Below are 72,089 nucleotides of genomic sequence, written 5' to 3' on the forward strand. Positions count from 1 at the left end.
CAATCCTGGCTCTGTACTCAGTGTGACTCTGGTTCTCAATGCTCCAGTCCTCAGTGCTCCAGGCCTCTGAATATACCGATGAGTACACAGCAGTGGGGGGATGTGCATTCTGCAGTCTCCTCCAGCAAGAGGAAGTTCTCTTCTCTACAGCCTGGGAAAACTTCTTCTTTCACCTCCTGTTAAAATGCCATATCTAGGAGTTGTAATCCATCGCTTCATTTACTCTTATGCAAGATCCTCTTCCCAGACTACATTTCCCACAGTTCAGTGTGGCTTGCATCAGTCTCTCACAATCTTTATGTCCCACCAGCTCCCTCTGCTGGATGGATGCTGAATAGCATTGAATGCTAGCATAAGGGTCTTGTACAGTATAATCACACAAATCAGCTGCAGTACAGTGTCTTTGCAGTTTCTCCTTCTGGCTATCTAAGGGTTTGTTCACACTTGACTTTATTTCTAACTCTTGCCAAATGCCCCTATAGCATTTCACAAGCGTTAGGCATTTGTGAAGCATTTTTAATGCTCCTCAAACGCTCCCAAAATGCCCTATGCGTGGTTTTGAGGTGGTTGATAGGCATTTGCCAAGCGTTAAAACCACACCACAAACTCCTATAATGAAGTTTAAATGGTATTAACGCTCCGCAAACGCCTCTCAACTGCGTCACAACTGCACCGCAAACGCCGGCCAGGTGTTTGTGGAGCGGCACCATAGCCTTGAATGGGAGGCTTCTACTCCTCCTGACTTGACCAGCGGCGTCAGTTTTGCTGCGACGCGATGCTAACGGTTCTGTGTGAACAGCACTGTGTGCTGCCATGTGCAGAATTTTCAGAGGTGTTTGAGAAGCGTTAAAAATGCTTCCCAAACACCTGTCTGACGCCTGCTGACAAAGCTAGTGTGAACATAGCCTAAGCACCTAGCTACACAGATTTTGTGTGTCAGTGATACAGGTAGGATTGAAGCAATTGGATCCACATGACAGATAGGCTTCTCCCCTTGTTAGAAACAAAGGTCAACAATGGAAGCCTAAATACATCTCTCACAGCTTTTATTCAATTGTTACCTAAAATCCCCTCCCTGTTGACAATAAATAATCCTGTACTTTAAATTTGTGTCATATAAATAAACTCTCATTACGTCACGTGCAGACTGATAGGAAATTAGCTTAAGGTATTATTATGGAAAGTAGGCAGCTGCATCTAATGATTTTTGAAGTAATCTGAACCATCTGCCTCCATGGACGAAACAGTTCACCCGCTAATCCAGATTATGGCTGACAAACCATTTTTGGCATATAGTTCCTAGTAACAGTGTGCCCTTGACCAGCTCAAACTGCTGCAGACTTTTTCTCCTGCCTGACTTCCCAGCCTGGGTCCTGCTCCCAACTTTGCTTGGCTCTGCTCTTTGTATGTTTGGATAGACAGCAACAATGGCCTTCCTGATAAAGGGAATGGTTAGCAATCAGCTGAAGAGTTTTGGACTGGGGGACACCAGTGAAGAGAAGAAAGAAGGTGGTGATACTTCTGACCCGGCAGCAGCGGCAGGCATGACCCGTGAGGAGTATGAGGAGTACCAGAGGCAACTGGTAGAGGAGAAGTGAGTATAAAATGTTTACCTTTTTTTTTTAGAGCCAGTTGTGTCCTCTTTTCCCAAAGTGGGCCTGGGAAAAATAGCACATTCATAATACTCTGTAGCAAAACTGGTAGATTATCCCTAACTTCCAGAGACAGCATATGTTTTTCAATACTGATCTCTAGAAATCTCCCCGGTTTGCAAAATTAACACAATGCATTAAAATTCCTTGCTTTACGAATGTTGAAAAACTTTATCTGCTGACGATTCCTTGGCTTTTGAAGTTTGTAACACACCAAAGAAGATTTATGTTGCAAAAAAAGGATTTCCAATTTAACATTAATTGGATTTATGCATGATTCCAGAATAAAGATTCATGATCATTGTGCACGATGTTCTACCACATGCCAGATAACATGCAAAAATGTCCTTGAAAATAATTTTAACTATAAGCAGCTATGATATGGCTTTATAAAACACTGTTAGTTTGAAGAGGGTGTAGTACCATGTTGGTCATCAATAGACACCATGTACTGGCTGAATAGATTCAAACTGCAAGCTTCAAGTCTGCTCTTGTCTAATACCTTGCCTGGAGAGGAGAGATGAGTCTTGAAAGCTTGCAATTTTAATCCACTCAGCCAATAAAAGAAAGCATTTCAGCCCACAGTTCTTTTCTAGGGATAGTTAAGAAAAGTGTTCTTTAAGTGTATAACAACACATTGACATTTATGGTAACATAATGCCCTGAAAGCAAAAAGGTTCATGGTTTTGATTAATCTTTTACAAAATAGGTAAACATTGTTACAGCCTGCCCAGCCATTCAAGTTGACCTGGTCTGTCTGAACCCACCTTGTATTATACCATAATATACCTGTAGCAAAAATTACTTTATTGAATTGGCTCTTTTTTTAGTGCCTCAAGAGCACTGAAACCCAGAACAAAGCTGAATATTGAAAGTTTTCAATGCAAATCCTGACTTTAACTAGGAAGCTGGGTCTTTGTTTTGCCTCCTGAAGATTCTCAAGCTTCCTTATTGTTTCTGACTGGGTGCCAATTATTGACATTATGGGAATTAGAAGAGGGCAGGCCAAAGCACTGACTTACTAATTAACCTGTGGAGATGCCCTATTTCAATTAGGACCTAATAATAAGGTGATTTTAAATACAGGTTTAATGTGAATATATTCAAATTTAGCATTTTGAGTAGATACAAGATGTGCATTTTATACCAACACTGGTGCTGGAACATACTTTCCTCTCAGCAACAGAAGCAGTACAAGGCTTGGCTAAAGAATATATATTCAACCAATTTTGCTTTGTCCAGTGGTATTCCATGGCTGCCTTTAGCGGTCTTAGGTACTCCACAGATAATATAAATAATAATCAGATCAGTTTGTATCTCAGATATGCAGGCAGACAGATATTGTGCTAGCAACTTTTGCTATATCTCTACGTCACTATTACTGTAGTTGTGCCGGGTGTCTAAATAGTGTAGCTCTACCACCGCAGAGGCTGCTGATTTTAAATGGTTCTTCCCCAAACAGTACAGAGGCCGCCATTCACCCAAACATTTATTCTGGCTCCAATAAACAGTCCAGGGCAGGGGTGGGCAACTGTGGCCCCCCAGCTGTTGGTAAACTACAAGTCCCATCATGCCTCTGCCTTTGGGAGTCATGCTTGTAACTGTCAGTTTTGCAATGCCTCATGGGACTTGTAGTTCTACAACAGCTGGAGTTGCCCACCCCTGGTTTAGGGTATGTCTTTTTGTGATTTAAAGCTTACAGAACTTTAATCCCAAGAGAAGGATTGGGGCATGTGTACTCCGTAACATTAAGCAGAGGACACTCTTCTCCTTGGGGGACCATGAGGTAGTCTCTTGGCATCTGGTTACCCTGCACAACTGCACGGCTATAGATATCTAGTGTAGTTGATGGGGTGCTGCACAGTCAAAAGGGATTAATCAGGGTCTTTACTCACAAATCCCCAGGACAGCTGCCTCCTACTAGCTTCTTCTGGACATGGTCCAGTGAGTGAAACTCTCCTTCCAGACTCAATCCCCTTGTAAAGAATCCTACACCAGGATCCAGTTTAGTCCCAGCCCTGCCACAGCCAAGACCAAGCAGAATAGCAACTCAGTCTATAGGTGCTTCAGAGGCAAGCAGCTACCTGAAGTACTTGGAACCTTCCCAGAGGCAGGGGGCAACAATCAATCTCCCAGCCTGGGAAACCATTAACAGACCAGAACAAATGATCACTGCTCCCCTGATTACAGAAGGAGCCAAAAACTAAATTTACCTAGCATCCTGTGCCAGGAGGATCCTCTATCCACCCCCCTAAAAAAATAGGCCCTGTCCTCATGGGCCAAGTAACATGACAAAAGGACACTTACAGCAAATACAGTTACGTCCATATATATTTTGACACAGGCACAATTTTCATACTTTTTGGCTCTGTATGCCACCAGCATAAATTAAAACAAAACAATCCGAATTAATTTGAAGTGCAGACTTTCAGCTTTAATTCAAGGGGTTGAACATAAATATCAAGTACAAATTTAGGAACTGCAACCATTTTTATACACAGTCCCTCCATTTTAAGGGGCTCAAATGTAACTGGACAAATGAATAGAATCATAAATAAAATTTTAATTTTTAATATTTTGTTGAGAATCCTTTACTGGCAATGACTGCCTGAAGTCTGGAACCCATGGACATTACAAAAGACTGGGTTTCCTCCTTTCTGATGCTTTGCCAGGCTCTAACTGCAGCTGTCTTCAGTTGTTTTGTTTGTGGGTCTTTCTGCCTTTAGTTTTGCCTTCAGTAAGTGAAATGCATGCTTGGTTGGGTTGTGATCAGATGGTTGACTCGGCCATTGCAGAATATTCCACTTCTTTTCCTTCAAAAGCTCCTGGGTTGCTTTTACAGTGTGTTTTGGATTATTGTCCATCTGTACTTTGAAGCGCAGTCCAATCAACTTTGCTGCATTTGGCTGAATCTTGGCTGACAGTATATCTGTAAACACTGCAGAATTCATCCGGCTGCTTCTGTCTTCTATCACATCATCAATAAACACCAATGACCCAGTGCCACTGGAAGCCATGCATGCCCATGCCATCACACTGCCTCCACCATGTTTTACAGATGACGTTGTATGCTTTGGATCATGAGCTGTTCCACTCCTTCTCCACACTTTTTTCTTCCCATCATTCTGGTACAGATTAATCTTAGTTTCATCCGTCCAAAGAATGCTTTTCCAGAACTGGTCTGGCTATTTTAGATTTTTTTTTCAAAGTCTAATCTGGCTTTTCTATTCTTCAGGCTTATGAATGGTTTGTACCTTGTGTTGAACCCTCTGCATTTGCTCTTGTGAAGTCTTCTCTTGATTGTAGACTGACAATGATACGCCCACCTCCTGCAGAGTGTCCTTGACTTGTCTGGATGTTGTGAATGGGTTTTTCTTTACCATAGAGAGGATCCTGCGATCATCCACCACTGTTGTCTTCCATGGACGTCCATGCCTTTTTATGTTCTGAGCTCAACAGTGCGTTCTTCTTTCCTCTGAATGTACCAAACTCTTGATTGGCCACTCCTAATGTTGCCGCTATCTCTCTGATGGATTTGTTTTGTTTTTGAAGCCTTACAATGGCCTGTTTCACTTGCATGGACATCTCATTTGAACGCATGATGTAGGTTCACAGCAATATATTCCAAATGCAAATACCACACTGAGAATCAACTCCAGACCTTTTACCTGCTTAATTGATGAAGAAATAACTAAGGAGTAGACCACACCTGGCCATGAAACAGCTTTTGATTCAATTGTCCAATTTCTCTTGGTCTCTTGAAAAAGGGGGGGTGGCTACTCTTAAGAGCTGTAATTCCTAAACTCTTCCTCCAATTTGGATGTACATACCCTCAAATTAAACCTGAGAGTGTGCACTTTCAGCCCATATCCACTATTTAACTATAGCTTGAATATGTTTTGGTAAATACCTGAAAAACTAAAATTGTGCCAGTATCCAAATATATATAGACCTAACTGAATAAATATAAATATTTATACAGATATCTACAACCTATGTAGGTAAAGCCCTACTTCTAGTTAGGTGACAACAGTCATAAACATAATCCGTGCAAATAGAACTTTAGTGTAGTCATCTTTGGCAAAGTTTATCCTGTAACAAACAACTCAACAATACAGTAACCAAGGGCTGGAGCACCACCCCTTTGGAGGTGGGCCTCCACATAATTATCCACAGTAATAAGCAGCAACAGTGCCTATGTTTTGGAATTAAAGGCCATGACCTAAACTTTAATCTATCCAATAATATCCATAATAGCATAAATTCAGAAAGGTGACTTAGTTTAAGGCAATTAGAAACATTTGAAAAGGATATATAGTTTTGGCACACTGTTATCTTCCAGAGTCCTGGAAAAAAACAGAAAGGAACATCTTGACTAAATATATACAGTGGGGAAAATAATTATTTGATCCCCTGCAGATTTTGTAAGTTTGCCCACTTATAAAGAAATGAAGGGTCTATAATTGTAATCATATGTGTATTTTAAATGATAGGGACAGAATATTAACCAAAAATCCAGAAAAAACATGATACAAATGTTATAAATTGAGTTGCAGTTCAATGAGTAAAATAAGTATTTGATCCCCAAGCAAAACATTACTTAGTACTTGGTGGAGAAACCCTTGTTGACAAGTACAGAGGTCAGACGTTTCCTGTAGTCAGTTACCAGGTTTGCACACATCTCAGGAGGGATTTTGGACTCTTCTTTACAGATCTTCTCTAAATCCTTAAGGTTTCTTGGCTGTCGCTTGGCAACTCGAAGTTTCAGCTCCCTCCATAAAGGGGATCAAATAATTATTTTCTCCATTGTGTATCCTGCATATCAGCATCATATCCTGAATGAAGATAAATAGCTAACTGCAATACTATTGAGTTTCTATTAGGTATGGGTCCAAATCATTAACCCCGCTCATTGGCTTTGCATGGCGAAAGTCCAATAAGCCAAAAAGAAAAGGAAAAATCAACTGCAACCAGGTTGTGTGTTTTTTTTTTTGTTTGTTTGGGTTTTTTGGTGTTAACGACTTACTGACCACCCACAGTACTTGTACTGCAGGCTGGTGGCAGCTACAGACAGAACATCATAAGTCGCTCTGGCTGTACTAACATAAGAGAGCTCCCTCCATGACTGCTGTGTCTACCGGACACAGCAGAATGTGGATCCCAGTAATCAGAACAAAGTGATCATGTGATTGCTGTGCAATCACATGATCACAATATTAGCAAAGCTGTTATGAAACAATCTGATTCATAACAGCTCTACTTCTCTTAATGGTAAGCTGTGATTGGCCCACAGCTCTCACATGGTACATGGGCTAATCATAACACCCTGTACCATGTGCATAGCTGTAGCCAATCACTGATCACTAGTATTTTGAACTGTCACAAATTTAATTCATTCATGATAGTTCAAAGCAAGCATTGCATTGCAGAAGCAATAAAAAAAATGGTATTAAATTACTCTGATGAAAGTATTTTTTTTTTAAATAGTTTTAAAGAGAACACCACACTTTGAGTAAAAACACTACATTTTACACATGCTAGATTAGCACATTTTACTCTTTGATCACCCCTGTCACCCAGCCAGTGCCATTAATACAGTGACAGCATATAGAATTGTTCACTTATTACTGTATTACTGCCACTAGCATCATCTGATAGCATCAGAGTCAGTTAGCACCTCTCCCAGCCAGGATCAGCTATCATTAGTTTGCCCGCACACTACCGCACGCACACTTTAGGTTGCTGATCACTGTTATTACTAGTATAGTGTTTGTATGGATCAATATATTGATCACGACCAAAACCATACTAGTGCCCCCTTAGTATAGTGTCCCCAAAAATGCAGTGTTAGCAGGATCAGCCCAGTTTGCTGCCAGCACTATCGTTATCCCCTCCAATGTTTTTCACAGAAGATTTGTATCGATTGATTGTGGGCCAAAGCAATTTATTCGTACAATAATATATCACCACCCACCCAATTTCAGCTCTTATCAGACAATTCACATGGAAACCTATCATGGTTTTCGAATTTAAAACTCTTTTGGGCCTAACCCTGAACATTGGCGCTACAAAAAAGAATGAATTGTGGTCACATTGCCTATGTTCTCTGCTGCCATGGCTAAGCATAGATATGAGACGATTATGTTCTTCCTTAACACTCTCATGAAAAAAGGAACATTACATATATGCCCAACAAGGACCAGCAACATACTGGCACATAACTGGACTTTGAGTGGCTATACCTGCAGCTACAGGCATTATCCTAGTATCGTTTTTTTCAACTGGTGGTTGGCTTTCATGTAAAAGCAATCCTAGCGGCTAATTAGTCGATGGATCACTTTTACAAGCAGTGGGAAAGGACATCCTCCCAGTTCCGCTGGGTCTGCTGGGTAACCATGGAGCTGTTCGGAGACCAGAATGTCTCTCTGGATATAAACAGCACTATTTTTCAATCGGGAAATCATCTGATCACACCAATTTTGGTGTGATCAGATGCTTTAAGGGCAGAGGAGAGATCTAGAGTCTAATAGACCCTAGATTTCTCAGAAAAGAGTACATGTCACTGTCTATTGCTAGCACAGGGGATATTTACATTGCCTGTTATAACAATAAACGTAATAAAAAAAAATTAAAGGGACAATGTAAAAAAAAGTAAAAAAAAAATTAAAAGTAAAAAAAAAAAAAAAAAAAAAAAATCAAGCCCACACCCCACCCCCATGATCGCATGCAAATGTCGGTCTGTGTCGGTATGTAGAGATTGCACCATGCATGTGAGGTATCATCGTGAACGCCCAATCACGGGCAGTAATTCTACTTAGCACTAGATCTCCTCTGTAAATCTAAAGTGGTAACCTTTTAACCTCCCTGGCGGTATTCCTGAGTGTAGTTTGGGCTTAAGTTTCAGTACCAGAAGCGGTAACCCCGAGCTACACTTGGGCATACACTGAAGCGTTGCTCTGGGATCCCTAGAGCACTTACCTTGTCCTGTGGTCCCACGATGTCCCCCCTGCAGCGTCCCCGGCCATGTCCTGCAGCTGATGCCGACATCCGTCTTCCGGGTTCTGTTCCCTGCGAGAGTCAGGACATACGGGGGACAGAACCGGCGGAAATTTCAAAAATGTAAAAATTTGACAGTCACTCAATACACTAAAATCTGATCGTATTACATTACTGTATCAAACCATTTCACATACATTTTGTCCCGAGTGCTTTGTCCGGCGCCCTGCCTGCGTTTTTACCGTTCTTTCTGCCTGGAAACTGAGAAATGTCCATGGCATCCAAAAAGCGTCCCTTTAGGTCAAAAGCAGTTTTAGACCGGCTAGAGAACAGCGATAGTAAATTAGAACCACTTGCAGAATTGAGTGATAATGATTCGTGGGGAAATGCATCATCAGACACTGAAAACAATTCTGGGACTGATGTGCGAACTTGGCGCTCTATTTCAAATTTCAGTGTTTTTGGTTTGATTATATTATTGAATTAAATTTATTATTATTAGATTATTATTTTTTATGATTATTTATTATATTATAATTTATTATTTTGTGTTTCAAATTTTATCATACCCGGGATGTTTACTAGACTCTTGTTCTGACAAATTTTAGTGAGCTATTCCTAAGAATTACAGGCCTACAATAAAAAAACAACATATTTCCATTGAAAACAATGTACCGCTTTAAGCACAGAAATACTGACATAATCAGACCGGTAGGGAGGTTAAAGTGTTGCCTATGTATATTAAAAATGTATCTAGTTTCTCCCCATTGACCACACGCTTTAGAAAATGCAGAAAGAAAAGTAAAATGTATTTTTTCTTTTCTTTTTCAAAACCCTGTGACAAAAAATTATATCTGAAAAATACTCACCATGCCTCTTTATCAGATTCCTTGGAGTGTCTGCTTTACAAAAAGGGGTCATTTGGGGGTAGCGTTTATACTATCCTGGCATTTTAGGGCCTCCAAAATTGTGATAGGTAGTAAGGAATACTCAGCAGAAATAGCAAAATTAGTTTTGGGGTGTTACTCCATATATACCCATGGCATGTGTGAGCAGTTCATCATTAAAGTGACAACTTTGTGTAAAAGAAAAACATTTTTTTGTAATTTTCCAAAACTTTGTGGCAAAAAATAAAATTTTTCATGGACTCAACATGCCTCTCATCAAATTCTCTGGGGTGTCTACTTTCCAAAAGGGGTCATTTGGGGGGTTTTGTACTGCCCTGGCATTTTATCACCTCAAAAAATGTGATGGGCAGTTATAAAAGCTGCCTAAATTGCAATATTTATACCATAGTTTGTAAATGCTACAACTTTCACACAAACCAACCAATATACATGTATTTGGATTTTTTTTTCCGAAGATGTAGAAAAATACATTTTGGCCTAAATGTATGACTAAATTTTAGTTGATTGGATAATTTTTTTAACAGTAGAAAATAGCGTTTTTCCAAATTTTCGATCTTTTTTGTTTATATCACAAAAAATAAAAAACCCAGTGATGATCAAAATACCTCCAAAACAAATCTCTATTTGTGTGAAAAAAAGGACATAAATTTAGTTTGACTGTGCTAATACCAGTTGAAATAGTGCAGTGCCGAATAGCAAAAAATGTCCTGGTCAGGAAAGAGGGATAACCTTCCGGGGGGGTGAAGTGGTTAAATCCAGCCATTCAGTGACAAGTGCAGAAGATCCTCTGTGCAGAATTCAGTGGAGACAGCAAAGTTTTTTGAAGATGGGTTGCCCCCTACTTTGGCAACAGTTCAGTCCAAAGTAACTTAACAGCACAACAGGATAGATCCAGGAATTCATGAACAAGGGCAGATGATCCCCACTGCAGGATTCAACGAAAGTAGCAACAGATTGTTTTTGGGTTGCCCCCTGCTTCGGGCAGTGGTCCAGTACAACAATGTCTTCTTTTGTACTGCAGCAACATAAAAAGGATAAAATGCCCCAAGTTCAATTCACTCTTAGTATCTTTTCCAGAATTTCAGGAACTTCTACACAGTCTTGGGACCTTTAGAAATTCCCATATATAATGGTCACACCAACGCTGACGACTCTCTTCCATAACCAGGTTAGGGACATATGGGTACTCATACTCGTATGAGAGTGGGTAGCTCTGTGATGTTACCCACTCTTGGGAGAACGCAGGATTCAAACGGTTTCTTGATAGTTCTCTATATGCTAGACTTTGTGCAGCAGCCTTTCTCCAGGAGTGAGGTGATAACGCATTCCTGCCCTTCTCACATGATTCCTCAAGGTGCAGTCTTTGAGCACACTCTAGTAGTTTGATAGCAGATTTTCTCTCTCCTGCTGATCGTGGGTCAGTTGCACTCTTGTTCACTTTCTTGAAATCAGTGAGGGACACTTCATCCCTGGCATCTCCCCAGTCCCACTCTGGCTTGGACACTGAGAAACCCTAGTCTTTAACTTCCTCCTACAGTGCCTCAAACTCAGCCCCAAACCTTGGTGATCCAGAATCAGTCCCTCTATCACTAATTTCCCGCATGTGCTCACCATTTTGAACTGTGACATCCAGCTTCCCTGGTACAGTGGTGATAGGGTTAACAGCATACTCTTGCCTCTCCGGAGCAGCTCCAGACTCAGAGCCATCACCTTGTCTCTGTAAGCAGGGGCTGGTGGCTCCATCTCCCTTGTGGTGATTCTTCGCCAGCGACCACAGGTTTAACTAATAGTCTTCAGTCCTGGCCCCAAAGGTATATCAGTGTCTCCCTGCTGGACAGTGTTGTCAACAGCAGAAGTATGGCAACCCACTGCAGCTTGATGGATAAACTCAAGCACCTCCGTACAGTAGCCAGTGTCCCAGTCCACTCTTAGAATACTTGGTTGGAGATTGCTTGGCAAGAAGTCCAGTAAAACCTCTACACAGCGACCACAACTGCTCCAGGCTTTGATTACCGTTGTCACTTTCTGGCAGCATCTGCACACTATGCCCATATGCTCTGATCCCTTGACTGTGCCAAGGGCTAAGCAACCACCTTTGTGTGCCATGCGCACACCAATGTCTGAATAGCTCACTCTGAAGCTCTACCAGCCTGTCTGGGTACCATTGAGAAGTAGTGCTTTCTGCAGTCATCATGGCCCAGTACCTGAAGAATCCCATGTGCGCCATTATGCAGTGTGATGCTCCAGGTGTGCTCTCTCTCTCATACTGACCCTCAGCCTCTTCTGTGCATGTGCAGTGCCATCTTTGCCCTCCCCCCAAGACTCTTTGGAGCCAACATCCTGGTTCTCTTTCTTTTGATGAACAGACTCCTCCCACATAGACATTTAACTCTTCACTGCCTACCAGGAAATGCACTTCCTTCTAGCAGCCACTCTCCTAGGAAAACTCCATTTCTGCAACAAAATAAACACTGTAACAGCCTTTCTCCTTAACACACTTGTATCAGACAGTCTACAGTATATAATTCCCCAGCTCTTGATCCTCTGTCAGTTTGTACTGGCAATGGCAGTGTGCATTGAGGGAAATCCCGGACTGAGCCTCCAAATGTAGCACTACCCCCACAGGGGCCACTGATTTTAACTGGTTCTTTCTTAAGTCGTACAGAGGCCACCAGTCACTTAAACAGTCCATTCATTCCAGTTCCAACAAGCAGTCTAGGGGTTTGTATTTTTGTGATTTATTGCTTACATAAATTGTAACAGGAGAGGTGTTGGCATGGGATACTGTCACGTACCTGATTGGACTGAAATGACGAGGTCGGCCTCACTTGTGTCACTAGCCGTGACCCCACTGGAAGTGGAACAGAGGGTGTCAAGGGACCAGGGGGACAAGAGTGCCAGCAGAAATTGTTTGCAGCACTTGCAGCTGGAGTCCTTAAAAGACTGATGGACCACCGATTCAGGAACAGTAGTGATATGCAGAGCTGGTATGGTAGGTCGGCAGGCATGCACCAGAGCAAGGCAGGAAGCTGGGATGGGAGACAGGAGCAATGTCATAGGAATAGCCCGGTTCATCAACAGGCGGACAGCGAGGTACCAAATCATAAGCAAGCCAAAGTCAGGAGCAGAGCCCAGGTCAGGAACAAGTATCAATCAGGAGAGTGATCAAGAGTCAGGTCAGGAACAAGCCGGGTCAGCAACAAGGGAATCACACAGGAACAAGCAGGAAACGGGAACAGCTGAAGACCAGTCAGCACTCAGCACAGGCAGAGGCACCTTTTAAATAGTCTGTCTGGCGCCAATCTTCGCTGTGCGCGTGAGTATGCATAATCGTGCATTTCTGTGCGCATATCTATTCGCCAGCCGTCTCACGGGAATTCCCTTACAGATACTCTGAAATGCTCAGCAGCATTAAGCAGACGACACTCTTTTCCTTGTGGATATGGTACAGTCCGGTCTGGTGGGCAAGTGTTCCACAAAGCCTTGCCAAGTGCTCACTAGACCAGAGCCAGATGGAATATATCGTGTAGCACACAGTGTAGTATTTATTGAAAGATATATTATACAAGTAAGGATTAAAACATAGCAGTGTCCTGGACTTACAGATATGACCACTGCACACAATCCATTTTTGACCCCTGATGATTGGCTAGAGAATGAAATGCATTGGACAGAGTGCTGATGTAATTGCCGCCACATGGATTGCATGCGGCGGTCACATCTGTAAGTCCAGGACACATGTTTTAATCCTTACCTGTAAATATATCTTTCAATAAATACTACACTATACACTCCACCTGGCTCAGGTCTGGTGACCACACAGCCTTGCCTGCTAATAACTTGAGCAGCTATATGTTCTGGTGAGTGCATTGGATTAGTGGTGGTGCACACTGTGGAGTTTTGAATTCAAGACACTGCTATTTTTTTTGTTTTCATTTCTTTAATTTAACATAATACTACCCTATATATACTCCATATGACTGTTTTAGTGAGCACCTGTTCCACACAGCCCCGCCATCCATCCTTCAATTTCAATGGTGTAGCAGCCTGGTCGGTTTCATTCCCAGAGGGTCATCTTATTATTATTATTATTACTACGAGTTTATATAGCGCCAAAGGGTTTGCTCAGCGCTGTACAATAGAGGGGGGACAATACATGGCACAGTACAACAACAACAAACAACGTACGAGGGGTAAGAGGGCCCTACTCTTTCGAGCTTACAATCTAGGAGGGAGGGGGTAAAGGTACAGTAGGAAGTGGCTGAGGGGAATGAAGTGGTGGGAGGAATGAGGGAGGATGGCCGTTAGGTGAGGGTGGGGTAGGCTTCCCTGAAGAGATGGGTTTTGAGGGAGCGCCTGAATGTGAAGAGGGAAGGCGACAGTCTGATGGATTGGCGCAGGGGGTTCCAGAGGATAGGGGAGGACCTGGAGAAGTCCTGCAGTCGTGCATGGGAGGAGGAGACCAGGGAGCAGGATAGAAGGAGGTCCTGTGAGGAGCGAAGGGTACGGGTAGGGCGGTACTTGGGGATCAGGTTGGTGAGGTAGTCAGGGGCAGTGTTGTGAACGGCTTTGTAGGTCAGGGTTAGGAGTTTAAATTTGATGCGTTGGGCAATCGGGAGCCAGTGGAGGGAGAGGCAGAGGGGGGTGGCAGAGGTGGAGCGGGTGGTGATGTGGATGAGTCTAGCCGCTGAGTTCAGGATGGTCTGGAGCGGGGAGAGCCTGCACTTGGGTAGGCCGGTGAGAAGAGAATTACAGTAGTCAAGGCGTGAGATGATGAGGGAGTGTACTAGAAGTTTGTTGGTGTCAAGGGTGAGGAAGGTACGTATCTTGGCAATGTTGCGAAGATGGAGCCTGCATGTGTTTGTGAGTGATTTGACATGCGGTTGGAAGGAGAGGTTCGAGTCAAGAATGACGCCAAGGACTTTGGCTTGCGGGGCGGGAGTGATAGTGGAGTTGTTGGTGATGATGGATAGGATGGGGGGGGGGGTGTTGGCAGGGGGAAAGACGAGGAGCTCGGTTTTGGAGAGGTCGAGCTTGAGGAAATGTAGCGACATCCAGTCTGAGATGTAATTTAGGAGGTGAGTGATGCGGGCGGAGATAGTGGGGGTGAGGAGAGGGGTGTCGTCAGCGTAGAGGTGATAGTTGAAGCCGTGAGAGTGTATGAGTTTGCCCAGGGAGGAGGTGTAGATGGAGAAGAGAAGGGGTCCAAGGACAGAGCCTTGGGGGACCCCAACAGAGAGGGGGAGGGAGGGGGAGGTGGCACCATTGGAGGTGACACTGAAGGAGCGTCGGGATAGGTAGGATGAGAACCAAGAGAGAGCAGTATCTCTGATGCCAAGGGAGAGTAGTTTATTAAGGAGGAGGGGGTGGTCAACTGTGTCGAAGGCCGCAGAGAGGTCCAGGAGAAGGAGGACAGAGTAGTCGCCCTTGGCTTTGGCGTTTAGTAGGTCGTTAGTGATTTTGAGGAGGGCAGTTTCAGTGGAGTGTAGGGGACGGAAGCCGGTCTGTAGAGGGTCAAGGAGGTTATTGTCTGTAAGGTGGGAGCTTAGGCGATCGTAGACTATGTGTTCAAGGAGCTTGGAGGTGAGTGGCAGCAGGGAGATGGGTCAGAGGTTGTTGGGGTCCGCGGGATCCAGGGAGGGCTTTTTGAGGATGGGGGTGATATGCGCGTGCTTTAGGGGGGAGGGGAATACGCCAGTAGAGAGGGAGAGATTGAAGATGTGGGTGAGGGAGCGGATGAGGGAGGCGGGGGGTGACCGGAGGAGTTGAGAGGGGATAGGGTCCAGGGGGCAGGTAGTGAGGCGGGCTTCTGAGAGGACTTTGGCGACTTCCTCAGTAGTGACAGGGCTGAGGGAGTGCAGTGCGGGGGGGGGTTATGGTGGGCGGGGCATTGAGAGAGGTGGGGGGCAGTGCGGTTGTGAGGGCAGAGGAGGGGGGAGATGAGGGGGTGACGGGGGTGAGGAGGCTAGGTGGGGAGGTAGATTGCAAGTTGACGATGTCCTTACGGATAGCGTCAATCTTGTTGTGGAAATGGGTGGCAATCTCGTGGGCGGTGAGAGAGGTACTGAGTGGAGGAGGGGGGGGAGAGAGCAGGGAGTTGAAGGTGGAGAAGAGTCGGCGAGGGCAGGAGGAGAGGGTGTTTATTAGGTTAACAAAGTAGGCCTGCTTGGCGGCGTGGAGGGAGGAGGTGTAGATGAGAAATGCAGATTTGTAGAGGGAGAAAGTATGAGGGGACCTGGTTTTGCGCCAGTCTCTCCAGTGCGCGACTGCAACGTTTGAGGCGTTTAGTGCTGTCGGTCTGCCAGGGTTGAAGCGGCCTGGGTTTGATGATGCGTGTGGTTAGGGGTGCCAGAGAGTCTAGGGCAGCTGACATTGAGTCGTTGTACAAGGTGGTGGCTATGTCAGGACATGACAGTGAGAGGATGCTGTCGTGTAGGCGGTCGGCGGCAGAGTGGAGGGGGGCCGGGTTCAGGTTGCGGAGGTTGCGGCTGGTGATGGTTTGGCGTTTTTGAGGGGGGGAGTTGGGGGAAGGGGAGATGGAGAAGGTGATGAGGTGGTGGTTGGAGAGAGGGAAGGGGGTGTTAGAGAACTGGTTGAGGGTACAGAGGTGGGAGAAGACAAGGTCCAGGGTGTTCCCTCCGATGTGGGTGGAGGATTGCGTGTGCTGTGTGAGCGCGAAGGAGGAGGTTAGGTGGAGGAATTGGGATGTGGCCGGGTTGTTGTCGTTGATGGGGATGTTGAAGTCCCTGAGGATGATGGTCGGTAGCTAAGAGGAGAGGAAGAAGGGGAGCCAGGCGGCGAAGTTGTCCAGGAAGTGGGGTATGGATCCGGGAGGCCTGTAGATCATTGCGATCCTTAGGGGGGTGGGTGAGAAGAGTCGGATGCAGTGCGCCTCAAAGGAGGGGAAGGAAAGAGAGGGTGGGTTAGGGAGGACCTGGAAGGTGCTCAGCGGTGAAAGGAGCAGGCCTTCTTAAAGGAACAGCTTCCTTTTCTTGTTTATTGGTCCTTAAATAGTAATAATGGACTTGGTTAAATGTTTGTGGTTATCCTGTGTAGAGGGAAGGGGAAGAAAGTGCACAGACCTCCCAGCATCTACTGACAAGGGAAGTTATAAAGTATAACTGAAGCAGATTTTTGTTTGTTTGTTTGTTTTAGATAGGAGGATAAGAATACCAGGTTTTATCGTTGTCTGTGCCTCTGTCAGGAAGGTTCATGTACCTGTCCTAGTAACCATTATAACTGGGAGTTAAGAAAATACCAATTTTTGGTTTGTTAATAGAATATTATTATTATTATTATTATTATTATTATACAGTATTTATAAAGCGCCAATAGTTCACTCAGCGCTGTACATTACAAAGGGGGACAGAACATGTGACAGAACAATACCAATACAATGCAAAACATGAGGGGATCGAGGGCCCTGCTCTTTCGAGCTTACAATCTAGAAGGGATGGGATAGTGGTACAGGAGGAGATAGCTGTGGGGGATGGAGTGGTAGGAAGAGTGGAGGAGGTCAGCAAGTTAGCAAGGGGTGAGGTAGGCTTCCCTGAGAATAGAATAGAGAGGACTTTTCCCAATATAGACGCTAGTTCTAGTGAACCTTGTAACACCTTGGGATTCGCACTCTTTGGAAGAATTTCTACTCACTTCCTGTCCCAATGGGACAGGAAAAAAAAACTAATGGGGTTATAACCTTTCCTTTCTCTATCCAAAATGGAACCAAAAAGTTTTGGCAATTGGTCACAGATTTTGAATGTGGCTTAATGACCATCTCTCCCATTGGCCATGTCTGTGGGTACCTACCGATCATGATATTGGCACCCACTCTAGACAGAAACCCATCACAGTCTTTAAGTACCTATTGTTTGCTTAAAGAAGTGCACATCGTTAAGGGGAGAAATTTTGGTAAAATTGACATTGCTTGCAGAACTACCATCAGTTAAATTTTACAGCAGCTGACACTCAGTTTTGCCCACTGAGCTGCTTATGCAAAATTTGGTCGATCTACTCTTTTCTTTTTTGTTCATGTGTTTGGAAGGTTTGTTTATTGGTGTATCTAAGCTAGTTTAGGTGATTACCAGGGGCGGACTGACCATTTGGAAACTCGGGCACTGCCCGAGGGCCCGGGGTCAGTAGGGGGCCCCATGAGATGCCCCTGGTACTTTTTTCATAGGCTTTTTTGAGTTTGGGCAAGGACACAGGGGCCCCATGATCCCCTATTGCCCGGAGTCCCCATGAGTAGTCAGTCCGCCCCTGGTGATTACATTTAGTGTTCTTAGTATTAGTGTCTTTTTCTTTTTGTGTATTATTTAAATATTTTTCTTTTACTTCCCTTCTGTGAAAAAAATGGTCCAATAATGGGTCAATTTTTGTAACAAGAAGCCCAATGTGGGCAGCTGGAGCTTCTGTCACTCTTGGGAGCCAGTTAAAGCCTACTACATCCTTAAAAACAAACAACAAAGATGCTAATTGACCTTTCCAATGGACTTCAATGTATTTCACTAAAACAGCATCATTTTACTGAATTCTCCCAATTTTTGCTGGATTTTTGGGGAAATGAACATTCTCAATTACACTTACCCTCACTAGCACCTGTGAGGGCAGACATTAACGCCGACTGTTACCATAAGTGCAGAAGAAATCATACTGACTCTACTGTGTTCCTTTCAAATGACTTTTCTTCCACCAGATATAGGTTGGAGCTTTGTGAGATGAAAAAAAAATCATTGTAAAAAACCATGCAGGTGGTGCTGTCATTCTTTAGATTCTCATGAAACTTCTTCATGAATGCTCTTTTACAACAATAGCATCACAATGAATTTTTCATGACCTCGTTGAACATAAAAAAAATCCTCCCTAAGCCATGTTCAAGGCTGCCCATCAATGGACTTTTAAGATGCCCATTGATTGTGATGACATACTGTTGACTTGGTGTGTCACACACTAGCACAATCTCTTTCTATAGTGTATTTTCAGTTGCTTTAAGTAAAGAAGTGCACTTATACATTGTTAGTTGACAATGCCAAACCAGTCTACTTGAGCAGACATACGCTATAACAGAGAGGAGATCTATGAGCAGACAAAAATGCTACTTGTCAAGGAAAGCTTTGCTTTGATGAAGCCCATCTACAGCCAGCACCTTTTATTTTGTTTCAGATAAAGTAGTGAAAATTCAGAACCTCTGTCAGGTTTTACTTGGTCTTTGTTCCCTCTGAGGGGGATTCCTTTTCACTTTCAGTCCAGGTGTAAAAAGACTTTTCTAATGTTTACAATGGTGTAAATAAAACTTGCAGTTGCAATTTTAAATGATTGATATACAGTCACCGGCCACTTTATTAGGTACACCTGTTCAATTACTTGGTAACACAAATTGCTAATCAGCCAATCACATGGCAGCAACTCAATGCATTTAGGCATCTAGAGGTGGTGAAGATGACTTGCTAAAGTTCAAACCCAGTATCCGAATGGGGAAGAAAGGGGATTTAAGTGACTTTGAACAAGGCATGGTTGTTGGCACCACAAGGGTTGGTCTGAGTTTTTCAAAAACTGCTGGTCAACTGGGATTTTCACGCACAACCATCTCTAGGGTTTACAGAGAATGGTCCAAAAAAGAGAAAATATAGAGTAAGCGGCAGTTGTGTGGATGAAAATGCCTTGTTGATGTTAGAGGTCAGAGAAGAATGGGCAGAGTGGTTGCTGTGACATTCAGATGGCAGGGTCAGAATTTTGCATAAACAACATGAAAGCATGAATCTATCCTGCCTTGTATCAGGCATGGTTCAGGCTGGTGGTGGAGGTGTAATGGAGTGGGGGATATTTTCTTGGCACTCACAAGGTGTACCTAATAAAGTGGCCGGTGAGTGTAAAATACATGGTTACTATACAATTATTTACATTTTTAGAGGTGAATCCCAGGCAGAGAGGGGTTGTCTAAAAGGTACACATTCATACAGTGATGTAAACATGCCCTGTGTTGCGCTTAGAAATACATAAAATTGCATTCAAACAAATCAACCTTAACAGGTGGAAATAAGTCCAAAATAAATACAATTCAGGTGAAAAGTCCACTGTGCTGTATTTTCCTTCAAATACCTCCATCATTTCCAGCACTCCGGCCATCCACACTGAAAATTTGCATACCAGAGAATCAGAACACAGGAGGTCTCATAAGGCTTAATAGTGTTCCCAGATGGATGAATGGCTCTTCCCTCTTGTCTGACTAGTGCAGGCCATAGGCGGGGAGAAAACCGGCCAAAAAAAAAAATTGGCCGATTTTCGGATCGTTAGTGGGGTAATCGGTCGGCCATTTTTCATGATTTTGGCACTTTTTTTTGTCGGTCATGTTGGAAAAAAAATTGGCCAATTTTGTCGTTCGGCTGATTTTCGAGGCAATGATGGACAAATCGGCCGATCTTTTTACTGATTTTAAAAAATGCACATGAGCAGTGACCAGCAAGAAGAAGAAAAAGAAGTAAAAGAAAAAATAGAATATGAATAAGAAGAAGAAAGAGAAGAAATAGAGTATGAATAGGAAGAATAAGAAGAAATAGAATATGAACAAGAAGAAGAAAAAAAGAATTTCAGTCCGATATTATATTTGACATTTAAAAGTATAGTAACATTGTATCTATTTGTATCTGAATAGAAACATCTGTATACGAAATGGATACAAATAGATACAATGTTGCAACCTTTTCTTCTTATTATTCATATTCTATTTCTTCTTTTCTTCTTCTTATTCATATTCTATTTCCTCTTTTTCTTATTCATATTCTATTTCTTCTTTTGCTTCTTCTTATTCATATTCTATTTCTTCTTTTGCTTCTTCTTATTCATATTCTATTTCTTCTTTTGCTTCTTCTTATTCATATTCTATTTCTTCTTATTATTCATATTCTATTTCCTCTTTTTCTTCTTCTTCTTCATATTCTATTTCTTCTTTTCTATTTCTTCTTTTCTGCTTCATATTCTATTTCTTCTTTTCTACTTCATATTCTATTTCTTCTTTTCTACTTCTTCTTCATAGTCTATTTCTTCTTTTCTACTTCTTCTTCATAGTCTATTTCTTCTTTTCTACTTCTTATTCATATTCTATTTCTTCTTTTGCTTCTTCTTCTTCATATTCTATTTCTTCTTTTGCTTCTTCTTCTTCATATTCTATTTCTTCTTTTCTATTTCTTCTTTTCTGCTTCATATTCTATTTCTTCTTTTCTACTTCATATTCTATTTCTTCTTTTCTACTTCTTCTTCATAGTCTATTTCTTCTTTTCTACTTCTTCTTCATAGTCTATTTCTTCTTTTCTACTTCTTATTCATATTCTATTTCTTCTTTTCTACTTCTTATTCATATTCTATTTCTTCTTTTCTACTTCTTATTCATATTCTATTTCTTCTTTTCTACTTCTTATTCATATTCTATTTCTTCTTTTCTACTTCTTATTCATATTCTATTTCTTCTTTTCTACTTCATATTCTATTTATTCTTATTATTCATATTCTATTTCCTCTTTTTCTACTTCTTATTCATATTCTATTTCGTCTTTTCTTCTTCTTATTCTATTTCTTCCTCTTATTCATATTCTATTTCTTCTTATTATTCATATTCTATTTCCTCTTTTTCTTCTTCTTATTCATATTCTATTTCTTCATATTCTATTTCTTCTTTTCTGCTTCATATTCTATTTCTTCTTTTCTAGTTCCTCTTCATATTTTATTTCTTCTTTTCTACTTTTTCTACTTCTTCATATTCTATTTCTTCTTTTCTTCTTCTTATTCATATTCTATTTATTCATATTCTATTTCCTCTTTTTCTACTTCTTATTCATATTTTATTTCTTCTTATTTATATTCTATTTATTCTTTTTCTTGTTCATATTCTATTTCTTCTGTCAAATATAATAGCGGAGCTCTCTGCAGGGACACCGCTATTATATTTGCTGGCTGTAGACGTGACGAAAATCAGCTGCCCTTTTTTTTACCAATGGTGGTAACGTCAGCAGATTGAATGACCGATTTTTCGTTTTTCTAAAAAAAAAAAAAATGGCCAGTTTTCTCCCTGTCTATGGCCTGCTTTATAAATGGCACCATACACTTAAAGCAGATGTCACATGCAGAGTTAGAAAGTGGAATCCATATACTGTAGTATTTTTCAACATTTTAAAACATAGTAAAATACTCACAAGCAAAGATGTGAAGAACAAGCACAAAGACAAAACACCACCTGCCTGAGCCAGTGTGATGATGTCACTGTGTAGCTCCACCCTACTACGTTTTGTCCATGTTTTGTATTAAAACTGAATTTTAGATACTGTATGGCTATTTTTTTTGTTTACAAACTTTTTTTATTGACGGATAGACTTCAAAAACAGCACAACTTCATGAAGTATAGTATACATCAAGAAAAACGCACATAAGTAATAAACAGTATTATAAAACACAATCATAGAAAAATAAAGTTCAAGTACATGAATGAGGTAGTTAGTAAGATATGCAGAACAACCAACAAAGATTCAATACCAATCAATTTATGATAGTCCATCAGTCAAACAGTAAATGCCGATGTGTATTCCAACCATCCCATTTTCTGTTGAATACGTGCATCCTATCCAGCAATGTATATTAAATACGTTCCATGAGCAGCACCACATCTACTCTCTGCAAAACAGAGGCCAAAGGTACCACTGGTGACTTCCAATGGAGGGAAATGGCCAATAAGGTAGAGACACAGTGTGAATCAGCCTCATTACATTGGCTTGGATCCCCGAAATGGGAGCACCCAATAAACAAACTTGCATAGACATATTGACCAGAGTATCCGCCAAGGCAGAGGCCACCTCAGAAACTTTACGCCAGATCAAGGAAAGACCAGGACAAGCCCAAAACACATGCATACTTACATTGGGCCAAGCTAGTCCAATGTAACTTGCCATACCTAAACTTTAGTAATGAATACATCATTATTTATTTTTACAGCAGGAGATTATAAAACAGCACAAGGAGCCAATCAGGTATGCTGTATTTCAAGGAGTCATGTTACTTAGTTACATAGTCAGGTTGAAAAAAGACACAAGTCCATATAGTTCAACAACTAGAAACAAATAAATAAATAAAAAACCTTCATATACACAATCCTATATCCACAGTTGATCCAGAGGAAGGCAAAAATAAAACCCCTATGAAGCATGGTCCCATTTGCTCCAGCAGGAGAAAAAAATATTTCCAGATCCCTCAGGAGTCATTTGAGTATTCCCTGGATCAACAATCCCTGGTGTTAAGTAGAATGTTGATTGGAGAGAGATGAGCTCATCAGCGTGCTGCTTGATTGTGCTAATTGTGTACAGTACACTCCAACAAATGCCACTTCCTGCTTAAGCCAGGCCATAGATGGATCGAATCTTGGCTGGTTCAGCAGACACCGGTCAAGATTCCATCCATCTATGGGGAGGCTATTTGTACCCAAGTTGATCCATTGATTGACTTGGGTACAACCAGCCTGCTGGATTTTTTGACATGCATTTACGATTGGTGGCTAAAGCCACTAGAAGTTATCATTGTATTCTGCCAGCCAGTAGGGCTTCCTGGTGGCAGACCACAATAGTGCTGCAGGAAGAATTCGCCCATTAACACTGATTGTGTTGATGGGGGAATAGAGCCCCTATGGGCTTGTTCCCCAAGAAAGCTTGTTTTTTTTTTTAAAAAACAGATTTACTGGTCATACCACCAGATGAAAATAAAAGAAAGAAAGCCTAAAAAAAGAATGCAGCCATCACATCTAAGAATTGGTAAGCTGCAATATAATAAATATTTGCTTTTGGGTTTAATACCACTTTGAAGGGTATGTCCAGCCAAAACTTTTTTTTCTTGGTTTTGGATAGAGTGGGCAACAAGGGTTGCTGATTTTCTTCCTCCCTTCCTGACTCTCTGTCCTGGTAACAGGCAGGGAGCTTCAGATATCAATAACAACTTGATGGGGGTTCTATTCCTTTCCTACTTTATCCAAAACTAAAAAAAAAAAAAAAAAAAAAAAAAAAAGAGACGTTTTTGGCTCATACTCATTAACATAGTTTTTGTTATAAATTTATATGTAACTGACATCATTTATGAATTTATTTACATCCACAACAATGCCACACATACATATAGTACACAAAGTGCTCAATTTATCAGATGCAAGTTAAGCTAACAGTGAACGTACCCGTTTTTTTTTTGTTTTGTTTTTTTGCCCTCTGGAAGATTTACCGCCGTTCCTGACCAGGCCATTTTTTTTGTGATACGGCACTGTTACTTTAACTGATAATTGCGAGGTCATGCAACACTGTGCATAATTTCAGGTACTTATATAACGCCAACAATTTACACAGCGCTTTACATATATATTGTACATTCATATCAGTCCATTACTTCAATTCATGCTATACTATGTTGCAGACAATTTTTAATGCAAGGCTAGTGTCTTTATAAACTAGTTACAGGTGTGATCCTTTCGAAAAACAGTATAAAACCTTTTTTTTAGTAAACTATTACGTAAATATTATTTTACTAATTTGGGTAAAATGTACTGGCACTGCCCTCTTACACACAATCCTAACACTTAAGGTAAAGCAGCAAGTTGAGTTTTTATGGGGTTGGCAAAAACTCTGAATTCTGTTTGCATACGTTTTGGAGAGGAGAAAGTTAAAGTGACACTAAGCAATATTCTTGCTCTTCAAAAATAATCCATACACATCCAATACTTAAAGTGGTTGTAAACCTAAGACATGAAATACAGTATGAACAAAGCATATCCCTCTATAGTGTATAGTTGTATCAATGAAGAGTACTAAGTGTAATTTCTGTCTGCTGCTTTATTCCTCTGCTATCAGCATGGATTTCCTGACACCAAGAGAAAAATGGTGGCAGGGGAGGGACCTCCAGCAGATTGGAAGCCTCAGCTCTGCTCCTGTGTGCTGTGTGAAGGGTTGTGTCCCTTCCCTCCAATCAGCTCTCAGAGCTCTCTTCATTGACCTCTGCAGAGTGTAATTTCATCTCTCCACCCCCTTTTTTCTGGGCGAAAGAAGAATTGGCCAATGTGACTGCAGCAGTTGCTAGAACAGCTGGATCTTTATACAGAGATACTGAACTTGGCATATAAATCTACCTTGCATGCAGCTGCTCAGAGATACTGTCTCCTGCAGAGTTAGCAACATTTACAATAAGAATAGGAAGGAGGGTCTCTTCGAAAGGATCAAGAAGACATTTTAACATTTTATTGGCTGAACACCTGGAGGCATGGCCAAGGAAGTGGGTGTTATTTTAGGTATGGCTTGTAGTGTGAAAGTAATATATATCCTATCATTGGTGTCCATGGCAGCAATGGTAACCCCAGCGTTGGTCTAAGTGGCTGCAATTATGTCCCTTCATTGGTGGTCATTTAAAGGCTGTAATAATACCTCTAAGCATTGGTGGTCAGTGGCATGCTTAGGCTGCATTAAGACTGCCCCCTAGCATTGATGGTCAGTGGCAGGCTTAGCAAGCAATAAGGACACCCCAGAATTGGTGGTCAGTGGCAGACTTGGGCTGAAACAAGAACACCCCAGCATTGATGCACAGTAGCAGGCTTAGACTGCAATAATAACCCCCCTCCCCAGCATTGATGCTCAGTAGCAGGCTTAGACTGCAATAACAACCCCCCTCCCCAGCATTGATGCTCAGTAGCAGGCTGACTGCAATAACAACCCCCCTCCCCAGCATTGATGCTCAGTAGCAGGCTTAGACTGCAATAACAACCCCCCTCCCCAGCATTGATGCTCAGTAGCAGGCTTAGACTGCAATAACAACCCCCCTCCAAAGCATTGATGCTCAGTAGCAGGCTTAGACTGCAATAACAACCCCCCTCCCTAGCATTAGTGCTCAGTGGCACGCTTATGCAGCTATAAGAACCCCACCAGCATTGGTGCTCAGTAGGAGGCTTAGACTGCAACAAAAACCCCCACCAGCATTGGTGCTCAGTGAAGTAAAGCAAAAAGAAAGTGTGCACCAACCTTGCGCATTACCTCAGTAATTCTGTGATTTTATTAAATCAAATATATATACTCACAAACAAGGATTTAAAATAAGCATTTACAGAATCTCAAAGGAACTAAGGAGTGTAGAGCCAGTCACGTCATGAGGGTAGACTCTCAAAGTGAGCTGACGCGTTTCGAAGGGAGACCCTTCTTCATCAGAGCTACTATTTTAATAGTAAATATTTTATTTAATAAAATCACAGAATTACTGAGATAACGTGCAAATTTGGTGCGCTCTCTCTTTTGCTTCACTTCACAGTATCAGTCGGGGGTTCTCCAGCCTTGTTGTAGAGCTGCACATCCTTCCATGTATTGGTGGATTTGTTTTGAGGTTCCTCGATTCCTCCACCCCTGGTTTGAGTCCTAGAGCTCAGGAGGTGTTATCTTTGTATCTGCTTCCATTATCAGGTCTAGGCTATAATAACAACCCCCCACCCCAGTATTGTTCAGTGGCAAGTGTAAGCTGTGATAACCCCCCACCAATGGTGATCAGTGGTAGGTTTCGGTTGCATCAGTAACCCCCTCCCCTCAGCATTGGTGGTCAATGACAGGTGTAGGCTGTAATAAGAAGCCCCCAGCATTTTTGCTCAGTGGTTTACTTACCTGCGCACATAATCCCAGGCTGCTGCCTCTACCTGTTTGCAAGAACTATTTTTTCTGTGGACAAAGATTACTCTTATAGTTCTGGCTTCTTTCAGAACTGGATGCTGAAATGTAGAGCACATCCCAGCACCTGGCACACCACTACATGTTGGTGATACCCAGTGCAGACCACCCCCACCCCCCTGCCAACATTAGGTACCCCACTGATATTATCTTGTAAAACTATCAGTTACATTATACATAGCCTGAGCAGGGTTTTGGGAAGGGCCCAGCAGGCTCCACCCATTACAGGCTGTCTGCAGAAAACTACCCGGGGGGGGGGGGGGGGGACTTTACTCCTGCTAAAATAAAGTCCATTAAATCCTAATTCCAGCTAACTTTTTTTCAGTTATTATTGGGTAAAGTGTCAGGTGTTAAAAAATGTTTTCTTTTCCTTCTTGCAGCTCAATTGGAGAGATTATTACCTACAGGAAGTGTGTGTGGAGGGGAGTTTGTTATTGGGAGAAGAAGGCAGGCACATACAGCAATAAAAACATTGTCAGAAGTTCTATAATATTGATAAATTGGTCCCTTAGGTTAAATATCTTGGATGTGGTGCTCTTTAATGGGCCCCACCCATACTAATGCATGCAACTATTTGTGTACAACAATGGTTGTCCTCTTTATAGCATCTTTCTCACACTAAAACTACACTTTTCTGTGTACAAATGTGAGAAGGGTTAGGTTAGTGAGGAGTTACACGTAGGGGTTAAGGGTAAAGGATATCTGTACTTTTGAAAGAGAATTTGTATGCAGTGCACTCATGTAACCATCGGAGACCACAGACTCTTAGAAGCAGAGAGTTCCTGAAAAAATTTACACTACTACATGGCAATTTTCCCACTACATTTGATACCCAAAAGTCATCAAATGTCATCAACATGACATCACCAAAACCAGAAGTGGCAGTTTAACATATTTTTCCTTGACCTTAAGCACTGTTGTATGCATCCAATTGTGGAAAGTAGAATACACATTTAGAGAGATGCCTAAATCCTTTCTTAGTTCCGATCTGAAATGTAAACACAGTGATTTCCAAGGACTGCAAGTTAGTCTGAACGTGGAGCTGAGCTTTAAAATGACCCTGTTGCAAAAACTATTGCTGCTATCCGTAAAAGCAGGCTGTAAAAATCTTTTCTGGCTCTAGTACCACCAATCACCACCTGTTTCACAAGTTCCTGTCCTCAGAAGTCAATTGGGAAAACCAACACTTCAACCCTGGGTCCACTGCAACTCTCAGTTGTTCCTCTCTCTGACCTCACATCATCTCTGTCTCTGGAGGAACCAGTGAGTGCTCCAGGAGACCCAGGAGGCACTCCCAGAAGTAACAGCTTCCCAGCAGATTTCGGGGGACAAGAACTCATGATCAGAGTGGTGTTTGTTGCCCTGAGCACTGGAAAAGGAGATTTACTGCTTTGCATATAACAGCATATTAAAAATAGTTTTGCATGACAGAGCCACTATAGGATTAGGCAAATCCAACACAGCAAACACTTTACTCCTGCGCTAGGAAAGGACTCAGTAGACCCAATAGGAATGTTCTGGAATTTTCTGGAATATGCACTGCTTGCTGCCCTCAACAGACCGGGGTGGTCCAAATACACTGGATACAAATGGAGAAACAGAATGGACATATTAACATATTAACACAGGCATGTCAAACTGAACAAGATGTATGATCCAAACAACATCTGAGTCCATACGATGGAACTCTGGATGATCAGCTGTCTAACGAGTTTCGAGGACACAACCTCTTCCTCAGAGGTTGTGTCCTCAAAACGCGTTAGCCAGTTGGTCATCAAGGGTTCCATCATATGGACTCAGATGTTGTTTGGATCATACATCTTGTTCAGTTTGACATGCCTGTGTTAATATGTCCATTGTGAGTATGATACCTATTTTTGTTTCTTCAATAAATTATTTTAAACGATAATGCACTAGGTCGGTGCGCCCTTTTTCTGTTTCTCCATTTGTATCCACTATAGGATTAGGTTAGGAGTTAAAGAATAATTAACACAAGAACAAAAATGTAATATATTGCAGCCATTGGAGGAACCACCATTGACTAGAGTAGGACAGGAAAGGTAAGCTCAGTGCCTTGTTCTTGGCTCATTATCTGCTTTTTGTCCTCAGCAAAGTGATCTCCTTCCAAAACCTAACTTATGCAGGCTATACATGGGTTGAATTCGGAACAAAATTTATTTTGAAAATCATAACTAAGAATTTTCTTTCAAATTTAGCATATTTTTTTTTTACTAATTTTTATTAAAAATGCACAAATAAATGTACAATCAGAGAATTATTCTGTAATATGCAAACAAAAGCACATTCACAGAAATATTCTGAATACTTTGGAAATTTGGCAAGTAACAGATGGCATAATGCCAGTTAATATATAACCAAAACTGTAAATAATACAATAGCTCGACTTCTAGAGAAAAAGGGTCATTGTTGTGCTCGCCCATGTTCTAAGCACAATAAGCTGGAAGGCCTGTGCCCAAAAAAAACTTGTCAGCCAAGTCCCGTCTGTGACTATTAAACCGTGTGTTGATGAAGTATTAAATATAGCCATCATGGCAATACACAAATAAGGGAACTATGGGTTGAATCCGCTATGAAGAAAAGGATTCTGCCGTGTCTTGTGTATCTAGCCAGGATCTCCAAATTTTAAAAAACTTCCCCAGATGCCCTCTAGCCTGATATGTCAGCATGTACAAAGGCAAGGTTTGGTTTATTCATTTTTTCAAAAAGCCTATGCGGAGGCTCAGAAGAAAGCCAGTGGAGAGCTATTCATTTCCTAGCATAATATAACATGAGCCTCAAGAACTGATTTGGACATGGCAGCAGGGGTGGATTGAACATTGGGGTACTCGGGCACTGCCCGAGGGCCCGGGGTCAGTAGGGAGCCCCATTAGATGTCTCTGGTACCTTTCATAGGCTTTTTTGGGTGTGGTTTGAGTGTGAGCGAGGACACAGGGGCCCCATGATCCCCTATTGCCCGGGGGCCTCATGAGTTGTCAGTCCGCCCCTGCATGGCAGAGATGTCTAAGTCCTCAAACACACCCAATAAGCTCCATTTAGGGTTGCATATATTTGGGAAATCAAAGGTATCAGATATAAAGGCTGTAATACTCAACCAATAAAGGTTGAATGCTATCACAATACCACACCATAGTCCCTCTTACACATAAAAAATAAAAGTTGTGCAGTATAATTTCATAGTTTCATAAGAGGAAAACACAGCAGCCTCTTTTGCTGTGGTAGTGTTCTTAACCGCTTTCCATCCGCCCTATACCAGATATACTGCTACAGGGCGGCACGGGTGTGAAAAATCATGTATATATACATGATTTTGCATGTCCAGGTAGGGGGCGCGCGTGAGGTGCTCGCGTGCCCTACCCACACTGTAAAACACAGGGTCCCAGCCGGTGATTGCTCGCCAATGCCTGGTGATTGCCGAGCATCTCCAATAGGGGGGAGAACTGTTTGTAAATAAAACAGTTCTCCTCCCTGTCAGCTTGTGCACACTGCTTTGTATGGCTATGCAAAGCAGTGTGCTTACAGTGAAGCACGCGGACACCGCCCCAATGTAAAACAGCACACAGTTAACCCTTTGATCGCCCCACATGTTAACCCCTGCCTGCCTAGTGCCATTAGTACAGTGTCAGTGCTTTTTATTAGCACTGATCACTGCATTGGTGTCACTGGGGATGTCAGTGACACCATGTCAGTTCCCCCCCAGTGTCAGAATGCCAGCCGCAGTCTCGCAACTATAAGTCGCTGATCGTCGCCATTATTAGTAAAACTTAAAAAAAAATTAAATCCCAGTATATATACCACCATTTGTAAACGCTATAACTTTCACGTAAAACAATTAATTTACACGTATTGGGATTTTTTTTAGCAAAGACATGTAGCAAAATACATTTTGGCCTAAATTTATGCCGAAATTAGATTTTTATTTAAATTTTTTCATGTTTAATAGCAACAAGTCAAAAATGTTTTTTTCTCAAAATTGTCGGTCTTTTTTTTTTATAGCGCAAAAAATAAAAACCGTACAGGCAATCAAATACCACCAAAAGAAAGCTCAATTCATGGGAAAAAAAGGACGTAAATTTAATTTGGGTGCAGCATTGCAATAACCGCGCAATTGTCTGTTAAAGTAACGCAGTGCCGTAACGCAAAAAATGGCCTGGTCAGGAAGGGGGGTAAATCCTCTGGAGGGTAAGTGGGTAAGTTGTGGGAATAGCCACCAGTGATTATATACCAACAGGGCAGCATAATAGTACAGTCTAAGGTTCTAGTGTGGTGCCCCCCTGTGAAATAGGAAACTAACTCCTCTAAAGAAAGTCTAGCTGTCTTGGGGAATCATAGGAAGGTGGATAAAATTGAATCAATATCTCTGAATAGCTTTTTGGGAACATAGACTGGGGAGTTACACAGGCTATATAAACATTTTGGAAGGAAAATCATCTTGAAAAGATTGACACATCCCAGCAGTGTAAGGGGGAGTTTAACCCACTTTGGCACGAAAGGAGGAAATAATGAGCAATAAATTGTCATAAAATGTAGACACTGGCAGTTGAATTTCACATAATTTAGTGGGCTGCAGCATCAGCCGATTTTCGTGTGGCTATTAAATTTGAGTGACCGGGCATGTTGGAATTTTTTTTTGAAAACAAATAAATTTCTAATCAATGATGGGAGAATCCTGTGAGAAATACAACTGAAATAGAAATGAGAGTGAGCTGTGACCTGGAAAGAAAAGAAGATTCCCAGCCATGAAAATTCTTTTCTGTAACAACATGAGGTGAAATTGAAGGCTTGTTTGGTTGAATTTTTGAAGTCAATGGTGGCACCATTGGATTACAAAATGCACAAAAGTTCAGATTTTCTAAAGAAAATACGTTTCAGAATTCAACCCATGTATGAGCTGCATTAGAGTTCCAGTACTGACTAATTAACCAGAGCTAATGGCAGCTGTGGGACAAGCAGCAGGAACTTGCTGACACAACTGGTAATACTGTACATGGATATTCAGTGTCCATTGTCAGCAGTAGTCTTCCAACATAGTCCCTACCCTAAGCCACACCCCTCTGATGCATTTCACCCCAACTGGACTTATTCGTAGAGGTCGCTGTTGGTCTACTGACTATGCTGACAGCTCTCCAGCTCTCAATGATGTTGGCATGCTTTATATGGAGACCACTGGCATAATTTGTCACAGGTGCTACCAACAGAAAATGGGGGAAGTCATTATGAGGCCCCATAGTCTATAGTTATACCCTTGATTGCAGCTTGCCAGTCATTTAAATGTGATGGCTGCATTATTTTTAACTTTTCAGGCTAAGAACATATGTGAAGTCCAGCCTGGGTGACAGCCACAGCTTCCTCCACAGATACAGTAGCCACCAAGGAACAGGAAGTGTGTTATTTACAGGAATACCAAGTGGAATTTCCAATTGCCTACTGGACACTTTTACCCCAGTTTTCAGCTTTCAGCGTTGTTGCACTTTGAATGACAATTGCGCGGTCATGCAACATTGTACCCATATTAAATTATAATATTTATAATATTATAATATTTTCCCACAAATAGAGCTTTCTTTTGGTGGTATTTAATCACCACTGGGGTTTTTATTTTTTGCACTATAAACAAAAAAGAGCAAAAATATGAAAAAAAAGTTCTTTGTTTCTATTATAAAATTTTGCAAACAGGTAATTTTTCTATTTTAACTGATGTGCATTGATGAGGCTGCACTGATAAGCAGCACTAATGGGCACTGATGAGGTGACATGGATAGGCAGCACTGATGGGCACTAATGAGGTGGCATGGATAGGCAGCACTGATGGGCACTGATAGGCAGCACTGATGGGCACTAATGAGGTGGCATGGATAGGCAGCACTGATAGGCTGCACTGATGAGGTGGCACTGGTGTGCATTGATGAGGAGGTACTGATGATGCTGCACGGATATGCAGCAATGATGGGCACTGGTAGGCAGCACTTATGGGCACTGACTTGCAGCACTGATGGGTGGCACTGCTGGGCACTGGTGGGCGGCACTGATCATCAGGGCACTGTGACATTTGAGGAAAGTGCTGCCAGTGATTTACTTTGTGATCTGCTGTGTCATTGGACTGTGTCAGAATGCGCCCCCACGCCCCCCCAGGACGTCAGAACGTCCTCCCAGAACTGGACAACCGCGCTGTAGCCATCTTTTGGCTATAGCGCGGTTGTAAAGCGGTTAAATGAGAAAAAAGCCTGAAGGAAGAACATTTAATGCAGTCACCATATCTGGTGGACTGGTAAGCTGAAATCAGTACCAGAACAGGGTCGTCCAGTGCCCAGGGCAAGGATCCAGAATTGCGTCCACTCCCCCACTGTCAATGCATGCTGTAGAATGGGTGTACAATCCTGCATCATTATTTGCCCCCTTGCTTCTCTGCGCCCAGGGCAGCTGCCCTTCCTGTCCACCCCTTGTCCCGGCCCTGGCTGAAATATACAGAATTGCATTTCAGTTTTCGGGATTAGATACTGTATGATTTAATGTCATGTATTGGATTTAGGGTTTAGGTCATCCTTTCTCAACCAGTGTTCCATGGAACCCTAGGGCTCCTCCAGATGTTTCTAGGTGGTTCCTTGAGCAATGAGTAACTTCTGCCTCTCAGGTGCTCTTTTTAGCTACTTGTAAGGGGGGATTCTTCTCAATAATCTCATCACGGAGCATTCTTCCTAGTAACCATCACACCAGTGTACTGTGAGTTGTAGATACTGTATAGTATCTATAGTACTGGGCCCAGAAAGTTATTTCAAGTGTTCCCCCATGTTAAAAAGGTTGAGAAAGAATGTTCCAGGATAAGGGTTAGGTTTAATTCTAGTGATACATTTATAGTTCCTTTAGTTCAATCATCTAGGCTTATCTTGATGTTAAGGATATACTAGTACAGTAAGCTTATTTTTATCTTTTAGGTTTGAGAAAATAATTTTTTAGTGTGTAATAAATTTTTCAGGCATTTATTATTTGTAAACTTATTTCTGGCAGCAGTTTTTATGTAAAAAAAAATTTAAAAATTGTATCTTTTTCTTCTAAAGGTATAGTATGCAAATATCAACTTTTTCTGTATGGCTCGGTTCACACTGCTGGGATACGATTCTCAGTGCGATGGTTGTGCGACTTTGCATATTCTATGGGGCCAAGTCACACTGTAAGTCTCACCAAAGTAGCTCCAGGCTGAATTGCATTGATGAGAATGGAAATCATTGAATATAATGAGTTTTCCCTTGTCATGCAAATCTGTGGGACTCCAGTCACACTAGAAATCGCACTGGTGTAGACCAGCACTGAAAATGGAAGTGAAAAAATAATTTATCTACTGGCAGGATCAACCAGTAACAAAACTTTTACAGGGGGAAACTCAGAAAAGCAAAAACTGCTGTGGTAATGCTAGTGACTAGGGGTAGACTGACCATTTGGAAACTTGGGCACTGCCCGAGGGCCCGGGGTCAGTAGGGGGCCCCATGAGATGCCCCTTGTACCTTTTTCATAGGCTTTTTTGAGTTTGGGCAAGGACACAGGGGTCCCATGATCCCCTATTGAGGGCCCGGGGTCAGTAGGGAGCCCCATGAGATGCCCCTGGTACCTTTTTCATAGGCTTTTTTGAGTTTGGGCAAGGACACAGGGGCCCCATGATCCCCTATTGCCCGGGGGCTCCATGAGTTGTCAGTCCGCCCCTGCTAGTGACTGCATCATTAAAAGATATATAGTTCCACTTGAGACCTGATTCACACTAGTGCATTTATAGATGCATCTTCAGTCACACAGAATCTCACGACGATGAGAAATCACATTATTTTCAGTGGTGCCTGTTCACATCAATACAGTGCAGCACAGCAAAATTTGCATGTGCTACATTATGCGGTTGCAGCGCAATTTTGGCTCCATAGACTTCAATGGAAGCACACCAAAAATGCACGTACGTGTTTTTAGTGCACTTTTAGCAGAGTTTGTCGTTTAAAATCCAGTCTCCATAAAAAAAAAAAAAAAAAATGCAAAAAGCATGAAAAACGCATTTTAAAAAATGCACTACAAAATTGCACTGAAAACCGGATCAAGTTTCAGCTGCACTAGTGTGAACCGAGCCTACAAGACCACATAAGCATCCATATTTGATTTTGGTTATGTTAACTGATGAGTCATACTATCTTTTGATTGGCAGGATGGAAAGAGATGCCACATTTGTCCAGAAGAAAGCAGAAAGGGCCACGCTGCGTGTACACCTGAGAGAGAAGTACAGACTGCCACAAGTAAGAAATATAAGGCTGGGCTGTATACCATTGGAAGTGCACTGCTGTTTATTGCCTACAAGGCTGCTCTAGGCATTTTTCTTTTTAGAACAAGGCTGCTCTAGGCATTTTTTTTTTTAGAAAATTACTTAGAACCCCCCAAACATCATATATTTTTTAAGCCCAAGAGAATAAAACGGCGGGTGCTGCAATTATTTATGTCACGCAGTATGTGCGCAGTGGTTTTTTAAACACAGATTTTTATAGGGGAAAAAAATACTCCTTAATGAATTTTAGTGCACACAAACACAATATAATATCCAATTTTTTTGGTAAAATATAAAAGATAATTAAACAAAAAATGTGATATGCTAACTCCTCCAAATGTGAAACATAAATTTAGAAAAATGCAATATCAGTCCATAAAGATATAAATGTTAAGTTGTATCAGTGCAATCCAACATATATAACTCCTAATGTCGTGCTATCATCCAGCAATATTGAGTTATAGCCCCACTCCCTGCTCACCTTGAAGTTTGACCTACAAATTATAATAGGCCAAATGCACTTTTAGAAGGACTGTGTAGCCTCCAAATTTCTAATCCATGTAGTGTTCCTTCCACTTGCTCTATCTTCATTGGACCTTTAGCTACAAAACTGTGCATGAAAAAGCAAAAAAATATATACCGTTTTTAAAAAATTGTAAATTATATGCACTCAGATATACACTCACATAAAAAAAAAAAGAAAAAAGAAAATGTGCTCCAAGATGCAATAATCAAATGTTTGCATTTCTCCACCGTGCAAGCTAATCCATAGTGTTTCCCATCACCAAATATGTGCACCATACACTCACCTTCTTCCTTGACCTATTAGGTAGGTCATAAATACGTAGGGATACTGAACGACTACTGCTGGTCCACTGCTGGCCTTTACTGGCTATTTCCTTTACTCTGGCTCTTTAAGGGAGCAGACTCCAGGATTTCCAATGGATCGTATGGTATATGGTCAGGAGGGAAAAGAACAGATCATAGTGCAAGTAAAAATAAACTCACAAGGATAGTAAAACAGCAAACATGAACATAGCCATCAACCAAATGGTTCCTCACATCGCTCGTGCTGGTTTGCGCAGTACCGGAAGTGAAATCACTAGGCTCCGCCTAAATAATTGCTTAATTATTTAATTTAAGTGAGGATACACTTGACTAGGAAGTTCAGCAATCTCCTCCTTCCTTTATTGTATTTAGGGTGTATTTCACAGTCAACTGTTAGTGGTATTATAACAAAGTGGAAGCAACTGGGAACAATAGCAACTCAGTCACAAAGTGGTAGGCCATGTAAAATGACAGAGCGGAGTCAGCGCATGCTGAAGCGCACAGTGCGCAGAAGTCACCAACTGTCTGCAGAGCCAATAGCTAAAGACCTCCAAACTTCGTGTGGCCTTCAGATGAGCACAACAGTGTGTAGAGAGTTTCATGGAATGGGTTTCCATGGCCGAGCAGCTGCATCCAAGCCTTACATCACCAAGTGCAATGTAAAGCGTCAGATGCAGTGATGTAAAGCACGCTGCCACTGGACTCTAGAGTAGTGGAGACGTGTTCTCTGGAGTGACCAATCATGCTTCTCTGTCTGGAAATCCAGTGGACATGTCTGGGTCTGGCAGTTGTCAGAAGAACGGTACTTGCCTGACTGCATTGTGCCAAGTGTAAAGTTTGGTGTAGGGGGATTATGTTGTGGGGTTATTTTTCAGGGGTTGGGCTTGGCCCCTTAGTTCCAGTGAAGGGAACTCTTAAGGCGTCAGCATACCAAGAGATTTTGGACAGTTTCATGCTCCCAACTTTATGGGAAGAGTTTGGGGATGGCCCCTTTCTGTTCCGACATGACTGCGCACCAGTGCACAAAGCAAGGTCCATAAAGCCATGGATGAGCGAGTTTGGGGTGGAGGAACTTGACTGGCCTGACCTCAACCCGATAGAACAGATTTGGGATGAATTAGAGTGGAGACTGGGAGCCAGGCCTTCTTGTCCGAGACCTCACAAATGTGCTTCTGGAAGAATGGTCAAACCTTCCCATAGACACCCTCCTAAACCTTGTGGATGGCCTTCCCAGAAGAGTTGAAGCTGTTATAGCTGCAAAAGGTGGGCCAACTCAATATTGAATCCTATGGACTAAGACTGGGATTCCATTAAAGTTCATGTGCATGTTAAGGCAGGCGGCCCAATACTTTTGGCAATATAGTGTATGTTACACTCTGGTGAACTGGTGGTTCTTTCCGGATATTGCCTCCTTTTGGGCCCGGTTGCAGTCCAGGGCCTCCACAGATTTTCCAGATACTTCCACTTTAAAGGAAAACTTCATCTTTTGACCAAAAATAACAAATGTACATTTTTTTGCAGGTAAAAACATTTGCATTTATTATTTTTGGTTGCAGGAGGCTGTAAAGCATTGCACCAGCGATTAGCAGATCGCTGGTGCCATGCAGGTCTCCTGCCAACCTATATATACATGTATATTTTCTTGCCTATATGGGATGTACGGGCAAGCAGATATACTGACCATAAGATTCAATTAACTACCATGGCACTCCATAGCGCCATGGTAGTTCACTGAGAACTCTGTGAATGAATGAGGCAGCGCTGCTTTTAAAAAGGGACAGATTGTACAGGGGACCTCTCCCCATACTGCTGTTGGGGGGTGAACAGCAGGCAGCAGTGGTAGCATTGGGAATATGTTACATGTTCCACTCTAAAAAAGGGGTGGAACATGTAACATGTTCCCAAAGGTGAACATATCCTTTAAGATACTTTCTCCAGCTCTCCCCCTTCTTTCCTCTTCCTCTCAGCCACTGATCTTTCTCCACCTCCTATACATGAATGACGTCACACAGTCAGCCCCGCCACTACATGTTTCGTCACAGGGTCACATGACTTCATCAAACTCTTGTAACATAAATCATTGTAAATTCCCACAAGCACAGAAGCAATGTGAATACACACATGCCCTTTACAAATGTAGGAAGTGAAGGTCATAGAAATGTCCACAAAGCAAAATATGATGTAATCTGAAATACAGCCTGGCTTCCTCTAGTTAGGGAAAGCCCATTCACCAATCAGGTTTAGGCTCACCACCTTTGCTGCAAAGCTGTTCTTTGGTTATACCACAGGGCATTATTTCTAATGAAGTATTTTTTATAGCTTTTATTTCACAACACACCTCACAGTATAACCAAAGAAATTTGTCTCTTGTGCCTTAGTACATTTTCTGGAGTAAAGAAGGTCATAGATTGGCACTGGATGAGGGTGACCTTCATGAAAATACAATAGCCTCACCATTGATATCACCATTCATTTTTTGCTGCACCAAACAATCCCATGTAAATCATCATTTCTTTGTTTTCACAGAGCGAAAAAGATGAGAACCAAATACAGATGGCTGGAGATGATGTGGATCTTCCCGAGGATCTGCAGAAGATGATGGCTGATGATCAAGTTGAAGAGGAAGAGAAAAATTCTTTTTTGGGCCAGATCCAAAACATCCAGAATATGGACATGGATACCTTAAAAGAAAAAGCTACAGCCACATTCACTGAGATCAAACAAGCGGCAGAAGAAAAGTGTCTGCTGATGTAGCCTGAGTTCAATCTGGAATCAAATATGCTCTCTTTGTTTTTGATTTCCAAGAGCTAATGAATGGAGAAACCTGTCATCAGCATATGACCATTCTCGGGTCCAAACTGAGAAACTTTGACTTTATGTTACATTTTAGCATGGTAAAGAATCAATGCTGCTGGAACTCAGGAGAAAGAAACTCTTAATATTTCTAATATGTTATTCCAAATGACGGCGATATAAAGTTTGGTATGTTTTATGTTATTTGGAAGAAGGGAGTCATGAGTTCTCTTCACTATTGTAGCACTAATTAATTATATAATATACTATTTTATGAGTGGGATCTGGACAGGGGCTACTAAGGTAAGTATATAAAAAGACTCATCTGATCTATTTACAGGTATGTAGGGTTAGCTAAAGACTGGCAAAGGTCTCTCCAAGAACAATGACCAGGATGATAGTGCTTTCTTTGAAGGTTTTGCCTGAGAATTCAAAGATTTCCATTAAGTGTGAGGTGCCCCATCCTTGCCCCACTACCCCTAGGTGCATTGTATCAATTTGCTGCCACTTCATATGGGGAATACAAAAGAGGTTCCTATTGGCCAGAGCTTATGGACGTACCTGAAGGGGTGATAACTGCCTACTGCTGAACGCTCAGGTAACTCTGAAGAATAATACTTACCTGTTTAAAGACTTAATACTTCAGTGTGTCTATCAGTACCAAGTCATTTGATGCTGAGTGCCTATGTCATTAAAGGGAATCTATCATGCAAAATACCCATGTAATAAGCCTCAAATGCAATCTTCTAACTTCCGTGCTGAATTCTAGGGCAGTGAATCCATTTAAATGAAGCCTACAGCAGCCAATGATGGAAGTCAGTAAATTCTGCCTTGTTTCTTCATGTCCTGTAACTGTTGCCCAGTGGTGCATCTTTTGCTTTATGGAGAAATAGCTAATAAATGTTAGCTCTCCTCTAAATAAAATGACTATAACAGTTGATTTATCTCCATGTATATCGCTAACAGTTTACTTCACTGAAACAGTTTTTGTGTATTTCTTAAGAGATTTCAGCGGTAAGACTTTCACAACAAAATTCCCCATACCATCCAACTGCTCTGACAACTACAAATCCTCATGGTGATGTCACCCTTCCCTTCTGAATTTGCTGTAATTTAAAATTCACAATCCAGCAGAAAGAGAGTGACACCCTCCTCACAGTCATCTGTGTGGAGCCAGAAATGAAAAATACTGTGGGGAGATCTCATCAAAGGGGTCTCAGGGGGTACATAAGGAGTTTGAAGGCGGTTCAACGCCCAAGTAATAATGAAGGTTGAAATATGGTTGGGTGGTTTCAATTACCTGAGATAGTTCTTAAAGTACACCAGTGCCCAGACTGTGGACATTAAATTATTTACTTAGTCTTGACAAGCAGTAAAAGAACTCCACCTCTCTAGCTGCTTGTGTTGTGAAGTGATTGATTCTCAGAGATCACAAAACAGAAACTCAAGAGGTTTGTGCATATGGACATTTCTTGGCATTTTATATGCTTAGTGTAAATTTCCTGGTGCTTTTCAGCGCTTGAGGAGACGTAGAAGCTGCGTTCAGCCTTCCATATAAGTGAATGGCTATACGTGGCAGCGTTCCTGTAAATTACATTGACACTGCTTCCTTGCATGGGCATTTACCTGTGCATGTGTGTACATTGCATTTCCCAAACATGTAAGTTAAGTAAAAGCATATTTTAGTCCGTGTCAGTCTGAACTGTAATTTTAGTGCCCGCCAGCAGACTTTTATTTAAAAATTGTAAAAGCAGACTTTTTTTAACCTTTATGCATTCTATACATGAAGGTAAAAAACCTTCTGAGTGCAGCTTCCCCCACCCCCAGCCCCCCCTTATACTCACCTGAGCCTGATCCCAATCCAGCGATGTGCACAAGAGCTGAAGCTTTCTCGGCTCTCTCACTTCTCACTGGCTTAGAGATAGCAACTCTCTTGAGAAGAGGAGATTAAGGGGGGATATGATCACCATGTATAATACATAAGGGGGGGATATGATCTCCATGTATAATACATAAGGGGAGGATATGATCTCCATGTATAATACATAAGGGGGGGATATGAGCTCCATGTATAATACATAAGGGGGGGATATGAGCTCCATGTATAATACATAAGGGGGGGATATGAGCTCCATGTATAATACATAAGGGGGGGATATGAGCTCCATGTATAATACATAAGGGGGGGATATGAGCTCCATGTATAATACATAAGGGGGGGATATGAGCTCCATGTATAATACATAAGGGGGGATATGATCTCCATGTATAATACATAAGGGGGGATATGATCTCCATGTATAATACATAAGGGGGATATGATCACCATGTATAATACATAAGGGGGGATATGATCTCCATGTATAATACATAGGGGGGATATGATCACCATGTATAATACATAAGGGGGGATATGATCTCCATGTATAATACATAAGGGGGATATGATCACCATGTATAATACATAAGGGGGGGATATGAGCTCCATGTATAATACATAAGGGGGGATATGATCTCCATGTATAATACATAAGGGGGATATGATCAACATGTATAAATACATCAGTGGTTCATATAGTGAACTCGGTGTAGAGCTATTCACCCTGCGGTCATCACAGAGGACAAGGGGGCACTCTTTACATCTGGAGGAAAAAAAGATTTAATCTCCAAATTCGGAAAGGGTTCTTCACAGTGAAAGCTGTGAAAATGTGGAATAGATTCCCTCAAGAGTTGGTTCTGGCCAGCTCAGTGGATTGCTTTAAAAAAGTCCTGGATTCTTTCTTAGATACACAGAATATAACTGGATACTAACATTTATAGGTAAAGTTGATCCAGGGAATCATTGCCTCTCAGGGGATCAGGAAGGAATTTTTTCCCCTGCAGGATCAAATTGGATCATGCTTTGCTGGGTTTTTTGCCTTCCTCTGGATCAACTGTGGGTAATGGTTGAACTAGATGGACGTTTGTCTTTTTTCAGCCAGACTAACTATGTAACTATATAGCAGCAGGAGCCATTGGTTCCTGCTCCTGTCAATTACGGACAGTGAGTGGGGGAGGGGTCAAGCCATGCTCTCTGTGTTTTATAGACACATAGATGTGGCTCAGGAGTGGGCCTGCACGAGTACCCACCCTGAGAAGCAGCTTGCTATGGTCGGCACTCGGCTTGGGGGAAGGGGCCAGAAGTACCAGCAAGGTTGCACAGAGCAGGTAAGTTTGACATTTTTTTTTTTTTTAAAACCTTTACAATCACTTTAAATGCAATTAAAGTTCCTAAAACTTGCCCATGCAGGGTTTTCAGATTGACACAGCAAAACTGGGTCAGGAAAATACCAAGCCACCTGGCTCTCTTTTGTCACTGGTCCCTCAGACTGTCTCCAGCTATCCTGACTCACTGAACTTTCTCCTGGCTCACTCAGCTTTTAGTAACAGCTCCCTGCTGTACGAACCCACTACTGGCCTCTTTTTATGGACTCTCTTGACACCCTGGTCTCTATAAATCCCCTGAGACGTCCAGATTCCCTCAGTCCCATTGACTCGCCTAGTTGTCCCATCCTCCTCAGTCTCCTACACCCTTTCTTGGTCTCCCAGACTCCTGCAGTTGCCTCAACTCTCCCTGTCCAAAGAACATGGAATGCCTCCAACATGGAGTGCAGTCTCTCGGATAGAGCAGCTCAGTCTCGAGATATGATTACACACCTGTCTTCGCACCTCCCTCCCGGCTGTTGCTCTATGGTATGCTCAAGCCTTCATTATAAGGGCTGTGTCTACCTGAACACACACCTTTGCTGGTCTTCACTGGTCTTCAACAAGACCTGGACAGTGGGCTGGAGTTTTCTTCGTTCCCAAAACACTTGGAAATGTCCAAACTATGAAGCCCAATCCAGGAATACCAAAATCTGAAGAAAGCTGTCAGAAAAGTCCACTCATAATCTAAACTCTGGAGTCTTGCACACCTGCGAGCCCTGTGTCCATGTTTAATCCCTTTACATAGTGGCAGGGCTTTGCACTGTCACAGTGGGTGAACACTAAGGCAAAGAAACATCGCTTGTATTTTGGGTTGTACACTGCATTTGCAGCTCCCAGGGCATGGGAAAGTGGCAGGAAATTTATGCCAGGTATATAAAATGGTTAGAAATATTCATGTGCATGAACCCTAAAGTTGGTTTCAGTGGTTTTCACATGACAGCAGCCTCAGCTTATAAACATCTGATGTGTGTTCACTACAGAGCACTGGAAGGCTGCCAAGATTCTGGTGCTACAAAAAGTATTAAAAAAATTATTTTTTGTGCCCTTAGTCCGCAGGTGCTGCATGCAAGCAGTGCATTCAAGTCTATTAAGACACAGAGGCTGCACAGACACAGCCCCTCATCTTAACTGAACTGGTGTGGAGTGCGGGTAAGCATGGTCTGTGTTCAAGATCGCTCTCTTGCACCCATGTACCTGTCACATTAGGCAGTCCATGCAGCCACTGAGTCCTAATAGACCTGAATCAGCTGCTTTCACCCGCAAGACAGGGATGCAGAAAAAAATGTCCCATTCACAGTATATGGGCCTCTGGACCCCTTTGAATGCAGCCTATGATTTCTGTTGTGAACTTTGAAGGCAGATTTCTCTACAAAGCCCATTGCTATGCAGATAAATGTTGAATAGAAAATATAGTGGCTAAATGGTTACCACTTCCACCTGGCAGTAGTAGGGTCAATGGTTCAAACCCCAACCATGGCACCACCGGCCTGGAGTTTGCATGTTCTCCCTGTGTCTGTGTGGGTTTCCTCCGGGTGCTCTGGTTTCCTCCCACAAAGACATGCTGGCATGTTAATTGACTCCTGTCTAAATTAGCCCTAGTGTGTATATGTATGAATGTGGGTCAGGGACCTTAGATTGTACACCCCTTGAGGGTTAGGGACTGATGTGAATGTACAATATATATGTAAAACGCTGCATAAAACTAATGGTGCTATATAAGTACCTGAAATAAATAAAAAATATCTATCACCAAAAAAAACCTTTTTGCTTGGGAACTAAACTGCAAACTCCTGCACAGATAAAAAAGGACAAGTTTTTTTTTTAAATACATACTACTCACAAAGCTGATTATCTCATTAACCTGGTTGAAAATGACAAACTTGTCAATAATGAGAGATTTTAAGAGGAACAAATTAATCGGCTCTTTGTGCCACCCCCCTTTCCCCCAATAACTTTGGATGCTGCCAACTTCAAATGTAGAAGCGTACAGGAGTTCATCCACTGCTTGTAAATAGTTAACAGTATTCTCACAGGGGAGTCTTACTTTTAAGTTAGAGCACTGCCTTAATGCTGATTTCACTTGACAGCAGCCTAAGCCTGCCACTGGGGGCACTAGCGGGAGCTCGCTCCAGGTTCCCTAATTGGTTGCATTAAGCCCCGCCCAGACCTTTACTAATGTATGACAATATCAACACTGGGATATACATAGCAAGCTTCATTGGATTTCATGCCACCATCTCTGCACAACCAAGACCCAGACTTGCACCAGGTGAAGTCCTGTCATATATGTGCTACAAAAAGACCGAATGGAAGCTTCATATTCTCGTTATTCCACAGGAGCCCACATGATTTCAAATCTCAATGTTGTTAGCCGAAAAAAGAATATTAATCAAAACCTGCTAACATTCAAATAAAAACAGAAGTCTTTGCATTTATAAGTATGCAGTGCTACCCTCGCAGGAGCCGCTGGTCATATTGGGTACTCTGCTCTTTCACTGTCCCTAGGCAGAACCTCACTCCTACTGGCACCACCAGAATACCTTGGCTGGGAACTTCCAGCAGTCACACAGGAATGGTACACACTGACTCCTAGAAAATAAACAGATTGTATTGGCAAACCAAAAGTGAAAAGATCCCACAGTGAATCAGTGATTCAGCACTAACACATGAGAAAACAGTGCAATACAAAGACAATGCAGTGAACCCAGGTAAACTTTAAATTACCAAGCCTTAAATCTTCACAAAAATTAATCTTGGCTGGCAATTATAACAACTAACTACAAGGGTGCGTGTCACTACTCACCAAATAGCCTATTGATTAAAATATACTTTTTATTAGGATTTTTGTAAAAGTGTGTTCATAACTGTAAATGTTTAATACCTATGGAGTGGGAAAAAGTCCACTATTCAACAAACTGTGTTGTGTACAATTTTTTCCATAGTAATATCTATTCCATCCAACATAATACCAACAACATGCCAATAATATAAGTTTCAACTTGCACCTACACTATCTATGAATGGAACTATGGAAGAAGAAATCAAATCATATTTGATCACATACCTGTAGGGTATAAAGAAGGTTCATTCAATACATTACCATCCATACTATGTTGAGGAAGATAATAGCCCCCAAAAATGTATAATAAATCATGTGATCTATCTTACTACAGATATGTAATGTGGGTACACTCATGCATGAGCCATAAATCAAGCCTCTAATGGACAAGCCCCATATGTCACCATATCCATTCAAAAATACCTCAATGGCCATTTCCTGTCACCATGTGATTATTTATTTTGCTCACCTTATTTTATTTTATTTTGATACACTCCTGATGATGCTCTGGTTGTTGTAGCGAAACATGTAGAGGCTTTTCCTTGGTCACTTGAAAAAACTTTATATATTTTTTTATTTTTGAATACACCTGGTACTTTCTCCCAAAAAATTTGGAGTGAGAAATACAGCGGACACTAGCGCAATTTGTTGTATTCCTCAAGACAGTGAGATATTTTTAAATGAATACGGTGATATATGGGGCTTGTCCATTAGAGGCTTGTTTGGCTCATGAATGAGTGTACTGATAATACATATCTGCAGTAAGATAGATCACATGATTTGTTATAAATTATTATCTTCCTCAACATAGGATGGATAGTAATATATTGAGTGAATCTTCTTTATACCCTACAGGTATGTGATCAAATATGATTTGATTTCTTCTATTATAGTTCCATTCATAGAAAGCGTAGGTGCGTGTTGAAACTTATATTATCATCACATTGCTGGTATTATGTTGGATGGGATGGATATTACTATGGAAAAAATTGCACAAAAAACAGTTTGTTGAATAGAGCGCTTTTTCTCACTCCATAGGTATTAAACATTTACAGTTATGAACATACTTTTACAAAAATCTTAATAAAGGTTATATTTTATCTAATAGGCTATTGGTGCATATGGACATGCACCCTCGTAAAGTTAGTAGTTAACCTAGGTACCTTTAAGAATGGGCTCAGTGTGTACTGCAGTATCAAGAGCATAAACAATAAAAGCCAACAATCATTTGGCTAGTTCACTTGAAGGCTCTCAGTCAAGAGAGGCCAAGCTTAGGCCTGAGAATTTGACACACTATCAGCAAACACGTGTTGCCTCCAGGAAGGTCAAAAGATCTGAATAGTTCTTTGATGTTAACTTGCCGGCTCAGTTGGGGCCCTTTAACATTGACACGCAAAAGCAGGGCAATGTTTCCTGGGCATAGAGTTCAAGAACAGTTAAATGAAAGGTCGAAAGGTTAGACTCATTCAGTGGGTATGTCTCTTTAAAGCAACTAGATGAAGCAAACACGTTCAAAGAAAGGGGGAGTGCAATGTGGGGAGAGGGTTGGAAGGAGTTAAAGTGTTACTAAACCCCGGACCCGGCATTCAATATATCTTGTCTCCCACAGTACACAGAACATGGAAATGCAATTATTTCAGTAAATATAAACTGCTAAATACCTTTTCTCATCTGCAGTATATAGCAGTCTTGTGACTTCTATTAGTTGCCAGCCAAGCACAGGTTAATCTTCTAGGAGTTTTCATTCTGCTCTGACTGTGCTATGAGGTTGCATGACCCCTGACCCTCTGTCCAGACAGCGCTGATTGGCCCTGTGATGATCACATGCCCCCTCCCAAAAAAAAACAAAAAAAACATAGCATATGCAGACTTGCCACTACTGCTATATACTAAGGCAGATGGACTGGGGACAATAAAAGAAGGGGAGGATCAGAGGAGATAGGATCAAACAGCCTTTTTACACAATGCAGAGGACATAACCCGTTAGGTTCCACAGTGAGTATAACAAGCATTCTTTACTGCATATACAGACTGATTTTACTGTTGTGGGTTTAGTAACACTTTAATGTTGGGCTATAATGCAACAAATTATGATGAAAAAGAAGTAATCAAAGTCAGCAGACTGAAATAGTGGCCGCTTTGGTGGTGGTCTTTGACGTTGAGAGCTGCAGCTTTCAGAAATGACAGCAAATGTGTTTAATCTGCTATTGGAGAACATGGCCAATGGAAGGTAATAGCCCTACTAGGCCTGCAGGGCACACAGGAACTAGCTTTTGAATATAGCAACTGTGTGGGTCAGAGACCCTTTCACCCAAACCTTAGGAGAAGAGTAGTCTGTGTGATCGGGGGCCCCCTTAAGTAGCATTGCAGCTGCAGTGATCAGGATGAATGCAATTCAGTCAGCGATTCTGGATGATAGACGATCCCCATCAGGTTATCTCAATGGTTCAAGCACAGCAGCTTGCTCTTCGGCTTTGATACAGCCCTGTACAATACAGTCTGACCTGACCTGGTCCAAACAGCATGGCACAGCACTCTCACACACACTTTCCCACTCGGTGCATCTCTCTCCAGCTTCCTGGGATTTTTAATTTATATAATTTCTCCCCTTTGCTGGTACTTGTGGGCCTTGTAGTTGACTCCAGCATCAAAGTATGCAAGATCCTCCTTTGAGACTACATTTCCCAGATTGCTCTGGCATTTGTAGTAGACTTAGCTATGGCAAGGCAAAGTAGTGAACACCGCCATCTTGTGGGCAAATAGGGTTCTGCATCTTCAGTAACAGTGCCCAGTGCTACATATACAATTACACTGCATGAAATGAAGCCTAATTTAAAGAACAAGTTCACTTTTATAATTAAAACCTATTAACCCACCCAAGACTCCTAACCTAACAGCGGGGGGGGTGGTAAGTAGACACCTTGGCGAGGAGTTTAAATAGAACTATGGGCAAAATGTTTTATTTTTCATTTTGGTTAGAGCAAGGAATGTTATAACCCCTGTCAGATTTTTTTTTGCCATCTGTGTCGCATTGCAGAGATTACCCTTCACTTCATGTTCCATATCCAAATAGGAAGTGAGAGGAAATCCCTGAAAATTAAGGGAATTGCTTGGGGACCCCCAGGTCATGTGTCTCCATTGGAAGATTTCCCTTCCATTGCTTTTCTGGGGACAACCCAAATTTCGTGGTTTTCTTTTACTTTCACTTTCAATAATAATGATAAACAGGACAAATACAGAGGGTGAATCTTTTTAATGAGGGCACAGACAACAATACAAACTGACAGAGGTTCTAATCCCTCTCCACTCCATCCAAAACAAAACAAAAAAGTTTTGCCTTTAGTTTTACTTTAAGTTAGAATAGGTTAGGAGGGCGGGATCACAGATTTTATAACTTGTATGTATGTACGTTGTATGTCCAGCAAAACTTTTTTCTTATGTTAAAATAGAGTGGGGAGGAATTAAAATGCCTCTCAGGATTTTACTGCTATTTGGGCTCCATTGAAGAAATGTACGCATTTTATGTCCTGCTGAAAGCTGTTTACCAGACAGGTAGTGGGGGAAACCTTCAACAGCAGCACAGACAGAAAAAAAAGCTTTTCTTTACTATAGTAAGAGGATAGAACTGCTGTCAGATGTTTTTGCTGTCTGTGGGATCAATTCATCAAGAGTTATTTTCCTCTTAAAATGCAGTGAGCAGCATGAGTTATTTCACCAAAATGTGCGGTACGTTAATCATGAAACCATTCAGTATTTTATCTCATGATGTGAAATCCAGTGGAATGGATGCAGTGGAGAAGGATTAGAACCCCTGTCAGTTTTTATTGATAATAAAGAGGTAAAATGGTTTAAATTGTAGAAACGTGCCAACTGACTAAGTCACATAATTACATAGTTAGTCTGGCTGAAAAAAGACAAAAGCCCATCCAGATCAACCAAAGAAAAAAAAAAAAATTATAATCCTATACCCACAGTTGATCCAGAGGAAGGCAAAAAAAACCCCGCAAAGCATGATCCAGGGAAAATATTCCTTCCTGATCCCCCGAGAGGCAATCGGATATTCCCTGGATCAACTTTAGCTATAAATGTTAGTATTCAGTTATATTCTGTGTATCTAAGAAAGAATCCAGGCCTTTTTTGAAGCAATCCACTGAGCTGGCCAGAACCAACTCTTGAGGGAGTCTATTCCACATTTTCACAGCTCTCACTGTGCAGTTGTCTAAAACAACTAAGTTAAAGTAAAAAAAAATATATTTCTAAATGTCAAATATTGAATGAAAATAGTATCAAAAATAACACACACTCTATATTGCCAAAAGTATTGGTCGGCCTGCCTTTACACACACATGAACTTTAATGGCATCCCAGTCTTAGTCCGTAGGGTTCAATATTGAGTTGGCCCCGCCCTTTGCAGCTATAACAGTTTCAACTCTCCCGGGAAGGCCGTCCACAAGGTTTAGGAGGGTGTCTATGGGAAGGTTTGACCATTCTTCCAGAAGCACATTTGTGAGGTCAGGCACTGATGTCGGACGATAAAGTCTGACTCACAGTCTCCGCTCTAATTCATCCCAAAGGTGTTCTATCGAGTTGAGATCAGGACTCTGTGCAGGCCAGTAATGTTTTTCTACCCCAAACTCTCTCATCCATTTCTTTATGGACCTTGCTTTATGCACTGGTGCATTATGTTGGAACAGGAATGGGCCATCCCCAAACTGTTCCCACAATGTTGGGAGCATGAAATTGTCCAGAATGTCTTGGTATGCTGATGCCTTAAGTGTTCCCATCACTGGAACTAGGGGGCCAAGCCCAACCCCTGAAAAACAACCCCACACCATAATCCCTACCACCACCACCACCACCACCGAACTTTACACTTTGGCACAATGCAGTCAGGCAAGTACTCCTGGCAATCGCCAAACCCAGGAACATCCATTGGTTTGCCAGACAGAGAAGTGTGATTCATTACTCCAGAAACCACGTCTCCACTGCTCTAGAGTCCAGTGGCGGCGTGCTTTACACCACGGCATTCGATGCTTTGCATTGCAGTTGGTGATGTAATGCTTGGATGCAGCTGCTCAGCCATGGAAAGCATTCCATAAAGCTCTCTATGCACTGTTGTGCTAATCTGAAGGCCACACAAAGTTTGGAGGTCTTTAACTATTATAGTTGATGACTTCTGCGCACTGTGCGCTTCAGCATGTGCTGACCCCGCTCTGTCATTTTACGTGGCCTACCACTTGGCTGAGTTGCTGTTGTTCCCAGTTGCTTCCACTTTGTTATAATACCACTAACAGATGACCGTGGAATATTTAGTAGCCAGGAAATGTCACGGATGGACTTATTGCACAGGTGACAACCTATCACGAGCCCACGCTTGGAGTCACTGAGCTCCTGAGAGCGACCCATTCTTTCACAAATGTTTGTAGAAGCAGTCTGCATGCCTAGATGCTTAATTTTTAAAACCTGTGGCCATGGAGGGGATTGGAATACCTGAATCCAATGATTTGGATGGGTGTCCCAATACTTTTGTCAATATAGTGTATATAAATACCTTTCTTCCACCAATAAAAAAAGACAACATTGTCATTGGGGAGATTTCCCTTCACTTCTGTCACATAGCCAAAACTGGAAGTGAGATGAAATCCCTATAAGTTAAAAGAATCCCTTGGGATTGGCTGAGGAGGAAAGAGGGTGTCTGAGGCTGAGTTGTCTCTCTGACCCCCTTTATATTCACAGATAACACTCTTCCTGAGCCCGTCTTTAAATGAAAAGGCAACTTCATGTCACATGATAAGGGGATAAAGGAAGAAGGTTAGTTTGCCCTCACTTCACAGAGGCTCCATGCTGAGACTGAGAAGATTTCTCAGACTCAGCTTGGGCACTTTATCTCCCCATACTGGCTAGAGGAAGGAGAAAACCTGCTTCTTCTGATGACACTACAAGTCACTCCTGTCAATGAGGAGCAGCAATAGTGGCTACTTCACCAGCACCCCCCCCCCTCAAGATGGCACCCAAGGCACATGCTGGCTTGCCTCCCCCCCCCCCCTCTCTGTTAAAGGCAGTGCAATTCTTTCTGCCTTGTGTTAGGAGTACAAACCTATTTCCCTAGTGGGACCTATGGTTCCTTAGTTTTTTTCCTTGGATTTTTTCCTGCAAGATCTTCAATCAAGAGCCAGGCTGGGCAATAGGCTGGATGATCTAGAATCAGTAGTCACCTCAGCTCCTCCAGCATGTGCATACAGGCCTATAACTATGCACTGACACACATGACAAGGCACCTGATGTCCGTGTCACAGTGTTACCCTGGCTGACAGCCCCAAACTCAGTGGGAGGTGGATCTGTCTTGGGAGAGTTACCCACAACTTCTACTGAATTGGTAAGCAGATGCCCCCACCTTGGGCTCGGTGGCAGACCTCAGGTCTCTCCCCTCTCCCCAGCCTTTGGTGCCTGGGCTCATTCCTCACTCTCTACTGCTTCGCTCCTACCTCCTCTTCCTCTCCACCTGCTGGTGTCTGGTCTGGGTGAACAAAGGTCCCCTCTCTGGTCTATAGGTGGACTGGGGCTGCTCTCTTAGTTTGCTGGAGTACTTGAGTGGTATAGGGGTCCCCTCTGCTTTCACAAGTGCCCGCCATATTCCTGCAGCCTGATGGAGTGGCCAGGTTTGGCGGCCATTTTGCTGAGGTCTGGTGGTCATTTTGGGGTGGTCACTCTTGCATATTGACTGGAATCACTGGTGGTGAAGACTGCACAGTGGCCATTTTATTGTAGCCACGCGGTGGCGGCCATCTTTTGCAGCACTCTAGCACTGGGCCTGAGTTGAGGGGTGGTCTCCTTCATGGACAGACCTGTTGGCGCTCCTCCACATGGGCAATGAACACTACATAGCACAGCTTCCAGGCAGGCTTGCTGGCACTGGTGGTGAGTGCTACCGGGGTTACCCCTATCTCTGCTGCGGCCTATCAGGAGTGCTTTTTGCTTCTCCTCCATGGGCAATGGTGCCTGATTGGGGGGGGTGCCACAATGGAGTATTAGGAGTGCAAATCTCCCCAGGACCTGCATCCTTTCATGGATCCTCCCATCTCTAGGTTGAACAAGGCAACCATGATAGCAGTGGAGGAGTCACCATCCTTGAAGGATCCTGAAGTCACCAGTTCTAAGTATACAATTTCTGACAAAGCAGTTCACCTGATTTTAGCCACAGCACTTATGTATCAGATTCTAGCTGATTGGGCTAAACTGTTTTCCCATTGTTTAGGTAAGGCAGAGGTGTCCCCGGTATATGTAGAAATAGCAGACCAACTGGTCCAGTGTCTCCAGTGTGTAAGTATGTGATGCGTCCTTGGATGTGGCTCCATTGCTTTCCAAGCTCTCTGTTCTGGCTATGGTGCTTTGGCTAGGTCTCTTGCTTAAGTATTGGTCTGCATACCATATGTATAAATAAGCCCTGGCCTCAGCTCCTCAGACAAGGGCTCCAAACTTTTTAAGGCTACCACTAAGCCTTCCTGGTCTCACAAGCACACCAAGTCCACAGATAGTTGTGGTTTAAATTACACTAAATATTGGGTGTGGTTAAATCGAGTCTGAGATTTTCTTGGGCTCCCCCCATGCAATTTTGTTCTCCACCCCAACATCCCAAAAAACAAATAAATACACACAAAAACTTTAATAATGTAAACATACAGAACTGGTCCACACTCAGTGACTGGTTTCTAGAGGTTACAGCACTTCATTACCTTTCAGTGATTGGTTGCTAAAGGTTACTGCAGTTAGCACAGGGGAGGGTCAGAGACTGCAGGCATATTATTATTATTATTATTATTATTATACAGGATTTATATAGTGCCGACAGTTTGCTCAGCGCTTTACAATATAAATATTACAGGAGTTGGGCAGAGACTGCAGGCATAGTACAGGAGATGGTTAGAGACTGTGTACATGGCACAAGGGATGGTCAGAGACTGTGTACATGGCACAAGGGATGGTCAGAGACTGTATACATGGCACAAGGGATGGTCAGAGACTGTATACATGGCACAAGAGATGGTCATAGACAGTGTATGTGGCACATGAGATGGTCAGAGACTGCGTACATGGCACAAGGGATGGTCAGAGACTGTGTACATGGCCCAAGGGATGGTCAGAGACAGCGTACATGGAATATGGGATGGTTGGAGACTGCGTACATGGCACAAGGGATGGTCAGAGACTGTGTACATGGCACATGGGATGGCAAGAGACTGCATACATAGCGCAACGGATGGTCAGAGACTGTGTACACAGCGCAAGGGATGGTCAGAGACTGTGTACACAGCACAAGGGATGGTCAGAGACTGCGGACATGGCTCAAGGGATGGTCAGAGACTGTACACAGCGCAAGGGATGGTCTGAGACTGTGTACATGGCACAAGGGATGGTCAGAGACTGTGGACATGGCTCAAGGGATGGTCAGAGACTGTACACAGCGCAAGGGATGGTCTGAGACTGTGTACACAGCGCAAGAGATGGTCAGAGACTGCGGACATGGCACAAGGGATGGTCAAAGACTGTGTACATGGTGCAAGGGATGGTCAGAGACTGAGGACATGGCGCAAGGGATGGTCAGAGACTGTGTACACGGCACAAAGGATGGTCAGAGATTGCGGACATGGCGCAAGGGATGGTCAGACACTGTGTACACAGCGCAAGGGATGGTCTGAGACTGTGTACATGGTGCAAGGGATGGTCAGAGACTGAGGACATGGCGCAAGGGATGGTCAGAGACTGTGTACACGGCACAAGGGATGGTCAGAGATTGCGTACATGGCGCAAGGGATGGTCAGACACTGTGTACACAGCACAAGGGATGGTCAGAGACTGCGGACACGGTGCAAGGGTGGTCAGAGACTGTGTACACAATGCAAGGGATGGTCAGAGACTGCGGACAAGGCACAAGGGATGAACAGAAAGTGTGGATATGGCACAAGGAATTAACAGAGACTGTGTACATATCGCAAGAGATGGTCAGAGACTGCAGACATGGTGCCTGAAATGTACAAACTATTCCTAAATGTACGAACAGTTGGCAATCCTGCCAGGGTGTGTGGAAGCATTCAGTTAGCAGTACAGATCCCTGTTCTTTCCCTGTGTCCTCTTCCCTGTCCTCAGATCATGTGTCTCTAGAGGGCAGTCAAACTCTGACATCCTAAAGCTAAAAGCATCAGTGATCTGCCCTCCCTTCCACAGTGATGATCTTCTTCATCCATGCCGCTGTGCCATGCCACTCGCACTGCTCCTGTTCCTCCTGCTGGCCCCTGGCAGGGCCCCTCTCCCTGGTCTCACTCGGCTCCTCCCCGGGCTCTTTCTTATCCCACACGTGCTGCTGGACTGGAGGAGGTGCCCTGTTCATGTTCCTCTCTCTGCTACCGCCCCGGTGGTAGGGATTATTTAGCATTGCCAGCCAAAAGAGGGCTGAAGGCAGAGGGGGCTCAGAGGGTGTCTCGTAGTTTGAGGAAGGCCATCTTGCTATATCTGTCTTGCATCTGCAGGAGTAGTGGAGTAGACAGGGCCCAGACTGCAGGTGTGTCAGTAGTCAGTAGAGTGGAGGCAGAGGCTGAAATGAACATGCAATGTCCGTTATAATTCTACAATTTTGGGACTCTTCCCGGGACAATGACAGTCCGTGGCGGCTGTTGCAAAACCGCGAGTGTCCCGGGCATTTTGAGACTTTTGGTAACTATGCAGATGTGCAACAAAATGTGCCAGAAACAGGCCAAAACATGCACTGAAAAAAACGCCCGGTGCTCCTAGACCGAAAAGGTTCTACTTTGGGGCATTTATTGCATATATTGAAGCCCATCCAAGTGAATGGTTGCCCTAGGAATGTGTTATTGTGTGAAAAAACAAGCAAAAAATGAGTGCAGGAACGTGTGTCCCTGCTTTGCTCAGGTAGGTGTGAACAGGGCCTTAAGCAGTATATAGGTGATTTCAGAGGGATTTGTTTTTATGTGTTTGCTTACACGGACTTCTTAGACTTTGTAAAGGATTATTCTAAGCGTCCCAGCAGGTGATATGGAAGCCACAGGGACTGAGTGCAGCCAATGGAGGGTGCTGGTCCCCTGACCACAGGCCGTCCTGGGCCACATGACATTTGTATATGTCTGATAATCACAGCACGTTCAATAGACCTGCTCTACAGGTGTTGCCTAGTAACAATGGTGAAGAGGTAGAACCGGCTTGTTTAATAGGTGTCTGGGGGATTAGCTCCCAGTGATTACCAACTAAACCCCATTAATCCCTTTCAAATTAAGTGATGCGTCTAATGACTACAACTACATACAGTATTTGTATGTAACAATTGTAATTCGTCCACCCTAATGACTGACCATTGACCTGGGACAAACCAGGGTTAAGAATGAGGAAATTTGCAATTAATCTTTACAATGCTCCAAGTCTGAGCGGCTCCAAGCAAGGGACAATGACATGGGGGCCAAAAGACTGTTCATGGAAGGGTCATCTATGGATATCACCTAAAGTAAAACCTACTGTCCTATCACCTGGAAAGCAGGGACCTTGGAACAGTAAAATACAGCATAACTGCCCTTTATGGGGACATACGATTCTTTTCTGATCAGTCTCTTCAGGTGGGAACAATTGGTCTGTAGTGGACAGACCCATTAGATCAATATACTACATATGGGGAAGTGGATTTTGAACAATAGGTAAGACCTGATTGTAATTTATGTTCATAAATCATCCAAAGCATCTCCGTTTCCATCACGTAATCTCATAATCTGATCAATTGAAATCTGCTTAAATGCAGGAATAAAGTATCTTGGCACTGCCAATTGAAGCAAAACGATAAATAATTTTCTGCCCTGGCCAATCGACTCAGTTAGATTGAATCCAATCAAAATTGCGTCTAAAGCCATCAGAAGAGAGTATGGCTGTTCAATCTATCTAATCTACCTGCCTATCTATCTATCTATCTATCTATCTATCTATCTAATGCTAGCTACATGATTCATTTTTTCTTCATTCAACTAGTGGGTTGAACGAAGAAAAAAAAAAAAAATTATCCCACATCGAATGTGTGGATGGGGGATTCCTTCCTGCTGTGGTAATGTTTCCTGACAGCGGAGAGACATCTACACCATCAGAATACACCGATCAATGTTGCCAGCTATAGTCAGCACCACTAATTGTTTGGGAAAAACCCAACGGGCTGGTTATACAAATTTCTGGGCTCCTGGTTATACAAATATACAAATTTCTGGGCTCCTGGTTATACAAATATACAAATTTCTGGGCTCCTGGTTATACAAATATACAAATTTCTGGGCTCCTGTGGTGAGCTATTTTCCCTAGGGAAGGGCCCTATCCTTTATCCTGGATTGGAGCAGTTCACGTTATCCTGGCTGCCTCTGGATCCACAGATGTGATATACATACATGCTATTAACCAGTAGCTTTTTGGTGAGTTTACATCTGACAGAGGTGGCGAACCCCTTCACTTGGTTTGTACCTACTTGTTAACTTGCCCTTAAGATTGCTGCACCTACGGACACTAATATGGACTTCACCAGTTTGTTTATTTTTTGATTATCATATTTTCACTTATTTGATAACTATTATCTGTGACTGTTACTTGTGGCTAATTTGACTTATTATATGGATATTAATATCTCACTTGAATTACCAGTCCATTTGCTCTTTTAAGAGCTCTTATATGGTGTACTTGACCGTTCCACCTATTTTCAATTTTATTCCGTATATAAATGTAATTATTGGAAGTTTTATATATGCTGCACTTGGATGTTCCTCTTTATATGTATTAATTTATTTATTAATTAGTTATATGCTCAGCGCTGCACTTTATACCATGTTTTTATAGGCAATAATAAAAAATGTAAAAGTGAGCGCTATCCAATCAGCAGCTAAGCACGCAAGGTAACCAACATAAACTTTACAAATAGAATAAGTAAAACAGTGCAGCGCTAAAATTATGATTCAAAATAAAAGACACCCTGATGAAGTCATGGGACAGTGACGTAACGCTTGGGTTTGTTAGTGGAGCATGGTGAAGGTTGCCTCCATTTTGGTACACCCTGGAAGTATAAACCCATATCAATACATGTGTTTGAGGCCTGATTTCAACTGATGTGATGAGTATTTATTTGCAGAGCTCATTTTTGTGATCCAGTTGTCTTACCCAGAGAAGGAAGTTATCCTGTAAGCAGGCAGCCTCTTCTACCCATCCCTTAAAGGGACCTCTGGTTACCTGGATCCGACTAATTTGATACCAGGCATTTGCTGACTGCTACCCTGGGGGAGGATCACCTTAACCTTGACCAGACCTATATCTGATGAGGAAACCCCTGGATGTGATACTTAATGCGTATAATTATTACGCATCTGGTGAGTGCGTAATTCTGCCATTATTCACGGAGCACCACCATTGAGTTTTAACCATTCACCTGGCACTTTATAGTCACACAGACTGTTGTTTATATTGAACTTTGAATAACATTTTATCACTCATACCGTCTTTTATTTTGAATCATAATTTTAGTGCTGCACTGTTTTACTTATTCTATGTTTTTATAGGAGTTATTTTCCTTTGTGCAAGCTACTTCATATTTATTTCCAGCGTTCGCCTATATACATTATTCTCTATAATCCTGAATTCAGGAATGATTCTCTGCAAGCTGGACCCACTGATGTGCACTTAAAAAAGACAAGATTAGCCATATTCACCAATTTCTCACAAATCACAAACCAGCACACTATTCTGTAATCAATAGTAAATACCACAGTTAAGCTAACACTTCAAACATGACATTTTTTTCTGTAACAGCATTTTTATCTCCATCCTATGTCCTCAGTCCTCATTGCAATTAAATAGCTACAATCTAACTCCAATCAAAGCCTTTTTAAGTCAATCTGTGAACCGAACAGAGCAGAATAGAATGACATTTTTACTTCATCAACAACCGTTTAAATGCATTGAAACCACAGAATTGAAACATAATTGAAACATATTTGTGAAGCTTGTTAAAAGAAAAACTGATTTTTTACAATTTTTTATTTTTGCTAAGATCTTCCACAAATTTATAGAAGTTTAGGTAAACAATGAGAAAGCTATTCCTTTTTCCTAGAAATGTGGGCTTTAGAGAGGGACATCTGTTATGGCATTTAATAAAATATGTTGTAGGTGCTGTCATTGCATTGTTTAATGATAAACTTGTCTTTACTGCCCAGAAAAGTGTAATAACAGGATACAAAAAGCAAAGATGACTTATGTGACCTCATATGCATTGGGCAACGAGAAAATTCAATAAGCAGCATTCTGTGAAAAAAATCTTGAATATTTATCATCTGAAACCCGGAAAAATAGATGATAATTGTCAGCTGGAATATATGTACTGTTTTCATTCTGAGGCTTGTTTTCTGTGCTGTGACCCTGAAACTCAGTAAACCTGGTTAGTTTCCTTTTGTCAACCTGGACACAAAAATTCACAAAAGATCAATGAAAAAAAATTTTTTTCAATGCGTTATATGACACAAATCTTGAATACATCCATAGAATATTGAAGCAAACAGCCCAAGATAATGTCAGTGCAAGGTTAAATCCTCTTACTATAGATGTTGGAAAGGTTTTGTATAGACACAGGGCAAGTGGAGGTCAAAATTCTAATTTTGGATAGCCAAAAAATGATGGATGCAAGAAAAGAGAGAATCTGATGCTTGCATAGACCATTAACATACGAAGGTCCTCTGATTATTTAGGCTTGATCTTAAAGAGTAACTCCACCTTTGTTGAGAAAAAAACCTTCCCCTCTGGGCGATCCATGTACATTGCAGGGATCTCTCACAAACTTTGTTGCAGATTTCTACCTTCTGTTATTCTGAAGAAATGGTTGCTTGTTTGTGCCCAAGTGCAAAGTGAATCTGTATGGGAGTGGTTTTTATAATGATCAACCAGCTGCTGCACCTGCATGGATCAAATACGAAAAGTGGCAAGGCCTGCATCCCTTTACATTAGATTTTTGTTGCAGGGGATGCCAAAAATCTGACTTTGTATCTTAGTGCAGACTTCTGGGAAAATCAGTGAACCAATCAAACAAGCAGGAAATTACATTTCTAGGGGGTGTTCTGTACGCCATCTGTGTACAGAATGCTTCCAGGTTGCCATATTACATTACATTTTACAGATTGTGCTGCAGATTGAAAAAGAAAAGTAGTTTTTAATAACATTAATTTACAATACGACTTGTGTCCAGGGGTGGACTGAGAATTCATGGGGCCCCCGGGCAATAGGGGATCATGGGGCCCCTGTGTCCTCGCACACACTCAAACCACACCCAAAAAAGCCTATGAAAGGTACCAGGGGCATCTCATGGGGCCCCCACTGACCCTGGGCCCTTGGGCAGTACCCGCGTTCCCAAATGGTCAGTCCGCCCCTGCTTGTGTCGCAGTTGTATATGCTATATTTTTTTATATATTTTTTTTTTTTTTCCCACGAAAAAGGAGTTACCCTTTAAATAGTCAGCCCACCCAAAAATACACTCACCAGCCACTTTATTAGGTACACCTTGCTAGTACCAGGTTGGACTTAGGGTGGACCCTTCATTCTTCGTGGCATAGATTCAACAAGGTTTTGGAAATATTCCTCAGTGATTTTGGTCCATATTGACATGAGTTACTATTGCCTTTCTATCATCTTGAGCCAGTCTGCCCATTCTCCTCTGACATCAACAAGGCATTTTCCTCCACTTAACTGCCGCTAACTGGATATTTTCTCTTTTTCGGACCATTCTCTGTAAACCCTAGAGAAGTTTATACGTAAAAATCCCAGTAGATCAGCAGTTTTTGAAATACTGAGACGAGCCCATCTGGCACCAACAACCATGCCACATTCATAGTCATTTAAATCCCCTTTCTTCCCCATTCTGATGCTCGGTATCAACTTCAGCAAGTCATCTTCGCCACGTCTAAATGCACTGAGCTGCCGCCATATGTTTGGCTGTTTAGCAATTTGTGTTACCAAGCAATTGAACAGATGTACCTAATAAAGTGGCCGGTGAGTGTATATAATCTATAGGTTGAGTTTGGTGGTCAGAGTCAATCTCTGCTATAACACAGGATTCCTTTCCAGTCCCCTTGAGAGTTTCAGGAGTTGCATCTCCTCTTGTGGACTTCTCTATAAAATTAAAGGAATCCAACTCCAAGGAGTCCCCAAGCATCTGCCAAAATATACAACCCATTACAAGTAAAGGGAACCTTCCAGGACAACCTTGGTCATACCCAAAGCTTTTGTACAGGACCAGAGGTGACCACTGGTTGACTCCCAGGGACAGTGCTAGTTTCAGGGCAGAGCACACTTCTGCAGCATCAATCACAGTGATTGTGGATCTAGCAGTTCTTCTAGGACAATGATCTCCAAATTGTGGCCTGGGGGCAAGATGTGGCCCTTTGCTTACCTTTATCTGGCCTTTGGGGACTATTCACTCCACCAATACAAGACACTATTCCTCCAACTGACACCAACAACAGGGCATAATTCCTGTCTGTGATACCAACAGTAGGGCACAACTCTTAGCACTGACCCCCAAAGTTGTGGCACTATTCCTCCCACTGATACCTTCACCAATGGTCAGGCACTATTATTCCATCTGACACCAATAATAGAGCAATATTTCTCCCACTGATACCAATGAGGGGGCATTGTTTACTCATTTTGACTCCAGGGCATTTTCTACTTTCACTGGCAACAGTCCAGCCCCCTCAAAGTCTGAAGGACAGTAAACAGGCCCTTTGTTTAGAAAGTTTGGAGACAACTGTTCTATGAGATGGACAATAAAAGCCCACAGTGAAGAACAGAAGTATTATTTTTCTTACTGGGCAACTCTGGACAATTCCAACCACTTCCATCTAGCTTTTGATTGCTCAACTAACCAAATGGATCAAATTAGTTTCTAATAAGTTTATTAATATAACTCAGAAATTCACAGACCACCCCATACCATATATGCCAGCATTCTTCCTTTTACATCGCTCTAATTTTCCACTGAAGGTATAAAAATCTGTTGTGAGACATCTGGTCAACATGGTTTGCTCTAGTATTCCTACACTATGGAAGTTGCCTATGCCACCCTCTCTATCTCTTTGGTTTCATAAGAGTACATGAGGAGCATTGGGAGCCTAACTAGTGTATTGAAGGGGACAGAGGAGAAAATCCATAAAATGTGGTTCCATTGGACTGCCTACTCCTTAGTTTCAGCAAATTTTCAGAGGTTAATAGACCCGCCGTAGCTCACCTACTACCCTACACACCTAATATGTGATTCAAGGGCACTCAGTAACATTGCTCTTCATTAACACAGATGCAAATTTACATGGGAGCTAAGGGATCAATTGGCTCGTAGGAGTGCCATGTGTCAGGCAGGACAGACAGGTAAGCTTTTTCTTTCCCTTTTCCTCCTCCCTCTTATTCCCCCCCCCCCCCTCTTTTTTCAGTTTTTCTGGGTGATATTTTTGTTGCTCTCCCCTTTCCCCCTTGAATAGCACCCCCAACCTCCCCCCCCTTCCTTTTTTCCCCAGGCAAGCAGCTTTGACATTATGTTCAGGGGTCTTCGGTTCACACTTTTCTCATTGTTAATGTAGCTACTTCCTTTGAGGAGCTTCGTAAAATTTATGTGATGTATTTGAAACTTGCGATGTGTACATCAGGCACCTCACATTATTGTCAAGAGCCCTGTTTGATACCATTTTACCATTACCATTTAATACCATACAATAGTCAGGAACAAGTAGATTCAGCATCAAAGCATCAGGAGAACTCCAGAAGTGCCTCCACTACTGAAACCAACTTAAAAGATACCTGTACTGACAGGGATGTATTAGGCTTCCATTCTTGAGTTCACCATTAGGAATGAGTTGAGTGATTTTGTAGCTAAATTGTAAATTTTGCAGGGAAAAAAAAAAAAAAAAAAATATATATATATATATATATATATATATATATATATATATTTATACATATATATATACTTCTTTCCCTATTTATAGCATTTTATTGGTTGTATACAATGTAGTGTATTTAGAGTAGTTTAGTTTATTTAATTTTGTGTTTTTACTTAAAATTTTCACTTGTATTTTTTTCAGTTTTATTTTTTCACTTTTTCACTATCTGTTTTTTATTTTTGCGAAATGCAAAATTTACAGTAATGAGGCTATTGAAGGGCTTATTTGGCACAAGAACATGCCTAGAAAATTTGAAATGAGCTTCTGTAACCCTGAGGAGGCAATTTTAGCCTACTGCACCCCTAAATATCATCATAAGCATTGTCAGGTTTACTTATCCTATTAACTCCAATGCTTTTTCCCAAAATGGCAGCATTTCACAGAAATGTCCTGAATTTTGTTTAAGATTTTGTGGAAATACAAACATTAATTTTCATTTATCTCTACTCACCATCTGTAAATACTTGGTTAGGTTGCCTGCGTCACTGATCAAATATGTTTTCTGATTTTTTTGGTCCAAAGTAAGTATGCAGGTTAGGAGCTTTGACATTTGCTTCATACTTGTTTGGGTCAGTGATTCAATCACTAAAGTCAAAGGTAGCCCATCAACTAGCATTTTAAGAAATAAATTCAGCAATGGTTGGCTACGTACCTTTATTACATATAGTTTTCCTTTTAAAAAGAAAGCATCTCCACAGTGTCTGATATGCCATTGAACTTACCTATGGGCATTCAAGTATGTGCATGTCAAATGATCACACATGGGCAAAGAAGTGGCAAAGTGTTTGGGGATGAAAATATGCATATTGGGATGCCAAGCATTGTGGGAGTTCCATACAATTGTGGCATACAAAGCACCCACTGTCTTTGTTATGACCAGGGCTGGATGTTTCTCCCCTTAGGACTAGGGGGAAAGGGAGTTCTAGGGGTGAGATGGGCTGTAGGAACTCATAGGAACTAGAGGAACTGGTGAGCATCCAAGGGCACTCCAGGAGGTTAGAACTGTTTAGGGAGCTTGGAGAACTGTTGGGACTGAGGGGGGTACTGGAGTAGGCTGGGGAGTTGTAGACCTGAGATGGTCTGGGGGAACTGGAGGAGGCTAGGGGAACAGCTGGGGGGATGGGCACAGGCTGAGGAATTCTAGATCTGATGTGGTCTGGGGGAATTGAAGGAGACTAAGGGAACAACTGGGGGAGCATGGTGGGGGATGGTTGCAGGCTGAGAAGCTCTGAGGCTAATGTGGTCTGGAAAGCTCTAATAGGAGTTGCGGAGCATTTGAGGGAGTTTGGGGGAACGCAATGTAGCTGAATGGCAGGAATGCAAGAGATCTTGGGAGCATTTGAGGGAGCTGGGAAGCGCTGAAGATGGCTGGGGTATGTGGAGCTTTACAGGAGGCTGAGGGGCATTGTAAGGGGCTAGGTGCTTTGAAGGGGCTGGGCAATACTAGGACAGAAGTAGGCTGGGGGCATTGGAGCAGGTTGGGGGGCACTACAGGGGATTGGGCTAGAAACTGTAGAAGATGTGTGGAGTAGTAGATCTGAGTTAGGCTGAGGGTAATTGAGGCAGCTGAGGGGCAGTGCAGGAGGCTGTGTGAGGGGGGGAGGGGTCACTCAAAGGTGCTAAATACAGAGAACCCCCTCTCATTTTTAAATAATGTGAGACAGCTCTGTATCATTTGGAATACTTACAAACCATGGACTTGGGGCTGCCTCCAATGGCAATGACATCTGCATTAAACAGTTTCTTTGAAGAATAATATTCCAGATTGAATTGTGTGTGAAAGGGAAATTAGAAGAATATCTCTGATAACAGAAAGTAAATGGAGGAGGGAGGAGGGGGGGGTGCAGATTAGGAGGGTGAGTCACATGGGGCGAGCTGAAGGTAACTGGGATTTGCATTCTTGCAGCTAATAGGATCTCTTCAGCTCAGGCTGTCATCCCATCAAGCTAAACGTCTCTGTTGCCCACTCTCAAGCAATCTGAATTCAATTAAGCTAATTGGAAAACAAGTAAAGAAGGATTGCATTAATATAGCTTTGCTTCATGAAACTCTAAAACCATTCACTCCAGGGGAATCATATAATTCTGGGGAATCATGATGTTTTAATGCCAGCACGCTAACTAATATAAATATATATTTATATTTATATATATATATATATATATATATATATATATAATTTTTGGGGGAGTAATATATATAAAGAGAGAGAGAGAGAGAGAGAGAGAGAGAGAGTAAATCTTTAAATTGGAATCTGAATCAAGACAAAGAAACCAATAACAGACGCAGGTAATATTATGTATTATGTAATGATGTATCTGGGTCCTGTAAATAAAAGCAAATGTAAACCCTAACACCTTTTTTTTTAAATACTGTGTATGTGAGCTCTAACAATGAACTTTTAATCTGTTAAAATGACTGTGAAGGATTATGTTTAAAAAAACAAACAAATATGTTATGCCTTCTTGCTCTATACAATGATATTGCAATCAATAGCACCAATCCTCCTCTTCTGAGACCCCTCTCCAGGCACTTGGCTCCTTCTCTTCTCAGTGCACTCCCATAGGAAACTTCCTATTATGGCACACCTGTAGGCTCACTCCCAAGCCCTGCTGTGTGCTTCTATTGACTTAGAAAGCATACTTTGGCCCCGATCCCTCTTCAAAGCATTTGAATGACAGAAGCAGAACCCAATGGTCACTATAAATATACTGCTGAAAATGCTTTGTTATATCTGATCAATGTAAAAAATAACTTGTTGTTCCAGCCAGAAATGATGTGCAGCCCTGTGCAATGTGAGGCGATATCTCAAGCAAAGTTTTAAGAAATGAGGTTAAAGGTACCATGTTACATATTCCATGTTTTTTTTTTTAATAAGGCCATACCAGTAAGCAAAAAGACTGAATACACACCTCTTCTGCTATGCCTGCCACTGAACTCCTCTCTGCTCTCTAGAAATGGTCCTCTGAAGTTCACTGGGATACTGACATTTTAGGGTGCATCAAACTTCTGGGTCTCCTGCAGCTCTCATTGGTTCTTCCTGCTGACCTCACATCAGTAGAGGAGAAGGTGTCATCATAAGGTCTGCAAACAGATCCAATGAGTGCCATGAGCACTGATACTCCTAGAAGTGTTATTTTCCCATTGGACCATTTCTAGCAATCCAGTCCCAGCAAACGTCTATCCTAGGGATAACACTGCTCTCCCACAGAAATGGGGAGTGAGCATTGTCACCCTAGGACCAGAAAGGAGCTACACTACTGTAGGCTCATGTGACAGAGTGACAACACAGAAGAGCAATTGAGAGACAGGGACAGAGCATTGTCATCCTATAATAGGAAGTGACTGAACAAGGACCTTCTCCTTGTTCATGCATGGAAAACTCCATGCAGATAGTGTCTTGACTGAGATTCAAACCAAGGACCCCATTGTTACTAGGTATAAGGACTAACCAGTAGGCCTCGAGGCCCAACTACTGACCTGCTATCAGCCTTTTGTAATGCAATGCACAGCCTTCGGGTTAGGAGAAGAAGGGCAGAACTCTGAGCCAATGAGACTCTTCTGATTTGCACATGCTGCCAGTAGGCGTGCTTACATTGAGGGGAGAGCAGAGTGATGGTCTTTCTTTATTGTGAATTCAAAAGCTGGGGGGCAGATAGATGGTCAAGCTGTATGGCTAAACTACAGTAGAAAAATGTGAGGACTTGGAACTAATTTGGCTATCTGTCTTGGATAGCTGCAGCAGGTAAAGCAGTTCTTATATACTGTATGTTGTTGCTGTCAATCACTGGTTGTGATTGACAGCAGCAGGAGCCAATGGATTCAGCTGCTGTCTCTAAGCCAATGAGGTGGGAGAGAGCCAGGAGAGCCACATCACTGGAACAAAATTGGGCTCAGGAATGTGTTGTGGGGCTGGGGGCACTGCTGCACACAGAAGGCTTTTTACCTTCATGCAGAGAATGCATGAAGGTAAAAAACCTTCGGCCTTTAGATCCACTTTAAGCTCCTTCTCCCAGTTATCTGGTGATCTGAGAACCCCTGAGCAATATTCCCAAACACACCCCAGCTCCTTGCTATACCTAAACTAAGTCGGTTCAGAATGGACCAGCAAAAGTTTAATTAGTGTGTGGCCATCCTCGCTTGAAAGAATTCGATCACACAACATTTTCTTGATCGGAAGTGGGTGCAACTGTCAAAATACAATGTGCCAGCAAGGGGGATTCCTCCATCCACCTATGTTGTGTGAATAGAGGAAGTCATTTTGTTCAGCCCTACTGGCCAGCTTAAGACCGAGAGTTTGAGCTGTTGAACTGGCCTCCAAGTTCTCCAGATCTCAATCCAATCAAGCATTTGTGGGATGGGCAGGAAAAACAAGTCCAATCCATGGAAGCCTCACCTCACAACACACAGGAGGACTTAAAGGATCTGATACTGACAGATTGGTGCCAGATACCACAGCATACCTTCAATGGTCTAGCAAACTTCATGCCTCAATGGGTCAGAGCTCCTATAGCAGCAAAAGAGGCTGTTTTAGTGGCAAAATGGGGACCTACTCAATATTAGGTGGGTGGTCATAAAGGTATGGCTGATCAGTGTATTACGCTATATAAAATATTAATATAATATACAGATATAATATTAATTGAATATACTAATATAGATACCTTTTTTTAAGCAGTAAATGGAGTAAGTTGAAACCTATTAATTCATTTTTTAACTGCTTCCCCTCTGTCCTATAGCATAAATACTTCTACAGGGTGGCAGGGCTGCGCAAAAGCATGTATATATACGTGATTTTGCATTTCCAGGTAGGCGGAGCGGACCTGCTGCCCTACCCGCTCCGCCATTGGCGGCTACGGCTTTTGATCACAGGGTCCCGGACAGATATTCCCCGCCGGCACCCGGTGATCGCAGAGAAACATTGACAGAGGAGAGGTTTGTATGTAAACAATACAAATCTCTCCCCTGTCAGCTCCAGGAATCTGCTTTGTATTGCTCTGCATAGGCAGAGCATTACAAAGAAGCATGCTTACATAGTAAAACACACACAGACAACACAGTAAAACAGCACACAGTTAACCCTTTGATCTCCCCAGATGTTAACCCCTTCCTGTCAAGTGCCATTAGTACAGTGTCAGTGATCTTTATTAGCACTGATCACTGTATTAGTGTCACTGGCGATGTCAGTGGCAGTTAGTGTCAAAATGTCCGCTGCAGTCCCACTATAAATCGCTGATCGCTGCCATTACTAGTATAGAAAAAAACAAAATTCCAGTATATATACCGCCATTTGTAGACGTTATAACTTTCATGGAAACCAATTAATTTACATGTATTAGGATTTTTTTTTTTTTAGCAAAGACATGTAGCAGAATACATTTTAGCCTAAATTTATTATGAAATTAGATTTTTTACATTTTTTATTGGATATATTTTATACCAAAAAGTCAAAAATATTGGGGTTTTTTTTTCTAAATTGTCTTTTTTTGTTTAAGGCACAAAAAATAAAAAACGTAGAGGTGATCAAATACCACTGAAAGAAAGCTCTGTTTGTGGGGGAAAAAAGGACATAAATTTAATTTGGGTGCAGTGTTGCATGCCCGCGTACAAAATGGCCTGGTCAGGAAGTGGAGGAAATCCTCTGGAGGGCAACTGGTTAAAAAACTCTCTTAGCTGAGGAATGTCCCTAATATCAAGAATCTCAGTTTAACGATCCTCAAACTGTTCTTGTGCCAAAAGAACCCCCTCATTAGTCTCATTATATTTTTAGCAATTCAATGAGCAAAACTGAGAGTTTCCACTTTTATGTAATTTTGGTGACAATAAAATTAATTTGGCCCAAATCAATCCAGACTTCTTTAGAAAAAAGATAAAATATCATGCAACTTTTGGGTCCCGCAGCCTATACAATGGTTTCAAGGGTGGGCATACAGTATATCTGTTGTTTTTCTGGAAACATCTGCTGTCTGTAGCCGGCATATACAGTTGCAAGAAAAAGTATGTGAACCCCTTGGCATTACGTAGAGTTTTGCATGAATTGGGCATAAAATGTGCTCTGAACGTCATCTAAGTCACAACAATAGAAGAACACAGTTTGCTGAACATAATACTACACAAACATTAGATGTTGCCATGGTTTAATTGCACATAACATGTAAACATTCACAGTGCAGGGAGGAAAAAGTATGTGAACCTTTGGACTTAATAACTGGTTGACCCTCTTTTGGCAGCAATAACCTCAACCAAACGTTTCCTGTAGTTGCAGATCAGACCTGCACAACGATCTGGAGTAATTTTGGACCACTCCTCTTCACAAAACTGTTTCAGTGTAGCAATATTCTTGGGATGTCTGGTGTGAATCGCTCTCTTAAGGTCATGCCACAGCATTTCAATCGGGTTGAGGTCAGGACTCTGACTGGGCCACTCCAGAAGGCGTATTCTGTGCTGTTGCAGCCATTGTTTTGTTGAATTACTTGTATGCTTTGGGTCATTGTCCTGTTGCATCACCCATCCTCTGTGGAGCTTCAGTTGGCGGACAGATGGTCATACGTTTTCCTACAAAATGTCTTGATAAACTCTGGAATTAATTTTCCCGTCAATGACAACAATCCGTTCAAGCCCTGAGGCAGCAAAGCAGCCCCAAACCATGATGCTCCCTCCGCCATGTTTTACTGTGGGGATGAGGTTTTGATGTTGGTGTGCTGTGCCTTTTTTTCTCCACACATAGTGTTGTGTGTTCTTCCCAAACAACTCAATCTTGGTTTCATCTGTCCACAGTATATTTTGCCAGTAGTGCTGTGGAACATCCAGGTGCTCTTTTGCAAACTTCAAACGTGCTGCAATCTTCTTTTTGGACAGCAATGGCTTCCTCCGTGGTGTCCTCCCATGTACTCCATTCTTGTTTCATGTTTTCCTTATTGTAGATGTGTCAACAAAAATGTCAGCATGTGCCAGAGATTTCTGTAGGTCTTTAGCTGACACTCTGGGATTCTTCTTTACCTCATGCAGCATTCTGCGCTGTTCTCTTGCAGTCATTTTTACAGGACGACCACGCCTAGGGAGAGTAGCAACAGTGCTAAACTTTCTCCATTTGTAGACAGTCTGTCTTACCGTGGACACATGAACATCAAGGCTTTTGGAGATACTTTGGTAACCCTTTCCAGCTTCATGCAAGTCAACAATTCTTGATCGTAGGTCTTCTGAGAGCTCTTTTCTGCGAGGCATGGTTCACATCAGACAGTGCTTCTTGAAACCAGTAAACCCAAAACAGGTGTGTGTTTTTTAAGGGCAGGACAGCTGTCAGCAACACATCCAATATCATCACACTGAATGGAGTCAAGGTTGGCTCACTCCTGGCTCCAATTAGCTCTGGGAGAAGTTATTAAGCTAGGGCCTTGCATACTTTTTCCTCCCTGCACTGTGAATGTTTACATGTTATGTGCAATTAAACCATGGCAACATCTAATGTTTGTGTAGTATGTTCAGCAGACTGTGTTCTTCTATTGTTGTGACTTAGATGACGTTCAGAGCACATTTTATGCCCAATTCATGCAAAACTCTGCGTAATCCCAAGGGGTTCACATACTTTTTCTTGCAACTGTAGATGTTCATATTCAGATGGTTCATACATGGTGCAGTGTTGTGATGAATTAGTACAATTCATTCTCAGGAAATAACTACAATGTACATGACCCTTTCTTAGTCTTTCATTTATATATTTGTTTTCTCTTTAGCAAAGCACATGGTACCTTTCATGTCTTTGATATTCTGTAGCATATGCAAGCACTGGTGATGAAAGTCAAGCAGCCCTGGCAATTCTCCCTGTATATTGTAGAAATATGATTGTTCAATGTATGTACTTTTAAATAAGCAGCTTAACCTCTATCTGTGTTATTTATATATCCATTTATGTGCGTTTTGTTTGGCTCGGTTGGGTATTAAGTCATTACAATAAGGTGACAACATCTCAGAACAGGCGAGGGATAATGGTGACATGAGGGAGCAGATTAACAGTCACACAAACCAAATACATTGATTTTTTTTTTTAAAGGCTCACTGAGCCCAACAATGCCCCCCGGCTGGAAGCTCTGAGGGTCTACACAATGGCATTAATCTGGAGTGTTAAATCCTGCACAAAAGACACCTAAATATTTCTTGCGTCCTTGGCACCTCTGGCCTCTGCTGCTGTATTCTTCTACTTTGGGCCATGCCGTAGATAGATGGGGGTCATGACATGCTACTGGTCATAAAATGAAGGCACATGTTCTTGTTCTTTCATTTTCTCCTCCTTTAATCTACCTAAAATAGACAGGATTTAACCTTGAGACCAAACCAACAACCAATTGTTACATCGTTATAAGTAATAATGCAAATTAAATAAAATTAATGAAAAACTGACCCAAAAACATTACAGTTTCCCTTTAAATAGAAATGGAAAAGGTGTAGGTTTTGCAACAGGATAAACCCTTATACTGTAACTTTACATTTATTATCCACATGTATACTTCACATGTAAAGCAACACTCTTGTTTTAAAGGCCAAGCTCCTTGAGCTCCCCCCTACATTTAATATGTACAAAGATTTTAGGCAGGTTTGAAAAAATGTCTTAAATTAAGAATGCTTTTGGAAATAGAAGTGTTAATAGTTTATTTGTATCAATTAACAAAATAGAAAGTAAATGAATAGAAGAAAAATCCAAATCAAATCAATATTTGGTGTGACCACCCTTTACCTTTAAAACAGCATCAATTCTTCTAGATACACTTGCACCTTGTTTGTGAAGGAACTCAGCAGGTAGGGTGTTCCAAACAACTTGGAGAACTAACCACAGATCTTCTGTGGACATAGGCTGCCTCAAATCCTTCTGTCTCTTCATGTAATCCCAGACAGACTCCATGATGTTGAGATTAGAGCTCTGTGGGGGCCAAACCATTATTTTCAGGTCTCCTTGTTCTTCTTTACACTGAAGATAGTATGTTTGGAGCAGGGGCGGACTGACCATTTGGAAACTCGGGCACTGCCCCAGGGCCCGGGGTCAGTAGGGGGCCCCATGAGATGCCCCTGGTACCTTTTTCATAGGCTTTTTTGAGTTTGGGCAAGGACACAGGGGCCCCATGAACCCCTATTGCCTGGGGGCCCCATGAGTTGTCAGTCCGCCCCTGGTCTGGAGTCGTTGTCCTGCTGCAGAATAAATGTAAAACCAATCACATGCCTCCCTGATGGTATGGCTTGATGGATAAGTATCTGCCCGTATTTCTCAGAATTGAGGACACCATTGATTCTGACCAAATCTCCAACTCCATCCTGATCTAAAACATGAATGGAACCTTCACCATGCTTCACTGTTGCTTGCAGACACTCATTATTGTACTGCTCTCCAGCCCTTCGCCAACAAACTGCCCCCTGCTACAGCCAAATATTTCACATTTAGACTCATCTGCCCAGAGTACCTGCTGCCATTCCCTGCACCCCAGTTTTTATGTATTTGTGCATAGCCTTGTTCCCACCTTGGAATCCTTCCAGGATGACCACTTCTGACCAGACTTCTTTGCATAGTAGATGGGGGTACCTGGGTCCCACTGGTTTCTGCCAGTTCTGTGCTGATGACACTACTGGACATCTGATGTCGAAGGGAAGTAAGCATGATGTGTCTTTCGTCTACTGCATTGTTTCCTTGGTTGACCACTGTATCTACAGTCCTCAAGGTTGCCAGTTTCTTTGTGCTTCTTCAAACGAGCTTGAACAGCACATCTTAAAATCCTAGTCTGCTTTGATTTTTTTTCCTGGGAGAGACCTTGCTGATACAGTATATCTACATTGTGTCTTGTTGCTGTGCTGTCTTGCCATGGTGTATGACCCATCATAAAACTGTCTTCCGCGACCTCATCTTAGTAGCAGAGTTTGGCTGTTCCTCACCCAGTTTCAAGCATCCTACACAGCTGTTTCTGTTTAAGAAAATAAAATTAATGAAAATGCAATTAATTAATGATCATTAATTATGAAATTAATGATCATTAGCACCTGCTTGGAAAAATTGTTTCAGTAAACAGAAAATCTGTGACTTTGTGCAAGTGTACAAAGTGTGCAAGTGTAAGAATTAATGTTGGTTTGAAGCCAAAGAGTAGTCACACCAAATATTGATATGATTTAGATTTTCCTTCTGTTCGCTCACTTTTCATTTTGTAAATATTGAAAAGAAACAATTAAAATATATATATTTTTAAATCATTCATACTTTATAGCATTTCTTAACACCTGCCAAAAATGTTTGCACAGTAAAACACCCCCTTTTTTTCAGTTTTTATTCAGTTTTTATAAGAATCTTCTGGCTGCTCCGGGGACATTGCATAATGATTCCATCTTATTCCCTTCCTTTAGAAGTGACATGGACTTCTTATTTCTGCATTGACCAGTGTTCATGTAATGATAGAAGAGTGCCACTCAGTGGGCCCAGGCCAACATAAGGACAAATTACATTACCTTCCCAGGGAGGGTGTCCATAGCACTCTGGGCTCACAGGGGATGGAATGAATAATTCTGGCCATCATTCAATCCAGAAGAAGAGCTCTGTCTTGTAGATCCATCTCACATTTCCCATACTGAAATAATCTTCAGAGAGAACCTCAAATACATGCTTGTCATGGTGTAATATTTCCTAAATGACATCCAATAGGTCCTCCTGTATAATCTTTACATAACTCGGAATTATGTGAAATGTACAAAGCAAGCTTTATGCATGGGGTAATCTATCTAAAGCTTTATTAAAAATTTTGATAGACTAAGGAAAGATTAAAAACTCTTCTAG

The 72,089-nt window shown here is 42.1% G+C and overlaps 1 protein-coding gene across 1 annotated transcript; it reads left to right on the forward strand.

Moving 5' to 3' along the window:
- The first annotated feature begins 1,301 nt into the window (after window positions 1–1,301).
- CPLX4 (complexin 4) lies at window positions 1,302–39,138 on the forward strand. Its single transcript, XM_089689417.1, has 3 exons — window positions 1,302–1,594; window positions 34,466–34,553; window positions 37,934–39,138. Exons 1-3 carry the CDS (start codon window positions 1,428–1,430, stop codon window positions 38,159–38,161), a joined length of 483 nt encoding a protein of 160 aa, XP_089545543.1. The 5' UTR covers window positions 1,302–1,427; the 3' UTR covers window positions 38,162–39,138.
- Window positions 39,139–72,089: the final 32,951 nt, after the last annotated feature.

Source organism: Staurois parvus, unplaced genomic scaffold (genome assembly GCF_062004578.1).
Source record: "Staurois parvus isolate SC_StPar_1 unplaced genomic scaffold, SC_StPar_1.0 ptg000475l, whole genome shotgun sequence".
NCBI lineage: Eukaryota > Metazoa > Chordata > Amphibia > Anura > Ranidae > Staurois > Staurois parvus.

Coding starts and splice junctions, on each gene's coding strand:
- CPLX4 (XM_089689417.1), top strand. CDS start 1,428: ATGGCCTTCCTGATAAAGGGAATGGTTAGCAATCAGCTGAAGAGTTTT. Junction 1,595..34,465: donor AGGCAACTGGTAGAGGAGAA/GTGAGTATAAAA, acceptor TTTGATTGGCAG/GATGGAAAGAGATGCCACAT. Junction 34,554..37,933: donor AGAAGTACAGACTGCCACAA/GTAAGAAATATA, acceptor TTGTTTTCACAG/AGCGAAAAAGATGAGAACCA.